This window comes from Camellia sinensis, chromosome 2 (assembly GCF_055761805.1).
Source record: "Camellia sinensis isolate YWXY chromosome 2, ASM5576180v1, whole genome shotgun sequence".
In the NCBI taxonomy this organism is placed as follows: domain Eukaryota; kingdom Viridiplantae; phylum Streptophyta; class Magnoliopsida; order Ericales; family Theaceae; genus Camellia; species Camellia sinensis.
In genome coordinates, this window is record NC_138962.1 from 95,762,397 (window position 1) to 95,834,485 (window position 72,089).

Genomic DNA, 72,089 nt, shown 5'->3' on the forward strand with positions numbered 1-72,089 from the left:
CTTCCTCTCTACGTTTAGCCATGGCTCTAGGAAGCCACAAAATGGAAAATCTTCCCCTTCCCGGACGAAGCGTCCGTTTAGGGTACCCTGAATGGGCCTATGCATCAGCTCAAAAGGCTTCCCGGCCTGCTTTGCTCTGGCTCTTCCAGCCATTTCCTTTCCTTTCCTTACCCAGTCCTCTTTGGTGGGCAGATATCCCAAGCCGAAGGTATGAGGGTTATGTGGCACTTCGGCCAATGCTGCAACGCCCTTCCGGCCACTCCTTCCTAATCCCATCCTGGGGATGTGTTGTAGCTTGGTCATGAGGTATATAGATTGAGCACTGACATATACTCCCTCATTAATGGCCATGATATTCTGCACAACCCGGGCCTCAGCCAGAGTAAACCCTGATAAGAATATATCCTCCATGCCATGCTCGATTTCCAAGACTGGTGTAGACACTTCTGGTAGTGGATGGATTGATGAATTCCCGAAAACAATGGCCACCCCCTTCCCGTGAAGGTACTTCAGCATTTGATGCAAGGTGGAAGAGACTGCCTTCACTTGATGCAACCACGGCCGCCCCAAGAGTAGATTGAATGTTGCGGGAACGTCCAAGACATGGAATTCAATGTTGTGTTGTCCTGGACCAACTTGGGTCTGAATTTTGACAGTCCCCATCACCTCTCTGCTGGTGTTATCATAGGCTCTGATCACTTGAGTAGTCAGCACGAAGTTCGTGGGCTTCAACCCGATCGCATATGCCGTCTTTGACAGGCATACATTAATGGCGGATCCCGTGTCGATAAGAACCACTGGCACCCACTTGTCTCTACATTCCACGGAGATGTAAAGGGGTTTGTTATGATTTGTGCCCTCAGGTGGCAGTTCTTTATCTGAAAAGGTTAGTGTCGGGGAACCTCCTCCCAGAAAGACCAATCCAACCAGCTGCTCTGGTGTGGTATCTATAGAGAGTTTGGCCTTGTCCATGGCTGAAAGGACAGCCTGCCTGTGCACTCGTGAAGCCATAAGCAGTCTCCAGATAGAGATGTCTGCTTGTATCTTCTTTAACTGTTTGAGTACAACCTCCTCTTCAAGCTGTTTCTCCTTCTGTTTCTTAGCTTCTTTATCCTTCCCAGATGCCTCTGGCTGGTCCAGGTGCGGGGGCTTGAAATACCGCCCACTTCTCGTCATATGGTCGACCTCTCTGACATACCAGGTGTCGTCTGGCTGATGGTTTCCCCAATCTTCATCTATGTGGGCAAGACATAAATCATCGTCCTCCCACTACATTCCATTGGCCGCCGATAGACACCTGTCTGGTTCTGGTATGATCGTACTCGCAGTACTTTCAGCCTACATGCCCGCAGCATCTTCTGTCTTTGTGCACACAGCACTTTCGGTCCCCTCATGGACTTTGGCTTTTCGGATTCTCTCAGAATCCCAAATCTTTTCTTGTTCTACCTGCGTTAGCGCAGTTTGTTGTTCAGCTTTCCCTGCATTCACAATGCTCCTGTTCTGAGCGAAATTCTTCGTACCGGTGCTCTCCGGCAATGTAATCTGACTTCCGGCCCTTCCGGCCACAGCTAATATTCCTGCCCCTGCTGGGCTCTGTTCTAGTTGGGACTCTTCCACTACATCCGGTTGATCATCCAGCCATCCAGTGGCCTCTGTCGATTCCTCATAATCAAACTAGTTGACTGCCGCGCCCCCTGATTCTTGGTCATCGAAAAACTATAGGTTGGCAAAGTCCCCCTCCACAGCCGTCAAATCATTTGCCCCTTGCTCAAATCCATCCCCCTGGATCACACACAGCTCTTCCTTCTCTGGTAATTCTATACCCAGCCCAATCTGGCCTGTTGACAAGATGTACTTACTCGGATCATAGACTTCCGCAGCAAAACTCTCAGACTATTCAATCCCAGACTCAACAATTCCATTCTTTTCTAAAGTCTGCCCTGCCCCATCTTCGATGGTCACCACCGTCGGCTCTGGTTGGGTTGTAGAGATGTCCAACATGCACAAAGAGTCGGTGCAGTCAGGAAGGAGCACCTCCGGCTTGGGTAGGTGGGATGGGGTGATATAGATACTAGGATCGTAAGATGCGAGCCCAGTTTGGATAAAATTGATTCTATTGGGAGGGGGAGCTTGGTTATGCGGTGGGAGAGGATTGGTTGTGACATTGGGTTTGTCGGGAGGCGCAATCACCTGCTTGTCAATAAGATCCTGGATCTCGTGACGCAATCTAAAACAACGGTCGGTGTCGTGACCATGTTGTTGGTGATACGCGCAGTATTTTACTGGGTCATGGGAGGGAGGGAGTGGATTTGGTAGTGGCCTCGGCTCCAGGGGCTTCAAATGCTTTTTCCTGATTAATACCCTTAGAGCTTTGGACAGGGGCATGTATAAGGGTGTGAAGGTTCTTTGGCCTCTGGGTTGGTATTTGGTGGTCTGTGTGTTGCTTCCGGATGCACCGGAGAAGGGCGTGGCTGCCATGGGTCTTGGAAGGGGAGGGGGAATGGTGGTGACCATGCTCACCTCTGAAGCTCTTGCAGTTGCAGCGCCACTCGGGCCTGCATTGTTGTTACGGTTGAAAGTCCTCCTTGGTTGCTCCCTATCTTGGTCGATCAGACCCTGTTTCATTACATCTTCAATCTGTACCCCTATCTCGTGCAGATCTGAAAAAGTGGGGAAGGGGAGTACAATCATCTTTTGCATCAATTTTGGCTGGAGATTGCGCACAATCATCCTGATCTGGTCTTTATCGGTGGGCCTTAAAGTCATCATCAAGGCCTTCGCCCTCCACCGGGTTACGAAATCCGAGAAACTCTCCTTGGGCTCCTGCCTTGTTGTTTCGAGATCACGAGTTATAATCTCAATTTGGGTGTTGTAAGAGTATTGCGCAACAAAGGCTTCAGCCATTTCATCCCAACTCCGCTTGACATCATCCTCAAACTTTGCGTACCAGATGGCGGCTACACCCGACAGGGTCTGGCCAAATAGCGAAAGCTTCTGGGGTCTGGTGAGGCCCATTGGCCGTAATATATCTGAGAATAGCCGGAGGTGGACCATGGGATCCCCAGATCTGTCAAAGCGATCAATTTGCGGCATCTTGACCCTATCTGGTAGCGTCACAGCCACATCGGTATATCCGTCTTCGATATCTGGGATAGCCTTTACCCCCTGGGATTTTTTGAATAGCTTCTCGAGCTTGCTCAATTTCAGTGCTGTATGGTCTACCTCGAACTCGAAGGGAGAGTCCGGTTGATTGACAGGCATAGGTGCCTTAGATAGCTGTGGCAGAATTAGGGGCGGAGCTGGCCCTGTTGGTATGTCCGTATCTGCCTTGACATTAGGTGCCTCCTCGGGTGCTGGGATTCCCGATGGAGGAGGGACCGGGTGTGAAGCAGATGCTCCGTTTTGTTGTTGCAGCCTGGCAATTAATTCTGCTTGCTGGGCCATGATCTCAGCCTGTTGTTTGGCAAACTCATCCCGGCGAACAGCGTCCTGCTGCATGGCTCTTATGGTCTCTTGCATCTGACGCATCATTTCCTCAACTCCTGTCGGTACCGCCATACTGCCCTGATTTGTCTGAACTATTGGCAGGTCTATTTCTATAGCAACAATTTGGATCTCAATCTGACTGTCCACTGATGTGGTAATCCACTGCTCTGGCAACCTCTGCTCGGATACACTGCGTTTTCTTGGCCTCCGTCTGATAACTGGGGGTAGAGAGTGAAACACTGGCTGTCCGTCAACCAGATCCTCGGATTGATTGAGTCGGCGACCTCTTGTCCATGGTGCTTGGGGAATATCTACTTGGTCGGAAGCAATTGTGCTAAAACTGCCCCTAGTAAAAGATAAATAAAGCAATAAGGAAATAAATAAACAGATAAACGGACAGCATAACAGCTTAAAGTAAATGCACAACACACAGCCGGGCATAACAACACATGGTCGGTAAGCTCAACACACACTGTCCTCAATCACTGATCATTATCCCTAAATTTCTGTCCCCAAAGACTGAATCTGATATCCGCAAATAACTGATTCTCAAACACTGACTGACGTCCGCAGGCCTGATGTCCCAAACTCTCAAACTGATACATGCAACCCCTGTAGAGACACACTCTGACAGCACATAACAGATAATTGAGAGCCAAAACACCCCTATGTTGGGGGAGGGTTTCCCTGTCCTATTTTGTCAGGAGCTAGGGCTTCACTACACATGCAGCGGTTTCAAACAACCTATATCGGGTAAGTAACCTGTCCTAGTTTGGAATGATCACTATGGATCCGAATATGCACTAGGTCGAATGGTCAAAAGGGTCCCCCGGTAAAATCAGGATTTGTGTTCCCATACTGGCAGAGCCTATAACCGGTCAACCTTATGGTCATGCCTTGACAAGACAAGCCTCCGGCAAACCGTTCAGGAATAGCAGATGGAAAACACGGTGTCCTAGGCGCACCAATGCAAATGCAATGCAAAGAAACACACAAGTGTAGTCAAAATAAGATATCATGAGTTCAAGTCAAGTTCTCTAAGTTCCCCAGCAGAGTCGCCAGAAACTGTAGACGTCCCCGAACGCCCCGGGAGGGTGAGTCCCCCCGTTCTATTCGTGTTGGGCTCACTACAGTTCAAGACTCTCAAATTGTCACGGTTCTAAATCTGAACCAAAAAGTCCAAATCCGGCAAATCGTTTTGAGAAAACAGATTTTGAAAGAAGTGCCAAACATGGACTGCTTTGCCAGATACAGAGTCGCCACCTAAATGTTTTATTTTGGGGAAATTTAGGAAACCCTGACTCGTTTGCCTAAGCCCATGTGTCCGTCATCACCGAAGTTGCCTTGGCTCGGGAACTTGGGTACGATTAGGGAAGGTCACTTCGTGAGCACCCCCGCTCGCCCGATCAAAGATCGGCCTCTACTAACCATGATATCTATTTTTGAAAACATTATGCATTCTTATTCCGGTTATTAGCCTAGATTTACTATGTGATGCGCACAGCATACAAGTATAGACTGGATCGCCTGAATTGGAACAAAATATTTCATGTTCGTTTATTTTGAAAATGGTTTGATGGTGCTACCCGCAAGTAGGCTAAGATGTGGATTTGCCACCCTCGGGTGGGCTTACAAAACATAATTTTGCCACTATCTAGTGGGCTTAAAACACACATTTGATGAATTGTTCCAATCCAAATAACCCAACCTTCACCTACAGGCATTCAGGCAGTTATATCACATAAGCAATTAGCCTCTTGGTAAGCATGCTATCATGGCAGTCACTCACACGCATGCAAGGATGCTAAAGCATAAAACTTATCGAGTACTCCAAGCCAAAACAGAAGCTAATTAGAAATCCATGCATGATCCTAATTATACAGAAATGCCTAATGCAACACATGCAAAAGTGCAACTATAGCAGGCTCGGCTATTCTAAACATGGCATATGAAATGCTACAGCTAACATGTATTCAACTTGAAATTGAAAATACAATGCAGTTAGTATGATGCGCCGACTCCGGTGCATGCAAAACAGAAGAATGAATACAAACATGCTATCATACTGTATGCTAATTGAAACATGCCCTAATCTAACCATCATAAGTGGGTAAATAAAAGGGAGAAAGACGTGGGGTTGGAAGACATACATCATACACACGCACACTTATTACAACATTGCCCTCGCGCAGAGGGTCCGAATAAATAATATACAGTCCCAAATGAATAATTACAGTCCAAATATGTCCAAAACCCTAATTAATTAGCAAATTAAATTAGGAAAGCAATAAATTGGCATGCAAGCCAGGGACTGCCTCAAATTTGCTCCAGATGATGAATGATGCATGCTCTAGTTACCTTTGTCGGAAAATCCCTTGTGATGCCCCGGTTTGCCTCTGTTTGCAATTGTTCTTGGAATGCGTGCCAAGCTCCGGAAGGCTGTCGATTTCTGATTTGCTGCAACAGAGAGTAACAAAGGAGCATGGTAAAGTATTTTCACATATGTATGCACGACTACTCTTCGGGGAGTGTAGTCCTCGATCCTCATGCCACCAATCACACATATCGATGCATAATGGCCGAGGAGTCGAATTGCACGACTCAATATGAAATGAATGCACATATAAACACGACAAGACCTAAACTCCATCATAGATAATCCGGAGTGTCTGTGACTGAGAATTGAGACACGTTCCGTCACTCGAAGTACGAAACGTCCCTCGTTTCCCATGCTCGGGCTAACTCCTATCCCAAACATAATGCAATATGCATGACATGCATGAATGCAATCCTAACATGCAACCTAGCATACACAATGCTATGAAATGGCATACACGATGCACGAGGTAACAAGGCATACACAATGCTCTAACATACAACCTAGCATACGCAATGCTATGAAATGAAATGGCATACACAATGCACGATGGACTTACACCAACATGAGTGGACCTCAGCCACACTCACATCAGTAGCCATGAGATGAAAATGAGACACTCGAAATGCGTGCACACATGCACGCAAATCGAGGACCAAGCCTAAGGCACGAATGCCATTCTAACAAGGCATGGCAAGGTATGAAATATGGCATACAAACATGCAAGTTCCAGCACTGAAATGTGATGCAAAATGATCCCGAAACATGGAAGCATGGCACCCGATGCATGGAATGGTCCCGAAACTCGAAACTAGGCACATGGAATGACTTACAGCTATACAAAGTATGCATTATTTGATCATGAAGCATGAAGACAGATGTAATATAGTAATAAAACATGCATATTTCCAATTTATAACAAGCCTAAAAAATGAACCCAAATAGGGCTAATCTATCATGCAAAAATGGCCTTAAAGGAGAGATTAAACACAAAGGGGCAGCAGTTGGCCCCAAATGGAAAAGAGCCCTTCAACAAAGTTGAGCAGGGGCTCTAAAAAAGGCACTTTACAGTTTACATAAAGCCATGAAAATAATCACAAATAAGGCCAAACTATCATGCAAGAAAATGCCTAAAAGAGGGGTAAAGAGACAAGTGGTAGCTTCTGTTCTCAAACAAAGGAGAGCCATTCAACAAAGTTGAAGAGGGGCTCAAAAAAATATATTTCACAATTTATGGCAAAGTCCAAAACAACTCACCAATAAGCCTAAAATACTATGCAAAAATAGGCCTGAAAAAGAGTTAAAGAGGCAAGTGATAGCTGCTGGCCTCAAACAGAGGAGAGCCCTTCAACAATGTTGAATAGGGGCTCAAAAAAAGATATTTCACAGTTTATGGAAAAGTCCAAAACAGCTCACAAATAAGCCTAAAATACTATGCAAAAATTGGCCTAAAAGAGAGATAAAGAGGCAAGTGGTAGTATGAGACCTCAAACAGTAGGAGGTCCTTGATCAAACATGAAAAGGGGCTTAAAATATGACTATTTACAGTTTGGGTCGGAGCCTAAAAAAGCTTGCAAGTATGGCTTAGATAGAAAGCAAAACAAGGCAAGAAAGAGGGAAAATGGGACTCACCCTTGTAGACCAATGAACCAGCAGCTCTTGGACCAATTTTCTGAGCCTTTAACCTCTTCAAAACAGTCCCAAAGTGCTGGAATAAGGGATGGAGGCCTTGTGCTATGAGGTGTAGGGTAAATGGTGTAGGACTTAAGGGGTTTTGGTGCTTGGAGTAGAGAGAGAGAGAGAGAGAGAGAGAGATTGAATGCAAGAGCTCAAAACCAATTTTTGTAACCCCCAAACAAGGAGCTGAGGGGTTGGTTTTATAGAGGAGAGGAGAGGAGAGGAGAAAATGGGGAAAAATGAAATTCAAATTTTCCCCCAAAAGACCCCCCCTTGGATACAGGATCTGGGGGGAAACAGAGGGGGCAGCTGTAAGGAACCAGGTGAGAGGGTCATGGCCGGCCAGGTTCAGAAGGTTCAGGGGGCCGGCCGACCACCTTCCATGGCCGGCCGACCAAGGGTCAAAAGGGTCAATGACAATTGCTGGTCGGCCACCTGAAAAAGGTGGCCTCCCATGTGTGCACAACACAACTATGTACTCAAAACCCAGAAAAAGTGAACTAGGAGAGAGAAAAGACCATTTTTTAGAGGGGCTCAAAAGGGTCAGGCACAATTACTGGTCGGCCACCAAATATTGGTGGCCTCCCAGGTGTGTACAACACAAATATGGGGTTTAGGGTTCAAAAAAGTGGCCCCGGGGTGGTCAACATTGGCTTTTAAGTGAGGAAAACGGGCGTCGGAGAGCGATGAAGAAATAAAGCTGGCTTTTCAGAACAATTGCTGGCCTCTCACCCTCCTACAAGCTTCCTAACTATGAAAATAAGGTCTCCACCAAAAATGAACCAAAACGGATACAAAACAGAGGTTGTTACGTGGTCCCGAACCGAGGCACACGGTCGTCAGCTTCGAAAAACAGGAAACCGGGCTCCAAATGGAAAAAATGGCCTACGACCACGAAACGTAGCCTACGGCCACCGAGAGATGATCTACGAGACCTCTCCCTCCCTTCGGGAAGAGAAAACAGAGCCTGGTTCGCAAACCGAGGCAAGACACGAAAGAGTCCGGAAGTCCAGAGGCAAGGTTTGCAGCCGGGACTCTAAAACTTCTGAACGAGCACAATATGCAATATCACCGAGCGCTCAACTGGTGACGTCTGAGTCTTAAGGTCGGTCAAAAATGGGGTGTCTACAGATCTCTATGAAACTGTATTTATTTTATGCTAATTTCAGTACTTTTGTTCTCATATGTAACTATTTTTCATTGGTTGCATTGAATTATATAACTTAGGTTTTGGGTGAGATCAATTCTTCATAATATATCCAAATCTACTTTTGTTGGTCTTTTTCTTACAAATAGGTTACTGATTCAACTATTAAAATTTGCTCAATTAATCTTAAGAAGGTCGCTTTATACATAATGGGCCTGTTTGATTGAGGGATTATAGCATAGGATTGAGATTATTAATCTATAGGATTCACATTCCAATGTTTGGTTATAATTTGGAATTACATATTTTTATATTTATCGTTGCAAAATAAACACATCAGAATAGCACTCACTCAGCAAATAGACCAAGACAGCACCCAGAATTGTTTCAATTCGAATTAGTTTCAGACCAGAATAGAGCTAGAACAGAGAAGATTAAACAGCAGTAGAGGTTGTTCTCTCAATCCCTAGACTGTTGTGATGATTAGAAGAAGTTGTTGCTTCATGATCACCACCACCACCACCACCACCACCATGGTGAACTTGCCCAACCATCACTTGTCGCCGCCGCTGATGGTCGCCTATCAAATGCTCTCATGCATTTTGATTTTATGTACACTCTGCACAAATTGAACTCTTGTCTTAACTGCAAACCATAAGATTGAATAAAGAAAAATTAGCATTTCCACCCATTACAAAGCATCAAGAGCTTTCCTCTTTAATTCAACTCTCCCTGAGGAGAATTGAACCCATAACCTATCTATAGGGACTAAACCCTTAGGAAAGTTGTGGTGGCTAACTACGCTAAGCCTAATTGGTTAAAGGTGTTATTATGGTTAGATCACATAAAATACATAAATTCTTGTGCTAATAATAGACAAAAAAGTAGTCTCAGTTCAGTCCCATTGGATTAGGGCTTGAGGAGGATGAATTGAATACAGACCAAATATATGGTATAATTTGCACAAAATGACTTTGCACTAGTTTGAATTCACAATTTCAAGATTAGTAGACTGAGTTTTAAAACTTCCCTTCTATGATTTTTTTTTTTTTCTGTGTCCCTCCTGATATTACTTGGGTAGAATGAGAAAAACAGAAAGGAAAACCACCTATTCCCTTCTTTGAATTTAAAACTTCACCTATTTGGTCTTAGTTATGTAGTTTTCAAAGTTATCCATTTATAAGTGTATATGTATTCATTAATATCCTAAACCAAGAACATGCTCACAGACTAAATACCAGCATAGAAGAAAACACTACAATAAGCCCTAATTTACCAGAAATAATACTACATAGTAAAAATAAAAATAAAAGTTCACAAAAAAATTGTACAAAATGCTGTGTGACAGCACTGCATTCATCTAGGTAGAGCCTGAGCCCTATCTAGAATAAATACAGTCCAACAAACACAGCATTTTGCATAAAAAATTCCAGGTTTTTATCATTTTCCTTAGAAAAAAAGCTCTTATGGTATGCAACTATGCAAGTCACACGTACCAGTGGAATTGTAGTAATTGATGATGAAGGTTCTCCTTCAATGGCCCTATACTCATTCATCTTCCATTCAGTTTTTCTTCCGGAAGGAGCTCTTCCCTTGTAGAACACCATGGTTCTCTTCATACTAATGATTCGGTTCTGAGAAGAGAAGACGTAACCAGGAGAGCCAGTAGCTTTCCAATACCCTAAAGTTGTGAGCCGGTTTGGTCTTCCTTCATGGGCTTCATTCTCTTGTCTAAGAATGAAGAAAAACCACTGTTCGGGGTCTTTGCGACATAGCTCTCCTGCAAATTCTGGTTTAAAAATGGTAACAATTTAGCCAAAAAATCATAAACTATTTAAGTTTCATAACTTTAGAAGCTAGCTCTTGTAAATTAACTTGACTGTGCTTGAATTTTGATTTAGATGTATAGAAATGGAAGAAAAGAAAATTAAAACTCATCAAGATCTTACAAGCCAATCAGATTAAATAACTGTTGTAGGTTTCAAATTTTCATTTTCTTTATAATCTTCATATCTTTATGCAATTAACACAACATAAAATATAGAAATATAATTTCAAACTCAAAAAAAAAAAGGAAAAAGAAAGAAGTTTTATGTCATGAGAATGGATAAAGAAGAAACAATCTAATATTATTTCTTAAAAGAAGACAACGAATCTAAGGGAAGGACAAGGACCCAAGTGAAAACGGTATAATTTGTTGAAATCGAAGAAGTGTGTTTGAAAATGATCTACGGAACTGCTTTGCTTATTTAGGGTTTTGAGTAAATAATCGAATTTTTTCTTTTCTGATTAATAGTAACATTTTTGCTAAAGATAGGGCAGTTTCAAAGTTTCACACTGCAATAACTGAACATCCATGACACAAGAAAAGAAAAGAAAAGAAAAAAAAAAACCTTGTATATTATAAAATTGAACCATTTTTTGAAAACTCAATTCAAAAATTAAAAATTACAGGAAAAAAGAAAAAAGAAATGAATAAGATAGAAGAGAACAGACGAGGGAGATCCCATGGATTGAAATCGTAAATGTAGAGGTGGTTCCCCGGCGGCGATGTCCCTGGATTGAATCGCGTCGCGCATGGCTAGCCTCAGGTACTGGGGAATCGTAATCTTCTGCCTCAGTTCCTCCTTCAGAATCCGAGACCCGCCCATGGGGTCTTGCCCCAGAATCGTAATCTTCTGGCCAGCTCTGCTCTGCTATCATAACAGAGCATCCTCAAGTTAAGAAGCAAACCCTAGAGGCTGAATTTAGGGGAAGAGAGACTGAAAGATAGAGAGAGTGCAAAATAGAGATAGGACATACCTGGGGCAATGCTCCAATGGCGGATTGACGGTGGTGATCGTGTGCGATGGCGGTGATGCTCCCGTACCCGACGACGATGGAGACAAAGGCGAGAGAGAGAGCTGGAGGAGGGCAAAGGCGTGAGAGACTGAGAAAGAGAGAGAGAGAGAGAGAGAGAGAGAGAGAGAGAGAGAGAGTCACAGATCTGTATGAGAGTCTGAGCGTGTGGAAGTTTTTTTTTTAAACCTTTCTTTCCTGACCAATTTTTGTAGTCGTCAATGAAATTTCCCTCCGAAATCTGAAGCCCAATTTTCAAATTTTTTAATTATAATCGCCGACTAAAGTTTTTAGTAGCCAAATCTCTACCTACGGCGACTGAAATTGTTTTTCGTCACTGAAAATAAACTATTGGCGACTAATATTTTAGTCGCCAAAGGTAAAAAATAATTTTTTATTTTCCAATCGGCGACTAAATCTTTTAGTAGCCAAATCCCTACCTACGGCGACTGAAATTGTTTTTCGTCGCTGAAAATAAACTATTGGCGACCAAAATTTTGGTCGCCAAAGATAAAAAGATAAATTTTTAAAATTCATTCGGCTACTAAACAATTTAGTAGCTAAAAGTAGCTCTATGGCTACTAAAATTTCTTTTAGTCGCCAATTGTTATATGTTTACCTACTAAAAATTTTTTTAGTCGCCAATTGTAATATTTTTAGCTACTAAATTTTTTTTTTCGCCAATAATGAACATTTCCCTACTAAAAAAAATTAGTAGCTAAAAAGTTGACTTTTTCCGACTAATGTTATTTTTGGTAGCCAATTCCGTACTTTTTGGCGACTAAATTTTTTTTGGTAGCCAAAAAATGGTTGCCAAAAATGTATTTTCTTGTAGTGATATGCTTTTGTAATTTTGTTAATCCAAAATTCATCTTGTAATTTGTGGGAGCCGAGTAATTGGATTTACTATTCAGCAAATATGGCATATCCAAGCCCATCTAAGATGGGCCAAACTAAGCAAGGTCCACTGGCCTCAAATGATTCATTGCCAGGTAAATCTAAATGGTGTCCAAAGTGCAATCCGAATACAAGATACAATGTGTTGAAGCCGAATAAGTAAAGGACCTCGGCATAATGATTCACTTGAGTAGGCCCAAGCCGTCCCTTTCCCGAAAAGGGATAAGGGGATAGGTTCTGATATGATAATGATCAAAAGTTACAAGAAGAGATATCTAGTAAAATGTCTATAAAAGGAGGTGAATGGTGAAAGGAAAATGTATGTTCTAATAACTTGCACTTTAAGAAATATAGGGACTTTTTCCTCTCTTAAAAAAATAATAACTTGCTCGTCGGAATGCTAATTTCGGCATCTCAGAACGGAGTATTTTTCCAGTTTCAGGCAATAGAACAAGGATCTTTCAAAGGTTTGTTTGAAGTGAAGAAGTAATGCAAAACTACCCCTTACATAATCTATATTCCATGTAATTTATTTTCAAGTTTTGTATCTCTTTTAAGAATTAAAAACAAGATTGTTTTGTATTCTCTATTTTATTTTAACTTATTTATTTTTCAATTATTACGAAAAATTACTAGCAATTTTTCTGTGAATTTTTTAAGTACACAAAGAGAGTTGCACCTCATGTTTTGTGTAATTAATTTTGGTCACTTGAATTGAATTGTAATTCCCCCCAAAAAAAGAGATAAAAAGGTGGAGATAGAAAAAAAGAGAAAGAAAAAATGTAAATGGGAGAGGAAAAAAAAAACAAGACGGGCGGTGGTCCATGTGTTAGTGCTCTATTACAATTGAGTAATGCTAGAGACCCCAAATATTCTACCAAAAGTTTTACCAAATGTCTCACATGGGCGTGGGACTCACACAATGTGGGTCCCATGTGGGTCCCACACCCATGTGAGACATTTGGTAAAATTTTTAGTAAAATTTTTAGGACCTCTAAGCATTTTTTATTAACATTTTATTAGTTAATGGTTCGAGGAATGCATAATGATTTTCCCTTAATATGGGATTCCATTACCACGAGCTTTATCAATTGAAATGGGTAAGTGCACAGTGTGGTGGACCAAAGTATAATGAGTAATATTAGGGATTTTAAATATTTTATTAATATTTTTATTAAATATCTTATATGGGTATGGAGTTCAGATGAGATTCATATGGTGTGGATTCTATGTTCCTATAAGACATTTGGTAGAAATACTAATAAAATATTTTGAGTCCCAAATATTTTTCAAGTATAATTCACCCTATTGAGTCACAACGGTCAGCAGCAAAACCGTGTCAAGTAGAGTATCTTCAATGGTGTATTTAAAAAGTGATAAAAATGAAATTCATTTGTATGAGTTAGTGTTTATTAATTTAGAATGTAATAGTATAATGTAATAGTATATTCCAATAGTATAATTTGATATTTGTTAACGTATTATGTAGTAAGAGGATCCACTAAAATATGTGTATATATATATATATATATATTATATTTATAAAAAAATAAAAAGTAAAAAAAGGACAATAATTGAGAGTAAGACTTACTTCTAGTCTGGTTTTGAATTGGACTGTATTGTCGGATTTATGTGAGTCCACCACGAAACTCACATTGATAATTCGAACCGTTCAATGTATATGACTTGTCGAGTGCTTCATTCCCGCAAAAAATAAGATATTAATCACTAAGTTTTTGTTATATAATAAATAAATAATTATACTTTAACTATTGTCTTCTTGCTAGTTTTTACCTATGTTTATAAATTGTATTAAAAGATATTGGTAAAACATTTGAATATTTCTTTAGAAATAAAGCTATGAGAGCTACTGCAGCTATCTCGGAAAGGTGAAGAGTTAATGAAAAGCTTTGAAGCTTAAATTTCTTTATGCCTTTTTATTTATTTATTTATTTTTATGTAAGTATCAGTTTTTTGGAAAATGAGTGAGAGCACTAATTAGTGCTATCACTAATGATGTGGCAGTGAGCCCCACCAGGAATGATTTGATGTTTTGACCTTGGTGTTGTATTTTTTTTCTTTTTTTATTGAGTGTCATGTCATTAGTGGTCTTTTTAGAGTTTCAAAATTAGTGGTCTCTATCATTGTTGCAGTTTTTTTAGCCCATCTGTCTCTCTCTGCATTCTCTGAAACCTCTCTTAATTGCTCTTTATTTCCTTCTCTTTTACACTACATTGTGTTACTGAATCTAATTACTTTGAATTCATTCTGATTCGACTTTGTACAGGTTAATGAAAAGCGGTTGTACGAGGTGGTTTTCACTGGACAAACAGCAAGATCTGGTGGATAGCAGAGGAGATCTGGGAGACCATGTCCATCTGATGTTTTTCGATGAGGGTGTTTCTGTTCACGGAGTCGGAGAGGAAGCGTTGGATGGAGTTCATCCTCGCTCTGACGGTCGAGATTTTCAGTAGACGAACAGATCTGTCCACCCACCACTTTGAACTTCTTCTCCATCTCCGCCCTTTGAATATCCTTTTTCATGGGCAAAACGTCTCTGTCCACCATTTTCATGGCGTACCCTCCCGATTTGGCGTACGAGGCCCAAGTCCCTGAAATCCAGTCCCGCCTTCTGCCGCCAATCGTATGGCCTGCCACGATGAGTCCGACGATCTGTATGGCTGCAGCGACACATTCTCCGACGAATCGGATCTTAGTACCAGATTTTCAAAGGACAGTCGGCGGAGGTAAAGGAAGCTTTAGAGAGAGAAAGTTGGGGAAGTGGAGAGAGAGAGAGAGAAACTGGTTCGGAGAATTGTGATTTTAAACAGATAGATGAGTGGTTCCGAGAGAGAAAATGGATTTGGAGACTTGTTATTTTAAACAAATAGAGGATTGGTTCCGATCAATTAAAAATGCGCGTGAACTTTTTTGAGCAAAAGAAATATGGGTGGTTTGGTGATTTTACGAAATTATGTACTTATAAATATACTATTTTTGCACATAGACTTTTGGGTATATGTTTATGTTTTTGCTTTGTTTTTTCTTTGATTTCTTTTGTGTTTTGCTCCGTTTGTTTGGTTGGTTATATGGAGTTTGTTAGTGTCACTACAACATTTTCTTAGTTTAGTGACATTTGAAAGTGCCACAAAACTATTCTTCTAATGACATTTTTTAGTCTTGTGGCATTTTGAACAAGTGCCACTTCAATCGGTGCCACGGTAGATACGAGTGCCATGGTAGAAACTTGCAAGTGTCACTGCACCATCATGACTAAAAACTTTTAATGACATTTTAAAGTCATAGTAGATATTATTTGTGGCACTATCAAGTGCCATTAAAAAAAGAGTTAGTGACACTTACAAGTGTCAGTACACCATCAAGACTAAAACCTTTCAGTGACACTTTAATGTCATGGTAGACACTATTCGTGACGCTATCAAGTGCCATTAAAGAAGACTTACAATCTAAAAAATGCCACGATATGAATTTTTAATGACGCTTATTATGCCACAATTGATATTTATAACACCTTCATAAATGCCACTAAATCCAATTCATTTGTGCCATTAAATAGATATAAGTGTCATTGGAACTTATTTTAGTGACACTTTACAAAGCTACTATCACTACTATAAAATGTCACTTATATATTTTTTTCATTGACACTTTTAAAAGCTACAATTATGCATGCGTAAATACCAATAAAAATTGAATCAATTTTATAAACAATTAAATATTAATTGCCACATCATATATTAATTTGACGTCCATTCATCCTGTAATATTTTCATAATAATAAACAAATATTACCACCATAAGATCATCACATCAAAAAAAAAAAAAAAACCACAATCAATTATTCATTAAAATCTCAATCCAAAATTATTAAATATTCCACCACACTAACAAAGTTAAAACAAAAACAATTTAAAAGAAAATTATTCCGACCATAAGTTCTGAAAAGCCATAGTGATATGCATATTCCGGAGAGAAAAATTATCAAAAATAAAATTAGTTCCCAAATTCTCAACGTCACTTGTATAAATATTCTCGGCTAGCATCCATAACTTGTGAAATCTGCATCTAAAAGATAAACATATGAAGGTAATTGAAACTATATTAAGTTAATATAAGTTTGTTAATAAAATTAGTATTTACGAAAAAAATATACCACAAATGGAGCAGGCCAAGCAACATGAGCTCCAATAGCTTGTCCAATTGTTTTGACAAGTCCATATGATCGGATCAAGCTCTCATTAAGTTTGATTGGCACTTGAACATGTACCTCCCAATAGTCAGGTCCTAGTTCTTCCCCTTCTACTTCTTTAGATGCGTCTGTGCTTTTAAGTACTCCGATTGCAACTGTTTCTGTTGGCCTAATGATACTTTTTAGAATAACTATATTTCCACCTGTAAATCAAGATTTAACTACTTAAGTAATTGTATATTTAAAATTAATAAATAATTTTTTAAAAAAACTAGTACAAAATGCTAGAGTAAAGATGATCACAACTGAAAGTGATATGGATTTCTATATTAGATAAGCAAGCCAAATGCTTTAATCACTTAATTGGTTCACTACACTACAACAAATTATATAAAAGTAACAACCGTAAAACTTTAGACCATATCAAACAATAGCTTCAAAAATCAATAACAACCAAAAGCACCAATCAACGACAATCAAAACCATGTCCATTATCAATATCAGGATCACCTAACCTCAACGATGTAAATCAAATGTAATTGTGAAAAATGACAATCAACTAATTACTTTCAAGCAATATTTTGAGAGAATCAGAAAGAGGCCATGTGGTAATAAATGATGGAGAGATGTCTTGTTAAAGCTTTAGAAGAAAATTAAATTAATTTTTTTTAAAAAAAAATAGCACAAACTTTGTCATGTCGTGATTTAGACTATGTAGCACATATTGTCTAGATTTAAATAATGAAATTTATGTCTGCAATATTCATTCCTTGGTTAATTGTAAAATAAGTGTTGCATGGTATTCTATGTGTTCACCCCTGCACTTATTGTTAGCAATCTGTCCAGTACAATCAAAGAAACCGATATAGTTTCTTTGTGAGTATATTCTCTATTTACCTTCTTCTTCTTCTTCTTCTTCTTTTTTCTTTTTTTAAATTCCTCTTTATTTTGCTATTTAATTTTTGGGTTTAATGTGTAGGTGGTTCATGCCTCTGAATATCCTCCTCAAGTTATGTTTGTTATTTTTTTATACCCTTGTGTTGAAATGAACCTGTATGAGATATAAAATGACTATACATCACATAAGGATTTAGTTATAAGTGAACATATTCTAATTATATATTAGTCTGTATCTTAGTAAAATCATAGAAATGCATATAGAGATTAGTATCCAAACTAGGAAGTGAAAGATTGCGTCTAAGATCCTAAGCTTATAGAAGGGAGATGGAAAAGTTACCTTTGGTGTAACTCCTTGGATGTTATGTAAGGAGCTCAGGAGAAAGAGAGGAATGAGTCCCAAAAATAATAACTTGAGAGAAACAATGGTAAAGACAGTTCAATATTTCATTTTCTCATTAATTAACCTATGTTCCTTTCTCAAAATTATACAAACTTGCTCAATGGAGGTCGCAAAAATTAAAAGCTTTGTAAATTGTGTCGATGGTTTACCTCATTTCCCCCTAGCAGGCACCGACACTAAATCAGAATTACATCCATGTAAAATTGTACCATGTAGAAGCAACATAAAGATTTAAATCCCCATGATTTGATTTCAATTCTCAAAAGCCACAACTCAATTCCTTTTACAACTGTGAAGTTGAATATTTCTAGGGAAAGCTTTACCTTGTTTCAACTTCTGGAGATAATATGCTAGATGTGTCTACTCTCATATGAATGAGTACAAATGGTGTTACAGACAAAAGCACTGCTACATGCTTAAGAGACTATCATTCCCACTGATAGCTTTAGCCTGGGTTGGACAATAAGACTGTAGTAACAGAAAGAGATTCTGAAAGAGAAGAAAAATGCAGTTTCCAGTGTCCTAAATTCAATTATGAGAGAGCAAAGTGCAAGTACACCAACCCCATCCTGCAGTGCCTTCGGGAGGATTTATAAATCGATACAGAAACAAGATCGTTAGCACCAGCACTTGAAATATATATATCATTTGACCTTCATTATTGCGGGATTTTAGACCAAATTCCCTTCTCAGCTGGTTATCCTCCATTTTCAATTTAGCTAAAGATTCAAATGCTTCACTTACTTCTTTGAAGTTTTTTTTTCTTCCTGCTCAACCAAACAGCACAACCACCAAAACTAAACAAAACTATAAACAATAATCCAAATGTACCACTCTTTGATCCCCATAAGTTTATTGGTAGTGCAAATGTGCCATTCAAAATAAAAGATCTTGCATTGACTATGGCTCACAACAAACTTAATACTAATGAAATGATTCAAAAAAGAAAACCAAATTGCTATTTATATCTGCAATAGTGTGTCATGTGTAAAAGGGACAAGAAGAGTAATGATCACTTATTTTTTCATTGTCCCGCGGCATCGACACTACGGTGGAGAGTGCTAGATTTTGCGAAGGTATATGGGGTGGTACCTTATTGTGTACAGTTTTGCTTTGAATTTATGGGCATTGGTTCTAATATGAAGGCACAAGTTCTTTGGAGATGTGTAATTTGTGTGGCACTTTGAATGATATTTGTTAGAGAGGAACTTAAGAATCTCTGAGGATAGCTTATGGGATAAAATTTGCTATTTGGCTTCTTTTTGGGCTTTGATGTCTCGTAGGTTCCAAGGAATTCCTTTATTTTTTATTACTAGAGATTTGATAGCCATATGTGATGTGTAATTTATTGGTTTCACTCTTGTCCTTTTGGTGGACTTCTTATCCTCCATTCACGTTTTGTAACTCTCTATTTTATTAGCTTCAGTAGTCAGTCAGGTGAGCAGACATTAGCAGATCATCAAGTAGATGAATATAAATTGTGAAGCCTACAGAGCAACTGATAAGGTTGCCAAGGAAAGTTATTATGTTTACAATCAGAGAATTTGGCAGCTTGATCTATAAAACAATTTGAAGATGATGATGATGGTGAAACTCTTCTTGATCATGGCGATAGAAGATGAAAATATAAGGACATGATTTTAGGGAATTTTCCATCAAAATGTTGTTGGTTGATCAAAATCAGCTTTCAAAGTCTTCATTTTCTATGATATTGTTCTCTCTTATCCTAAGTGTCCTAACCACCCATTAGACAGAGAATATCTTTCTTTTTATTCATTATTCCAAATCAATTCATTAGGTAAATAATTTAAGTTTAAATATCTTTTGAAACTCGTTAATTAATTTGTTGAGCTCATATTTTACTTGGCTCAATAAATTTATATACACTACATTATATATATAAAAAAATAAACTGTTCAAACTAATCTTATTTGAAACTTGTTTGAGATCTTCTCGAATGCTAAACAAACATACTCATGAATATATTTTAAAACTCATACAAAAATTTAAATTAATCTAGAATAATCAAATATTAAACTTGCCCTCAGCTCGGTTAGAGTCTCTTTCCACTAGTTTTGCAATTAAACATCAGGTATTGTTCCTAGTAGAGTGTTTTTACATGCTAATTTTAAGGTATAGTTGTATTAGCCATATTTTGCCACAAAAGCCAACATTACTAATCAGTAGATACATAAATCAATTTGGCTTTTATTGGTGATACTGATGGTACATGATCATGACCACTCTGTGGAAACAAATTTGGGCCTGCTTGACAAGAACAACACTACATGCTTGTGTGTACTAGCACAATATATATATATGTGTGTGTGTGTGTTTGCATATACGATGACATGCGATGCATGGGAAGAATGCACATTTTCAGGGGTCCCACCAACCTCCATTGCTACATATGTATTATATAATCTAAACTTGAGGACAAAAACTTTTATTAGATAATACGGGATCTTTTGATATCAAAATTCATGTTCATCTAATTGAGTAATTTGTAAAAAAACAGAGCAACCTAATGCAAAATTCCAGTGAAGCATTTAAACAAACACTTAGAAGACATTATACACAATCACAACATAAATACAATAATAATAAATTACAACTAACCTTTTATATTAAAAGATGAAAATTAATAAATTCACGAGTTACAAAATTAGATTTTCAGATTGTATCAAGTTTTATGTCTAAAACAAGAAGATTATAAATAAGTGAGCAAGATAGAGGTACTGTGTGTGTTTGATGAGTGTGAGAAAGAGAGAATGAATACCTAATGAAGTCTGATAGTAGAAGATGAAAACACAGAGAATTTGTGGTGTAGATGATAGATAAGGATGGAATGAAAGATATAGAATGATAAACCCTTGCTTCATGATTTGGCTCCCTCCTCTTTGACCCGCCAAAATCAAATTTACTTCGCCAAAATCAAATTTACTTCACCAAATTCAGAATTTCTGGACTTCCTTCTCGGTCTCTAGGTCAATCTGGTATTGCGGATTTTGCTGCATCAGATTTGGTTTGTTTCTTCAGTTGCGTTATTTCCTTTGTTGTATAACATAAAAGGAAAAAAAAAAACTAGTGGAGAATGAGTTTGTTGATACTTTAAATATAAAAGTAAATATTAATATTGGTCCTTATATTTTTTATTAAATTAATTGCAACTTTAATTTTAAATTTTGTGTCAATTTAGTATAATTAATAATACCGTTAATATTTTTGATAAAAAAATAATTACTGAATTTGTTGAGGCTAACTCAACGAACTGAGCAAATTTATTATTTTATCTCTAAAAAAATGACATATGTCACTTAGTCATTAAAAATGCTAACAATTAGGGCTAATTACACTATTAGTCCCTATATTTTGGCTATTATGTGATTTTAGTCTTCGTAATTTCAATTGAATCGATTTTAACCTTGAATTTTTTATTTTATCTCAAATTAGTCCAATTGATAGCATTTTTTTATGACACATGAAACCTGTCATCGTTTTAGGAATGAAACAAAATACTTGGTCAATTCAGTGGCTTAATCTTAACCAATCTAATGAAAATTTTCTATCAAAGACCGTAAAGATTTTACATCAATTGGACTAATTTAGGTAAAATCTAAAATTAAGTGTCAAAATTTAGTCAATTAAAACTATATAGAACAACAAAATATAAGGATTATGGATGTAATTTACCCAATAATTATAAGCAATTGAAATAAATTTTGAAAATATATTGGCATTTTTTGTTTTTTCAAAAAAATGCCATTAGATAGGTTGGAAATTTTTTAGCTTAGTGGCATTTCTCAAAATGCTATAAAATATTGTTTATGAAACATTTCACCTAATGTCATAGAAAGTAGCTTGCACCTACCTAGTTTAGTGACATTTTTTTAAAAAATGTCATTGCTACTAAAGTTTAGTGGCATCTGTTGACAAATGTCACTAAAAAAATTTCTTGTGTCATTATTTTATAAAATGCCATAAAATTGACATGACATTTCTTTATTGAAATGCCACTAGAGCCTTATATGTTTGTGGTTTTGTGGCATTCATCTAAATGTGCCACCAAATATTATTTTTGTGGCATTTTCTAAAAACATGCCACTAGTATTTTGTTACTAAAGTGTGTTTTTGTTGTAGTTTTGTGACACTTGTTCATTGAAATGTCACTAGAGCCTTTTATGTTTGTCGTTTTGTGGCATTTTCCAAAAATGTGCCACTAAATATTATTTTTGTGGCATTTTCTAAAAATATGCCACTAGTGTAGTGCCACTAAAGTATGTTTTTGTTGTAGTTTTGTGACACTTGTTCATTGAAATGTCACTAGAGCTTTTTATATTTTTCGTTTTGTGGCATTTTTCAAAAATGTGCCACTAAATATCATTTTTTGTGACATTTTCTAAAAATATGCCACTAGTGTAGTGCCACTAAAGTATGTTTTTGTTGTAGTGTGTGTGAATGTTAAGCTTACTCACTAAGTGATTGGAATCTATGATTTACTTTAGACATGCTCTATTGTTCACTCTTTGATCGATTCTACTTTAGAGCATGAGTACGAGTACGAGATGTGCGTCTAAATATTTTCTTAGTTTCTCTCCTTTATGCCTCTTGCAAAATTTTTACTTTGTTTTGGTGTAAATTCTGGTTTGGCTAGGCTCTTGTAAATGCCATTTGGCCTTCTTTAATGATACTTTCTACTGTTCAAAAACAAAAAAAAAAAAGACTTTTGGGTAAAAGAAATTTAACTTTGAATTCCTTATTTGAACACCTAAAAAATATGTATTAAAATTATAAATTTTTAATATTAATGAATTTAAGTCAATTCTCATTAAACGGTGATTAACGTCACTATATTTGTAATTTTAAGAGATTCAAATATAAAGAAAAAAGGGGGGGGAAAAATGAATGAGTTAAAAGAAATTGTAGCAAAGATCTCGCTATTTGGGTTTTTTGGTGTAGCATATATGATTTACTTATAGTTTATTTATTTATATTATTTTTTAGAGTCTATCTCGGAGTCTTTTCCTATATTAAGCCAAATTTCTATCTTAATTCTTAAACTAGGCCTAGTTTGGACAAATTTCCCAAACTAGGTTAAAGCGCTATTACAAATCGCGCTTTCACTGTTTGAAGCAGAAAATTTGATGAATAGTGAAAGCGCTATTACAAAAAGCGCTTTTAATTAAGAAAACGCTATTACAAAAAGCGTTTTCACTGTGCATATGAAAAAAACACTATTACAAAAAGCGCTTTCACTGCATATCTCTCCCCTTCAGAAAATATTTAAAATATATTAAAATGTAATCAAAATTAATATTGAGTTCTCTGCAGCTCAAATGGTAGTGTATTGATTTTGTCACACTTCTGCACAGGTTCAAACCACATGCACACCAACTCCAAACAATTGCTATCTAAAATGAAATTCAACTTTTTTTTTTCTCCTTCCACTCACTCTATATTTTATATATTTATTATGTAATTTTTTTATCAAAAAAAATGTTTGTTTGGTTAAATATTTTAAAAAATTACAAATAAAAAATTTATTTACTTAAAAAATTAAATAAATAATTTATTTATTTTTAAAGAATTATATAAAGTAGTATACTATTTATACTATCATCACATCACACGTATAAATAGTATACTCACTTAGACGTATTATACTATCATCACATCGCACGTATACTACTTTTTATATTTTTAATAAATTATTTATTTTTATTATTACCCATTACTTTTAAAATATGTTTATTTTTAAAATATTTTAAAAAATTAAAAAATGTACACTTTTAAAATATTTTAGTACATTTTAAAAGCGCACATTTTGCTGAAAAAATATTTTTTAAGTACGCTTTCACTGTGCATATTTTTTTGGATACATTTTTCTGAAAAAATTAATATTTTGCTGAAAAAATGCTAAAAATAAAAAAATATTTTTTCAGTACATTTTTTGTATTTTTAATTTTTTAAAATATTTTTTCACAAATTTTTTATTTTTTAGATACATCTAACTAAGGTGCATCTAAAAAAGAAAAAAAAACAATGTTTAAAATTTTAAAAATATTCACTAAAAATAAAAAAATACGAAAATCAAAAAACTCAGTTTTCAAATAACTAAATCCAAAAAACTCAAATCAAATACATTGAATACTTTTTAAACAATTATGTTGACATTTTGAAAAAAATTGTATTTTATAGAAAAATTGTTTAGTTATTGTATTTTATTTATTTAAATTGTTTATTTTAAATAAATTGTTTATTTAATTTTTGAAATAAATAAATTGTACATTTTTAAAAAATATGCACAGTGAAAACGTACTCAAAAAATATTTTTTCAGCAAAATGTACGCTTTTAAAATGTACTAAAATATTTTAAAAGCGTACATTTTTCAATTTTTTAAAATATTTTAAAAATAAACATATTTTAAAAGTAATGGGTAATAATAAAAAGGGTCATGATTGAGACTCTCTCCAATTACCACCCCCATCACCCCCCCTCCCCACACACATGTGACGGGTGGTGATTGGAGGAGAAGGAAAAAAAAGAAAAAGAAAAAGAAAAACTGGCCAATCATATTAAGAGAGGGTCAAAGGAGGTGGGAGGGAAAGGGGGTCCGGAACATTATTGTAATAAAAATAAACAATTTATTAAAAATATAAAAAAGTAGTGTACGTGCGATGTGATGATAGTATAATACGTCTAAGTGAGTATACTATTTATACGTGTGATGTGATGATAGTATAAACAGTATACTACTTTATAATTCTTTAAAAATAAATAAATTGTTTATTTAATTTTTTAAATAAATAAATTTTTTATTTTTAATTTTTTAAAATATTTAACCAAACAAATATTTTTTTTTGATAAAAAAATTACATAATAAATATATAAAATATAGAGTGAGTGGAAGGAAAAAAAAAAAAAAAAAAACAAGTTGAATTTCATTTTAGATAGCAATTGTTTAGAGTTGGTGTGCATGTGGTTTGAACCTGTGCAGAGGTGTGGCAAAACCAATGCACTACCATTTGAGCTACAAAGAACTCAAGATTAATTTTGATTACATTTTAATATATTTTAAACGTTTTCTGAAGGGGAGACATATGCACAGTGAAAGCGCTTTTTGTAATAGCGTTTTTTTCATATGCACAGTGAAAACGCTTTTTGTAATAGCATTTTTTTAATTAAAAATGCTTTTTGTAATAGCGCTTTCACTATTCATCAAATTTTCTGTTTCAAACAATGAAAACACATTTTGTAATAACGCTTTAGCCTAATTTGAAAAATTCGTCCAAACTAGGCCTAATTTAGGAATTAAGAAAGAAATTTGACTTAATATGGAAAAAGCCCCACTTTCTCGGATAGTTTATCGTCAGTTGAACGAAGTCTGTGTCAAAAATAATTTAAATAAATTTTTAAAAAAGGAAAAATACTTGGAAGCAGAAGAGAAAGTGCTTTTACTTTTGACATTTCAATTAGTATTGATTTTTTTTATTATTATTTATTTACAGCAAACTGTACAAAATAGATCCATTATACATGAATTTTTATGGTTGTTCATAAAATATTAAAATGAATTCAATCAAACACAAAAGTTTTTGTCCATGTACAATACATATCCGTGTTTACTATGTAAGTTGGGGCGTTTATGATATTGATATTATAAATGTTATAATTAAAACATCTTAAGTCGTAATTAAAAAAATATATAATAGATCATAATCAAGTATCGGATGAAATATATAATAGATCATAATCAAGTATCGGATGAACATAACTAAATTACATTGTTTTGACTATTTCTTTTCAATTCAAACAATATTTTCAAATAGACTTAATTAGTAAAAAATAATAATAAAGTAAAAACACTCATTGATTTCATATAATTTTATATTTTTTGAAGGTGAAAAAAATATTGTAGACACCCTATTTTTGACCGACCTTAAAACTTAGACGTCACCAGTTGAACGCTCGGTGATGTTGCATGTTGTGCTCGTTGTGAGGTTTCAGAGTCTCGGCTACGAGCCTTACCTCCAAACTTCGGGGCTCTTTTTGTGCCTTGCCTCGGTTGGCGAACCGAGTCCTGTTTTCTCCGTTTTCTCTTCCCGAAGGGAGGGAGAGGTCTCGTAGACCATCTCTCAGTGGCCGTAGGCTACGTTTCGTGGTCGTAGGCCACTTTTCCCGTTTGGAGCCTGGTTTTCGATTTTTCGGAGCCGTCGGCCGTGTACCTCGGTTCGGGACTGCTTAACTACCTCCGTTTGCTCCGGTTTTTGGCACACATCTTATTTCCTCCCTTTAGAGGAACACTGTGGCCCTGGAGACCACCTTCGTGGTCATACGCCACTTTCGGTGCCTAACAGCCTGTTTTCAAGGCCCCGAACCGCGCGTTTTGGCCCCCGAACCTTCGTTTTGCATCCGTTTTGGTCCATTTTTTGTGGGAACCCTATTTTCACTATTAGGGAAGTGGTAGGATGGTGGCCGGCCACCTATTCCCCTGAAAAGCCAGTTTTCTCATTTTCTCTCTCCAAAAGCTGGTTTTTCTGATAGAAAGCTGATTTTTTCCACTTTTGAGCCACATTTTCTAGCTTTTCATACCACCATTGTGTTGTGCTCATCTGGGAGGACACCAATATGGGTAGGCCGACCAGTAATTCATTTTGACCCTTTTGAACCTTACTTAAAAGCTTGTTTTTCTCTCTCCTAGGTCACATTTTCTGGTTTTTCTCCACAGGGCTGTGTTCTACTCATCTGGGAGGCCACCTTTCTGGGTAGACCGACCAGCATTTGTTCTTGAACCTTTTGACCCCTGGTTGGCCGACCAGGGGGAGTGGCCGGCCGGCCACTTGAACTGGCCGACCTGCTTATTGTTTTTTCTCTCTTTGAGTGTAATCCAGTTGTGCCAGTTGGAGATCATTTGGTGCATCCTCCATACACATGTATGGATGATCTTTGAAGCTTCCAAGAGAAGCTTTGGCCTCTCTTCTCTATAAGAGAGGCCCTCCTCTTCATCTCAGCTGGTTAGACACTTTTGCTTAAGGCTCATCACCTCCCTCCTCCATTGTTACTACTCAAAGCTTCAAAACCTTAACTTTCTTGGTCCATTTACACTACAACCCATAGCACCACACCACCATCATCCATTCCAGCCTCTTGGAAGTCATTTGCAGAGGTTGAAAGCTCATTTCCTTGGAACAAAGGCTGCTGGAAAGTTGGGCTACAAAGGTAAGCTCCTATTCTCCTCATTTTTGCACTATTTTGTTCTATATCTTAGCCCCTTTTGCTTACATTTTTGGGCTTCGGCCTGAACTAAAAACAGTCTTATTTTGAGCTCATCTTCATGTTTGATTAAGGACTTTTCTCTGTTTGATGTCTTCTACTCCCCCTTTGTGCTTTATCCCTCTTTTGGGGCTTATTTTGCATGATATATTAGCCCTATTTTTGAGCATTTCTGGGTTTCGAGCCAAACTGAAAAAGTCCTTATTTTGAGCCCCTATTAAATTTTTTTGAAGGGCTCTTTACTGTTTGAGGCCATCTACTACCCCTTTCCCTTTATCTCTCTTTTAGGGCTATTTTTGCATCATATTTTAGCCTTACTTGTGAGCATATTCGAGATTTGCCATAAACTGCAAAGTATCTTGTTTTCAGCCCCTATTCAACTTTGTTGAAGGGCTTTTTGCTGTTTGAGGCCTTTCTCTGCCCTGTTTGTTCAATCTCTCTTTTAGGGCTATTTTTGCATGATATATTAGCCTTATTTGTGAGCCATTTTAGACCTCGACCTAAACTAAAAAAAATCTTGTTTTGATATCATCTTTATGTTTGATTAGGTTCTATTCTCTGTTTGGGGTCATCTTCCCCTATGCATGCTTCATTCCTTCATAATTAAAGGCTATGCATTAGAGCACTTGCATTGGCCATGGTTTGGCCTCTTAGCCACTGAAATTCAGTGAATTTTCAGTGGGTTTGACGCATTTTTGAGGGACAAAATTAGAGGGGGGTGATCCCCTCTCTCCTTGTCTTATTTGGGGATCTTTTAGGCCTTCCAAAGGGACCCTATTTTGCATGCATTGAAGTCACTTTCCAGGCCTCATTCTGAGGGTTTTGAGGTCTTCCTTGGCTCTGTCCGAGGCCCATTTCGCCATATTTTAGGTCTATGTTGCATGTGTAGACCAATCCCATTCAAGGCCCTTCAAAGAGGCCTTTCTTTGCATGTTCCCTAGACCAATTTCAGGGTCAATTTGGTGAGTCTTAGGGCTGTCATATTTGATTTCCAGAGTTGGTTGTGCCATGCTAAGTGTCCTTGATGCATGTGCTTAATTACCCCTTTGTATGCCCTTCCAAAGAAGCCCCTCATTTTTGCACATGTTGGCTGCATTTCAGTGATTATTTGGACATATTTTGGAATGTTTTATTCACTGATTTTTGCTGGTTTGGTGAGATTTCATATGCTTTATACGCATGCCATGTAAACCATGTTTGCTAGTCAAAGTTGCATGCTATTTTAGTCCATCATGCTAGCATCTTTTGGTCATGCTTTGAACTAGAAATATTCATGTTTTGGGACTGTCTTGGCTCTGTCTTTGTGCTTCATGGTCAAATAATACATGCTTTGTATAGCTACAAATCAATACATGTGCCTAGTTTTGAAGTTTCGGGGTTCATCTCATGCATCGGGTGCCATATATCCATGATTTGGGATCGTTTTACATCACATTTCAGTGCTAAAATTTACATGCTTGAATGTCATGTTGCATGCCTGGCCATGCCTTGTTAGAGTAGCACGTTGTGCCTTAGGTTCGGTTATCGGTTTGCGTGCATGTGTGCACGCATTTCGGCGGTCTCATTTTTATCTTATGGCCACTGATGTGAGTGTGGCTGAGGTCCACTCATGTTGGTATAAGTCCATCATGCACTGTGTATGCCGTTTCGTTTCATAGCATTGCGTATGCTAGATTACATGTTAGAGCATTATGTATGCCATGTTACATTGAGCATTGTGTATGCCATTTCATAGAATTGTGTATGCTAGGTTGTATGTTAGTCTCATTGTATATGCCATCTCATTTGCATTGTGTTTGGGATAGGAGTTAGCCCGAGCACGGGAAACGAGGTACGTTTCGTACTCCGAGTGACGGAACGTGTCTCAATTCCCTGTCACCGACACTCCGGATTACCCATGATAGAGTTTAGGTCTTATTGTGTTTTCATGTGCATTCATTTCATATTGAGTCGTGCAATTCGACTCCTCGGCCATCATGCATCGATATGCGTGATTGGTGACACGAGGATCGAAGACTACTCCCTAAAGAGTAGTCATGCATATATGTGTGAAATACTTTGCCATGCCCCTTTGTTGCTCTCTGTTGCAGTAAATCAGAAATCAGCGGCCTTCCGGAGCATTGCGCAATCTTCCGAAAACAATTGCAAACAGAGGCAAATCGGGGCATCGCAATAGATTTCTGCGCCAGGCAATTCAAGCATGCATCATTCCATCATTCGGAACAGAGCTGAGGCAGTCCATAGGCTTGCATGCTAATTTATCGCTTTCCTAGTTAATTTGTTAATTAATTAGGGTTTTGTAATATTTAATTATTCATTCTGGATTGTAATTATTCATTCGGACTGTATTATTCTTTCGGATCCTCCGAGCGAGGGCACAATTGTAATAAGTGTGCGTGAGTATGATGTATGTCTTCCAACCTCACGTCTTTCTCCCTTTTATTTACCAGTTTATAATGGTTAGATTAGGGCATATTTCAATTAGCATACAGTATGATAACATGTTTGCATCCATTCATCTGTCTTGCATGCACCGGGCTCGGCGCATCATACTAACTGCATTTGTATTTCAATTCCAAATTGAATATGTGCTAGCTGTAGCATCATCATATTCCATCTTTAGAATAGCCGAGCCTATCTTAGTTGTATTTTGCATGTGTTGCATTAGGCATTACTATATAGTTAGGACCATGCATGGATTTTTAATTAGCTTCTGTTTTGGCTTGGGTACTCGGTAAGTGTTTTTGCTTTAGCATCCTTGCATGTGTGTGAGTGACTGCAATGATAGCATGCTTACCATGAGGTTATGTACTTATATGATATACCTGCCTGAATACCTGTGGGTGAAAGTTGGGTTATTTGGATTGGAACAATTCATCAATTGTGAGTTTTAAGCCCACTAGATAGTAACAAATCACCTTGTTTTTCTAAGCCCACCTGAGGGTGGCAAAATCTGCATTTTAAGCCTACTTGCGAGTAGCAAACCACTTTCAAAACAAACATGAGATGTGTTGTTCCAATTCGGGCGATCCGGTCTATACTTGTATGCTGTGCGCATCACAGAGTAAATCTAGGCTAATAACCGAAATAAGAACGCATAATGTTTTCAAAACTAGATATCATGGTTAGTAGAGGCCGATCTTTGATCGGGCGAGCGGGGGTGCTCACGAAGTGGCCTTCCCCAATTGTACCCGAGTTTTCGAGCCGAGGCAACTTTGGTGATGACGGACACGTGGCCTTAGGCAACGAGTCAGGGTTTTCTAAATTTTTCAAAATAAAATATTTAGGTGGCGATTCTGTATCTGGCAAAGCAGTCCATGTTTGGCACTTCTTTAAAAAAAAAAAAAAAACTGTTTTCAAAAACGATTTGCCAGATTTGGACTCTCTGATGATTTCATCGGTCTTGCATTGCACTCTGCGAGATTAGATATAGGACCGTGACATTGAGTCCTGAACTGTAGTGAGCCCAATGAACAAAACCCGGGGGGGGGGGGGGGATCTCCCTCCCGGGACGTTCGGGGACGTCTACAAATATAAAGACACAAAAACACTCATTTTATATTTTTTTTATAATGGTTCCCAAATTTGGCAGAAGGACGGTGAAGCGAAGACCAAAAACTCAGTTCAATTAGTTTGAGAAAAGACAAAAACGTATACTGTTTAACTTCTTGTTTTAATAAATAGGGATTTAATTGAAGATGCAAAATGATATAGTTTTGTTATAATAAATTAGGAATTAATGTAAACCCTAAAAGCAAAATTTATTGTATGTTAATCCATGCTTTACTATTTTCTTCTAGTAGTTTTGTTTTATTCGGAATCTATAATATGTTCTTGTAATTTTGTTAATCCGGAATTTATCTTGTAATCTGCGAGAGTCAAGCAATTGGATTTACTATTCGACAAACATGGCGTATCCAAGCCCATCTAAGATGAGCCAAACTTAGCGAGGTCCACTAGCCTCAAATGATTCATTGCCGAGTAAATCTAAATGGTGTCCGAAGTGCAATCTAAATACAAGATGCAGTGTGTTGAAGTAGAATAAGTAAGGGACCTCGGCATAATGATCCACTTGAGTTGGCCTAAGCTGTCCCTTTCCCGAAAAGGGATAGAGGGATGGGTTCTGATACGATAATGATCAAAAGTTATAGGAAGAGATATCTAGTAAAATGTCTATAGAAGGAGGTGAATGGTGAAAGGAAAATGTATGTTCTGATAACTTGTACTTTAAGAAATATAGGGACTTCTTCCTCTCTTGAAAAAAGACTAACTTAATCGTCGGAGTGTTAATTCCGACACATCAAACCAGAGTATTTTTTCTGTTTCAGGCAGTAGAACAAACATCTTTCAAAGGCTTGTTTGAAGTGAAGAAGTAACGCAAAATTGCCCCTCACGTAATCTATATTCCATGTAATTTATTTTCAAGTTTTGTATCTCTTTTAAGAATTAAAAACAAGATTGTTTTATATTTTATATTTTATTTTTTCTAATTTATTTTTCAATTATTATGTAAAATTACTAACAATTTTTTCTGTGAATGTTTTAAGCACACAAAGGGAGTTGCACCCCATGTTTTGTGTAATTAATTTTGGTCATTTGAATTGAATTGTAATTCCCTCCAAAAAAAGAGATAAAAGGGTGGAGATAGAAAGAAAGAAAAAGAAAAAATGTAATTGGGAGAGACAAAAAAGAAAAAAGAAAAAAGAAAAAAGAAGAGATGGGAGGTTGGTCCATGTGTTAGTGCTCTATTAACATTTGATTAGTTAATGGTTCGAGGAATGCATAATAATTTTCCCTTAATATGGGATTCCATTAGCACGAGCTTAATCAATTGAAATGGGTAAGTGCATAATGTGGTGGACCAAAGTATAATGAGTAATATTAGAGATTTTAGATATTTTATTAAATATCTTATATGGGTGTAGAGTTCAAATAAGACTCATATGGTGTGAATCTCATGCCTATATAGTACATTTGCTAGAAATGCTATATTTGAAATCCCTAATATTTTCCAAGTACAAGTTCCCCTGTTGAGTCACAATGGTCAGCAACAAATCTGTGCCGAGTAAAGTATCTTCAATGGTGTAGTTAAAAAGTGATAAAGATGAAATTCATTTGTACGTGTTAGTGTTTATTAATTTAGAGCGTAATAGTATATTCCAATAGTATAATTTGATATTTGTTAACGTATGTATTATGGCTTCTTTTGGGAAGAAAATAAAAAGGTAGTTTTTAACTTTTTACTCATTTTTAGTCGTATCAGCTCTTACATTTTTTACTCACAAAAAGACAAAATAGATTAAAAAATTAACTTTTTACTAACTTCTCAAAATACTCCTATGTAGTAATAGGATCCACTAAAATGTATATATATAAAATAAAAAGTAAAAAAAGGACAATAATTGAGGATAAGGCTTAATTATATCTAATAGTAGGATCCACTAAAATGTATATATATATATATATATATATAAAATAAAACGTAAAAAAGACAATAATTGAGGGTAACTGTTAATTATTTCTAGTCTGATTTTGAACTGGACCGTATTGGGAGGCCTATGTGGGTTCACCACAAAACTCATATCGATAATTCGAATCGTTTAATGTGTATAACTTGTCAAGTATTTCATTTTTGAAAAAAAATGACGTTTATCAGATATTGACTATTACTTCATCATATCACATTTTTGTTAATAATTTTTTTTTAAAAAAAAAATCATACTGAACGTTGATAGAAATATGATCTGATTAAGTAACTATCACTATCCAATCGACGTAATTTTTTGTAAAGATGAAATACTCAACGAGTTCTACACACTGAACCGTTTGGATTATCGATACGAGTTCCATTGTGAGCCCATGTGGCCCAATAGTATGATCTAGTGGACTGGACACAAGCCACACACATAATTAAAGCCTTATCTGTAATGGATATGCTTCATTATATTATCAAATGGTTAGTTTAATAATCATTTTAAATTTAAAATAATTATAAATTTACATTTTTAATTTATTTCCATTAGATATGTAATCGAAATTTTCCATTACATACACGAAATGGAGACGATCAAAATCCTCTTTTCCTCCTTCTCCGTCTCCTTCCCTCTTTAAGTGCCTCACCAACAAGAAAAATGATGTATAACTAAAGAAATGATTTTTTAAAAATGATTTTTAAGTGAAATGATGTGTTAATAACTAAAGAAAACATGAAAAAAAAAAATAAATAAATATCACATGAGAGTGATGGATTATTTAATCATTTGATTTGAAAAGTAAATCTAATTTTTGAGTCAATACAACCCTACTCATTTAAATTTGTAAGAAAAATGATATATAAGTCTATTTTTTAGATTCATTTTCTAGACTTAACGATGTATAAGTAATATAATTAGTTAATGATTAGGAAAATATGAAAGAGAGTGTTACCTTATATATCTTAATTGATTATCACATCATTAAATTTAAAAATTGAGTCTAATTTATGAACTTTTATAGTAATGCCCAATTTGTAATTGAATAGAGTCCGACTTATATAAATTGTGTTTGATAAAAAATTAGACAAAACTCTTAAAAATTTTGAAGTTTCAAATATTTAAAAACTCTAATAAAATTATCAATTTTTTTTTATTAAACACTCACATTCATACGAGACACACATGAGTGTAATGTGGACCAGACATCTTTATGAATGGGTCATGCTCCGGAACTCTAATTAGAGCTGCAAAAGGACAGCTCTAATGAGCTGTCAACCAATAAAAAAAAAAAAAAAAAAAAAAAAAAAAAAAAGTGAAGTAAAAGACAAAAAAGATGGAAGAAAAAGACAAATTAATGCTCTATTAGAGCTCTTCTTTTAAAGGTCTAAATCATTTTTTTGCTTTATGAATATTTGACAAAAAAACATTTGGTAGTTAGCATTGCTCTTTCTATAAATATAGGTATAGGTGAGCATGCATCAAAAGTAAAACAACTCACACCAGCACCATTGTTCATTGCAGAATTCTTGGTGGTGGTTCTCTTACTACTAGCAATGTCAGATTCCACAGCCAAAGTTTTCGCCTACTTCCCAATCGTCCTCAACCAGGACGGAACCACCAAGCGCCTTTTCGAATTCCCAACCCTCCCTTCTGACCCAAACCCTTCTTCTCCCTCTCCTGTCCTCTCCAAAGACCTCCCTCTCAACTCTCTCCTCAACACCTCCTTACGCATTTTCCTTCCCCGTTGCCGCCACCACCACCACGAACCACCGGTCGCCACCACTCCCAAACCAAAGCTACCTCTCATTATCTACTTCCACGGTGGTGGTTTCGTCACCTGCAGCAAAGCCACCACCGGCTTCCACACATTCTGCGTGGAAATGGCATTCCAAGTTGGAGTAATCATTCTCTCCGTCGACTACCGTCTCGCTCCCGAACACCGCCTTCCTGCGGCCTACGAAGACGCCATGGAAGCCTTGCGTTGGGTTCGGCACCGCTGCGACGATCCATGGATCGCCGACTGTGCCGATTTCTCAAACTGCTTTCTCATGGGTACGAGTGCCGGCGGCAATATTGCCTTCCATGCGGGTCTACGTGCAGCCGCGGAAGCTGATGATCTGGTGCCGTTGAAGATCAAAGGGCTGGTGCTGCATCATCCTTACTTTGGTGGGGTGAAGCGGACTGGATCGGAGCTGAGGTTGATCAACGACTCACAATTGCCCTTGTCTATCAACGATCTTCAGTGGAAACTGTCGTTACCGGTTGGAGCTGACCGTGATCACGAGTATTGTAATCCAACGGTGGCTGGTGAGTCTCCCTCATTGGAGGTGGTTAGTCTGCTGAGATGGAAAGTTATGGTGACGGGCGGTGAGGAAGACCCATTGGTTGATAGTCAGAAGGAGTTGGTGAAGGTGTTGGAGAAGAAGGGTGTGGAAGTGAGGGCTAAGTTTGGGGAGGGAGATCATCACGCAGTGGAGTTGATGGACCCCGCAAAGGCCAGTGCAATCTTTGTGATTCTAAGAGATTTCATCTTCAAAACTTGCTCTGTCTCAGTGACTGTGAGCAGATTGTGATTTCATCTTCAATAATGGAACTGCTAATGAACGTGAAAAATAGGATGATTGTGATAGTTTTTTTTGATTATTTTTTAGAACAATTAGTGGAGGTGCACGTTGCGCGTGGTAATTTTATATTTGTGATTTTTATGTTGGGTAATAGTTTTACTTTTTGAATCATTTTATTATTTACTTTGTTAATGTTTAATCAACAATGATTCATTCCTCCTTTTTCCTCCATTCCTTTTGACCCCCTCTCTTTCTCATTGGTTACATTTTTTTTTTTTTTCTTACTCCTCCAATCACCATCCGCCACGTGACAAAGGGGGTGAGGAGGTGACCCCCAAAAAGAGATCCCAAGCATTATTCATGTTTAATATTTATGTTTAGTTTAAAAGTCAAAGTATTTGATCTTTTTGAATATTTGATCGGTGGTATATCATGTTCGTCCATTACTATAATTTTTCATGTTGTTTCTGTTCTTTTTAAAATGTTATAATGTTCAATGATCTATCTTATAAGGATAATTATTTTTATTGTACAATCTCTATCAAAAGGTTGGAGTTTATTAATGAGAATAAAACCTTTTAAATTAATTTCATTTTCTTCAGTGCCGGCCCGCATTGCCCAACAAGCCTGGCCCCCTCAAAATAGACCTAAAGAAGGGACCTTTTTTATTATGATATAATGTAATATATTAGGTATGTTTTAAGTTAAAAAAAAATTAAAAAATGCTCAAATTAACTTAAAATAAATTGACCCATTAAAAAATTAAAAGGCCCATTCAAAAAAATTAACATTGTAATTCATTGAAAACAGACCCAAAAAAGGGTCCTCATATTATAGTTTATTGAAATATATTAGGTATATTTTAAATCTAAAAAAAATTAAGGAAGACCCAAACTAACTTAAAATAAATTGACCCATTAAAAAATTAAAAGGCCCATTTAAAATAATTAGCATTGTTATTCATTGAAAATGATTTTGCAAAAAAATAGATTATGTAAGTATGATTAATTTATTTGCTTCTAAAAATGCAAGAAGAGCGAGGATCAAATGACACTAATTAATTGTTGTAATGTAATACTAAGTATTTTTTGTAATTTTGACACAAATTTTGTCTTTTATCTTAATTTTTTTTTTCATTCAATGAAAAAAAAAATGTGAAGGACCCAAAAAATTTATTAGTTGATTATTGGCTTTGGACCCCAGAAATCTCAGGGTCGGGCCTGATTTTCTTGCATTACTTCTACAAAACAAATTGAGATTTGATGAATTGCTATTGATTTTGAAGTTGAAGGAATTTTCAAATACAATGATTTTTTTTTTTTTTTTTAAACCTTGCAATTGAGATGAATCCTCATTTATTGTCTCTTTCATAGTTTCAGTATTATTAGGTGGAATATCATCATCTATTTTGCTCTTTCTTCCTATATTTTACTTGAGTTATGGAATGAATGGTGTTTATGTTTTTCAATTGTGTGTTGTGTACACAAGAAATATGATTTACATAAGGACTAAGTATATTTGTATTTAGTCACATAATAATATAGAAAACAAAGGTATGAATCTCTATAAAAAATTGTGGTGACATTAACATATGAAAAAGTGGTTGATAAGCAAAATTTAGCGATACTGAAATTTTTTTTAACAATGAATTATTACAGAATTAAATGGATGAGTTAGTGGTTAAATTTTTTTTTGTATAAATTTTATATATAAATAGTTTATTTATTTATTTTTTATTGTTGACAAACATATATGAAATAGAAATTTTGAAAGAGTTGAGCCTTGTAATTGGCTCATCCTCTAATAAGTTCATAACACCTTTTTTTTGCCTCCTGTGGTCATTTTATTTTATTTTTTGAGGCAACAAATTGCGTAACCTCTTTCTCGTAAAAAAAAATGTCTACAAAATTAAATAAATGTAGAATAGGCCACAAGGATTGAGGGTTAAGTTTTCTCTACAGGACACCGTTTTAATAAAAAAAAAAATCAAATTACACAAAACCGAACAAGACAAACACATTTGAGGCAACAAAATATTCAAGAAAAATTACAAAACAACCTCAGGGCTTGATTATTGTAATAAAATTAATCTTAAATTTTTATTTTTTTTCAATTTAAATCATAAATTTTTGATATTTTTTTTCAATTTGAACCATTTATCTATTTTTATTAAGTAAAAAAATAACAAAAAATGAGTACTTTAATCATTAATTGAATTTAATGATTAGAATACTATTTTTTTCGTTGATTTTGATTAACGAAAATAGTCAAATACTTTAAATTGAAAATAAATTAAAAGATTATAATTTAAATTAACAAATTTTTTATAATTACCCCAAATATTTATATGTTTATTATACATGAATGATGAAAACTTGAAAATTTAGAGAACTTGAAATTCTTTGTTTCAGTTTTATATATATATATATATATTTAATTTAGTTGCTATAGTTTTATTTATATACATTTGATAGTCACATATTATAAATTAATTATGTAGATTAGTTGAATCAGAAATTTCATGGAAACACCATGTGAAACTTCTTGCCTTTGGGAAGGGCAATAGTTTGACCGATTATTAAAGATAAGAGACTCAACTCAAAATTGTAGCTTCATCTAATTAAATTCATTTATATATATTTGAAATAATAATTTAATATAATAAATTGCATCTTATAAATCTAATAAAAATTTAATTTAATTTTATAAATCTTACCATCGTTGTATTTTTTTATTTTTCTTTATTTATAAATTATGTTATCTCCATTAAAAAATAAAAAAATATAAATCTTTCAATTTTTTTAGATTGATTTATACGCAACTTCATTACATTATAGTGATGTGATCATTTGCTAGCCCCAAAATTTTACTTTCTTGTGGTTCAAAATTGGAATACAAAATTTCTTTTAAACCATTATTATTGTAGAAATCTCAAAATTTTATTTCACGTGGTTCCAAAATCGTAAACTTCTTTCAAACTATCACTTTATACTTTTTAATATTTGATTGAAACATTTTTATATATTTTATACATCTTAATATTTTAATTTAAAATTTATTTTTTGATTTGTACGGAATATTAATAATTAGTTTTTTTATGCAATATTAACAATTTTGTAAATAAATTATTGAGTGAATTAATGATTTTTAATGATATGAGAAATATTTTTCAATAAATAATTTTGATAATTTTATTATTGTATTGGAGAGTAGTTAGATTTTTTTTTTTTCTGTTTGTTTAGTTAAATTAAAAATTAAACAAAGAGTAGCAATGATGGGAACTTTAAGTGTTTTTAACATTAAAAGCTCACATTCTTACAGATGAGTAGATTAATTGCAAAATTATTTATTTTATTTATATATTTTCATGAAACTCCGTTGGGATTGTTAACAACTTTGCCAGTACCAAGTCCGGGTTAAAGAGGAGGGTTGTGTGTTAGGTAGTCGACTACCAACACGTAAAAAGGCCGCTTGGATCCCCTATGACAATAAATCCTACTTTGAATCGTTTAAATGCTAGGTCGTTACCCTCAAGTGACGCATTGCGCCTGCCTCTGGATGTTTTGAAAAGTGAGCAAGAGGCGCCGCATTGACGCCTAGGTGCGGTGAAAAATAGGCAAAGCTTCTCGCGTTTTTCTGGATGAGTGCGGGTTAAGAAGCTAGTCCAAGACTATAGGTTTAGGGTAGCCACGTAGAATATAGGAACCTTAACTGGTAAGACGATAGAGTTGGTAAATGTTATGATTAGGAGGAGAGTTAGTATATCATGCGTATAAGAAACTAAGTGGACGTATGAGAAAGTTAGGAAAATTGAGGATATCGATTGTAAGTTGTATTATAGTGGTAAGGATAGACGCAGGAATGTAATAGGAATCTTAATCGCCAAGGGTCTTGTGGAAAATGTAGTGGCGGTCATTAGGAAATGGAATAGGATTATGTTAGTTAAACTAAGTATTTGAGGAAATATAGTCAATGTTATTAGTGCATACGCCCTTCAAGTAAGATTAGATGATCAGACTAAGAGGAATTTTTTAGAGCAAATGGATGAGATCTTATAGGAGATGCCTATAGGAGAGAATCTGGTTATAGGTGGAGATTTTAATGCTCATGTAGGCATAGATAAACTAGGCTATGAAATGGTGCATGGTGGATACGGTTTTGGTAACATAAATGAGGCTGGAGAGAGTATCTTAGATTTTGCGCTCGCTTCTAACGTGGTGGTGGCCAATACTGTGTATAAGAAAAGGGAGAAGCATTTGATAACCTTTAAGTGTGAGTCAGTTAAGAGCCAAATAGATTACTTCTTAGTGAGAAAAGTGGACTGCCTAAAATGCAATGATTGTAAGGTGATTCCTGGAGAGAGCCTAACCTCTCAACATAGGATTTTGGTACTAGATTTATGTTTTAGAGAGCAATACCAAGCTAGGAAGGATGGTGGACGTCATAGGACGAGATGGTGGGACTTAAAATGGGATAAATTAGAAATATTTAAGAATATAATGGATAAGGAAGGTACTTGGGACTTGAAAGATGATGCTAACACTATGTGGAACTCGATAGCCAATTGTATGAGGAGAATCTCAAGGGAAGTTCTTAGAGAGTCGAAAGGAGCGGGACCCAGCTCTAAGGAAACTTGGTGGTGAAGGGAAGATGTTCAAGCGGTAGTTAAGGAAAAAAAAAAGAGTGCTTTAAAAAGTGGCAAAAGGATAGAACTGAGGAAAACCTTAAGAGCTATAGATTAGCTAATAAGAAGGTCAAGAAAGTAGTAAGAGAGGTTAAGTTGAAAGCTTATGATGACCTATACACTAAACTAGATAGTAAGGAGGGAGAGAATAGGGTATACAAACATGCTAAGATACGAGAGAGGAAAATAAGAGATTTTAATCAGGTTAAGTGCAGCAAGAGTGAAGGTTCTAAGGTATTGGTGAGGGATGAAGAGATTAAAGAAAGATGGAAGAACTATTTTGAGAAACTGTTAAATAAGGAACATGGAGGTACGACAATAGGGGAAAAAATAGCCAGCAATATGATAAACCAAGACTATAGGTTCTATCACAGGATTAGGAACTTTGAAGTGGAGATTGCACTTAAGAAGATGAAATCAAATAAGGCTTTAAGACCAGATGATATCCCTATTGAAACTTAAAAATGTTTGGATAAAAAGGGGATTGCTTGGTTGACTAGGTTGTTTAGCAAAATTTTATTGACTAGGAACATACCAGATGAGTGGAGGAAGAGTATTTTAGTGCCAATCTATAAGAATAAAAGAGATGTCCAGAATTACAACAGCTATAGAGGAATCAAGTTAAAGTGTAATATAATGAAAGTGTGGGAGAGGGTGATAGAACACCAATTGCGAGATATAATAGAGGTGTCAGAGAATCAATTTGGGTTATGCCTAGCAAGTTAACAATCAAAGCGATCTATCTTTTGAGGAGAGCAATAGAAAAGTATAAAGAAAAGAAAAGAGACATTTATATGGTGTTTATCGACTTTGAGAAAGAATATGATAGAGTGCCTCGGGATATAATATAGTGGATGTTAGCAAAGAAATGGGTGACAAAATGTTACATTGATGTGATTAGAGACATGTATGAAGGGGTGGTGACCACTATTAGATCGCCTGCTGGAGAGACAAATGAATTTCCTATCATTGTAGGGTTACACGAAGGATCTACCTTAAGCCCTTATCTTTTTGCTTTAGTTATGGATGAGTTAACGAGAAATATCCAGGATGACGTGCTATGGTGTATGCTTTTTACAGACGATATAGTGTTAGTGGATGAGACTAAAGAATGAGTTAATACAAAGTTGGAGATTTGGAGAAAAACTCTTGAATCTAAAGAATTCCAGATAAGCAGAACTAAGACAGAGTACATGGAGTGTAAATTTAGTAACAGTAACAATGAAAGTAGAGGAGAAGTGAAGATTGAGAACCAAGAACTGCCTAAGAGTGAACATTTTCGTTATTTACGATCGATTATCACAATAGTGGGGGAGATTGATGCGGATGTGGCCCATAGAATTAAGGCGGGATGGTGTAAGTGGAGAAGTGCGTCTGGGGTACTGTGTGATAAACGAATACCCACCAACCTAAAAGGTAAGTTCTATAGAACGGCTATTAGACCAGCGATGTTGTATGGGACGTAGTGTTGGGCAACCAAGAAACAACATGTAGATGAGATGAGTGTGGCTAAGATGAAGATGCTTAGGTGGATCTGTGGCAAGACTAGACAAGACAGAATTAGGAATGAGTGTATTCGGGAATGAGTAGGAGTAGTACCGATAGAAAATAAGTTGAGAGAGAATCGATTGAGATGGTTTAGTCATACTCAACGGAGACCAACAGAGGCAGTAGTGAAGAGATGCGATGCTGTAACGGTAGATGAAAGTATTAGGGGACGGGGTAGGCCTAGATTAACGTTAGTTAGCTTTGTAAATAGAGATATGAATCTACTTAATTTGACTAATAAAATGGCCTTTGATAGGGCCGCGTGGAGAAGAAAAATTCATGTAGCCGACCCCATTTGATGGGACTTAAGGCTTGGTTTGGTTTGGTTTGGTATATATTTTCATGATTTTTCTTGTTTTGAATCTAACAAAATTTCTCTCCCTCATTGTTCATGAGAAGGTAGTGGATGAGACAAATATTAAACAGGTGATGGTAGTGAAATTATTAAAAAAATAATTATATTATGATATGTGAAGGAGTTTGCACTACAAGAAAATGGGGCTTAAAAGACGGAACTATTTGCGACGGTACACTTGCCGTCGCAAAAAGTGACTTTTTGCGACGGTAAAAAATACCGTCTCAAAAAATCAGAGTATTGGCGACGGTAAAAAATACCGTCTCAAAAAATAGAGTATTTGCGACGGTAAAAAATACCGTCGCAAAAAATCAGAGTATTTGCGACGGTAAAAAAATACCGTCTCAAAAAACAGAGTATTTGCGACGGTAAAAAAATACCGTCGCAAAAAAGGAGAGTATTTGCGACGGTATTTTCTGCCGTCGCAAATGCGCTCCTTTTTTGCGACGGTATTTTTTTACCGTCGCAAATACTCTGTTTTTTGAGACGGTATTTTTTTACCGTCGCAAATACTCACTTTTGTGGTTTTTTTTTTAAGTGAATATTTTTAAATTTTTAAATATTTTTTTTAGATGCACTTTACTTAAATGTATCTAAAAAAAAATTATGAAAAAATATTTTTAAAAATTAATAAATACATACAAATATAAAAAAAAATGTATTGAATTATTGTATTTCTTTTGTATTTTTGGTATTTAGTGAATTTTTAAAAAAAAAATTTACTTTTTAGGTGTATTTATGTTAGGTGTGTCTAAAAATTAAAAAAATTAAATATTAAAAAAATTCAATAAAAATAATATAACACGGAAAACAAGAAAGTATAATTTTCTCAAAAGAGTTTTTGGAAAACTCTAACCTAACATAGTGATTGTGGTTTTGAGACAGCTTCATATATATACAGTCACAAAATAGTTTGAATAAATTCAACGGTATTTTTCTGTCACAAAAAAAATAAAAAAAACGATGTCGTCTTACTATTTTAATATAACATCTCTTTTCATTCATTTTTTCATCTTCCTGTCTCTCTGTATTTATCTCTCTCTGTTCTCTTTATCTCTTTCACTCATCACTCTTCTTTCTCTGTCTGTCTGTGTATCTCTCCCATTTTCTCTCTGTGTCTCTCGCATATCTTTCTTCTCTCTATCTCTTATGTCTTCTCTCTTTATCTCTCTCGCTCATCTTTCTTCTCTCTATCTCTCTCATTTATTTTTATTTTTTTTCTCTCTCTTATTTATATCTCTTTCTATCTCTCTCGCCCATCTATCTTTTTCTGTGTCTCTCTCTCGCTCATCTCTTTTCGCTCTATTTCTCTCTTTTTGTCTATCTTTCGCTCATCTCTTGTTTCTCTCTCTTTTTCTATCTCTCATTCTCTCTCTCTCTCTCTGTCTCTTTTTCTGTTTATCTCTCTGTCTCTGTCTCTCTCTCACTCTCACTCTCACTCTCTCTCACTCATCACTCATCTCTCTCTCTGTATGCTTGTCTATTTGTGTATTTCTCCCTCATTATATTCGTCTTGCTCACTCTCTCCCTCTCATATTCTCTATTTATCGAGCTTCTCCTCGATTTATCTATCTTTTCTCTCATCTCTTTTCTCTCTCTGTCTCTTTCGTTCATCTCTCTTCTCTCTATCTCTCTCGTTCATCTCTTTTCTCTCTCTGTCTCTTTTTCTGTCTCTCACTCTCTATCTTTTTCTCTCTTTGTCTCTCTCTCTCTCTAACTCATCACTCTTTTCTGTTTGTTTGTCTGTCTGTCTGTCTCTGTCTCTCTCTTTCTCTCTTTCTCTCGTTGTCTCTCGCTCATATCTCTTCTCTCTATCTCTCTCATCTGTCTTCTCTCTCTGCCTCTCTCACTCATCTCTCTTCTCTTTATCTCTCTCGCTCATCTCTCTCTGTCTCTTTCTCATTTATCTCTTTTCGCTCTTTCTCTCTTTGTCTATATCTTTTCATCCATTTTTTCATCTTCCTTTCTCTCTTCTCTTTCTCTTTCTCACTCATCACTCTTCTCTCTCTGTCCGTTTGTCTATCTGTCTCTCTTCTCTCTATGTCTCTCTCTTTTTCTGTGTCTCTCTCTCGCTCATCTCTTTTCGCTTTATTTCTCTCTCTTTTTGTCTATCTTTCGCTCATCTCTTGTTTCTCTCTCTTTTTCTATCTCTCCTTCTATCTCTCTCTCTCTCTTTCTCTCTCTGTCTCTTTTTCTGTCTATCTCTCTCTCTTTGTCTCTCTTTCACTCTCACTCTCTCTCTCTTTCTCTCTGTCTCTATCTCTCTTCTTTTTCTCACTCTGACTCATCACTTTTCTCTATCTGTCTGTTTATCTCTATCTTTTTCTCTATGTCTCTCGTCCATCTCTCTTTTCTCTATCTCTTTCATATATCTTCTCTCTCTGTCTCTCTTCTCTCTCGCTTATTTTTTTCTCTCTCGCTCTCTCACTCATCTCTTTCTGTTTCTCTCTCTCTTATTTATCTATTTTCGCTCTTTTTTTTCTCTGTCTCTCTCTCTCTCTCTTTGTCTAGATCTTTTCACCCATTTTTCATCTTCTTCTCTCTCTTTTCTTTCTCTCTCTTATTCATCACTCTTCTCTCTCTCTCTATCTATTTGACTCTCTCTCTCTCTCTGTGTCTCTCATTCATTTATCTCTTCTCTCATCTATCTTCTCTCATCTATCTTCTCTCTTTTTCATTGACTACAAAAAATTAACTTTATTTTAATGGAAAATATTATTCCTACTTTTACCAAATAAAAAAATAATAATAATTTTTTATTCATTAAAACAAATATAAAATAAATATAAAACAAATAAATTTTTAACTTTATCAAATGGAAAAAAAAAATTCATCAACTATAAAAATTGTTTTAATAATTTTTTATTTTAATAAAAACTTCATTAACTATAACATTTGTGGGTGTGTGGGTGTGTGTAGGGTTTTGTGAGAGAACACACACACACACAACACAAACACAACCCAAACACAACAGAGCCGTCCCTCTCCTCCTGCTCGCTCTCTCTCTCTCCATCTAGGGTTTCGCCTTCCTCTCTCTCTCTTTCACACAACGACGGCGCCGATCATCCGTCACCGCCGATCCTCCCTCACTCCCGATCCTCCCTCACCGTCGCTCGTACCTCACTGTCGATCCTCCTCCCTTACCGCCGCTGCTGCCTCCCTCTCTCTCTCTGTCACAAACGACGTTGACGGTTGCTCGCCCCTCACCGCCACTCCTCCCTCACCGGCGATCTTCCCTCACCGCCGATTTCAAAGGGTATCTCTCTCTCTCGGTGTCGGGATTTCGGATATAGGGGGTTTTCATACACACACACACATATATATATATATATATATATACATCTGTGAGTGTATATAGGGGGGTTTTTGATCTGTTACATGTATGTTATCTGAAAATCCCACAACCAAAATGGAAGAGTACAACATTGCTATGAAGAAGATGATGAGAAACCCTTATGAGTATCACCACGATCTTGGTCTGTTTCTTTCTCACCCTCTAAATCTGTTCTTTTTTATTTTTTATATCTTCAATTCTATTTATTTGTTTTTATTGCGATGGTGAATTTGATTTATCAAGTGGGTTTCACTTCTCCAGTCCAAATTGATTTTGGGTTTTTGTCATTCTTGTTATGAGGTGAATTTCTTGAATAATCTATTCAGATTCATGTTCACTTACTTTGATTTATTTGCATCTTGGCTGTGTTCATCAAACTGGAAATAGACATATTTAGGTTTGGCCATTCCTATTTTGCGGATAAATGTATCTTTAATCTCCTCAAACTGCAAAGTTTTTGAAGCTGTACTACTAGTAGCCTGCTCCCTTTCTCCCTTCTCCCTGCCTGCCCTAATCCCTACGCTTGGTTGTCCCCAGATAAATAAAATTTTAGATTCTGATCAGCAAATCAATTCAAATTCGGAAGCTCAGGCTCAGGTGAACCACGCCTATAATGAGTATGTTGTATACTGTGCTAAGGGTTACCCCATCCCACCAACAAATTGCTATGCATTAAACAAGCAAATCGTTTCCAGAATTCTTTTATTGTCATTTTGTTTTTATACCATGTTCAAGTTGCATTTCTCTGCAGTAATCTCGCTGGGTATGGCCATGTTCAATTTGCATGCTATCTTGCTGCTAGTTTCCCTTTCTCCAAGATTTTTTTTTCCTTGTGCAGATAAACACCCAAATTTCAAATGGAGACAAAACATCATTGAGGAAAACAGTTACAGAAAAAATGTACTCTGTAAGCTTCTGCTTCTTATGATTGTATCTCTATTTGCTAATTCAGTTTTGCTGCGTTCTTTCTTTAGACACCTTACCAAAAATGTAACCTATTTTTTCTCCTCTCTCTCTGCTCTCTCTGTATGTGTGTGTATGTGTTTCATTCTCTTTCTTTCTTTCTGGTTCTCTAAGACAGGGCCTCAAGAATGAAATTAAACAAAGGGAATCCATGTGGAGTGCGGTTTACTGGGAACTGGTAGAACCAGTTGTGAAAATAAGAACTCTACGAGCTCGACTGGCAAGTATTTTTTGACAAAACTCATAGAATCTGTCTTTATGTTTTGCAAGTTAATCAAAATAGAAATACTAATGTCAGGATGAAAAGATGAAAAATGAACCATTGCCCTTCCCTTGCACATGGTATATATATATGCACTTCTTTTTTCACTACAATTGGTTAGATGGTATGTGTTAACATGCCATTTGGTGAGTCACTGATATGGTCTCGTTGAAATTTTGATTCAATTTTAGAAACATTATCTGATTGTTATTTCTCTCTCTCTCTCTCTCTCTCTCTCTCTCTCACCTTTTTGTCTTTTTGTTTTCGTTTTTCTGGCAGTTTTGTGTGTTTTGGTTTTATTTTTTATTTATTATTACCTTAAAAAAGTGTCATCTGGTTTTTGTAGAAGCCCTTAAACATCAAATAAATGCAATCATTTTCTTTTGCCTTTTTTATTTTGGGGAATTCGGTCGATGCCCCCTTGTAAAAAAAACTTTTATGCATTAAGGACAAGCATATATTTTTTTTCTTGAAACGTCCAATGCACATCACTATTACCAAAATATCCTCAGTGACTAATTTAATATTTTAAACTTTAAAATAATATGACTTTTGATCTATTTGTTGGTTTTTAATGAAATTGATATTTTAAAATCCTCGCATCAATATCTATTAAACAAGATCCATGTTAGCCATGAAATTCCTTTTAAAATAATATGACTTTTGATCTCTCTTGAAACTTGATTGTTTACTCCAGAACAAATAGGGGTAAGAGTGTCAGTTTGGGACTGCCTTCTAATCTAGGAATAGTTGCAGACATTTGTGAATAGTTCGTAGGTAGCATCTGATATCAGCCCATGAGACCACAAGTATTCAGCTCTTGAATTGAAATCAGTGTTGAATTCCAGAAGTGGATTTCCTATCTGCAAGCACCACAAAATCGGATTATTTTATTTGGAGTTGAAATTAATTCAAATAGAGAGGTCAATAGTCTGCTTTTTTATAAAACTTGTCTATATATGTGGTGTGGGACTGAAAACAGCTTTGGGGGCTTTATGACTTTGAGAGAGGTTAATGGTCGGCTTTTTACACCACCTTTTGTCTAGCAGAGAGCCAACTATAGCATAGAAGGCAAAAGTAATTTTGTGTTGGTTCTAGGTAGTCTTGCAGGGATAACTGTGGTTCTATCATTTCATATATTCCCTATCAAAATTTTCTTATATAACTCATGTCTTTGCTATCAATTTTTATTAGCCACCATTTCAGTTACTCTTAGAGGTCAATTCTTTAATTAACCTTTACATAAACTAGCATCGACATTAATTACGTAACCCAGTGGAAATTTGTGAAATAAGCTGCATGACGCTTGAGTGCGTAAAACATGACTGTAGGAATGAGATATTGTTAAGTATTGGAACCCAAAGGCAACGCATACTGAGCCCTTGCCCTTTTTTCAAGTTTTATGTACCTGGTAGTTAACAGTAGAGCCATAATTGTGTCCACACTGAAACCTTTTCTATGGAACTGATTTGGTGCTTATGCATTTTTCAACAGACTTGATGTTGGTTTTTCCGGGAAAAGCACTGCTGTTGTTTCTACTGGCTGTTCATCTAAAAGGTTTTTGTCTTCCTTCTTTAGAGGATGGGTCATGGGCGTTATATCTCAGTTAGAGGATGGCCATTTCTACTTGGAAGACGTCACTGGAGCAGTTGAAATCAATTTGTCTAATGCAATATCCTCTACATGTTTATATTTTTCCCTTTCGAAAGACTTATTATTTGTTTTGAATGCTTGGATTTGGGCTGCCCTATAATCTCCAAAAGCGAAAGTTCTCATTGTAGGCTTTTTTAAATAATGGTGAATTTTAGATTTTATTTTATTATTATTATTTTTTTTTAGATTTGGGTGAATTTTATAATTTAAATATGCTTTTATGAACATGTACAGTTTAATTATTCTTTGTAAAATATTGAATTTGATGGTTTGATCAATTTTTATTTTTATTTTATGTTATGATGTTTTTGTGAATGGAATGTAAATAATTAGCTCTTAGAGAGTGAGAGACGGCACCACCGTCGGAAAAAATAGAAAATTTTAATATTTTTATTAATTTTGTTATAGGTTTTACTTTTTGCGACGACATTATACTGTCACAAAAAATAGAAATTTTATTATTTAAAATAAAAATTTTATTATTTTTTAATATTTTTTGCGACGGCATTAACGGTCGCAAAAAATAGAAAATTTCATATTTTTTATACTTTCTGCGACGGTATACACCGTCGCAAAAAATAGTGTTTTTTTTATAAAAAAAAGACTATTAGCGACGGTATTTTTTGCCGTCTCAAATAACATTTTTAGCGACGGTAAAATAGGACCGTCGCAAAAAAGTTAAGAAATTTCAAACGTTATTAGCGACTGCACGGTGCCGTCGCAAAAGGTAAAAAATGCCGTCGCAAAAAATTAGCGACGGTACTTACCGTCGCAAAAACTCTTTTGCAACCCCTGCAGTTGCGACCCCCCTCTTACCGTCGCAAAAAGTCATTTTGCCGTCGCAAAAAGTATTAGCGACGGTATTAGGAGCATTAGCGACGGTATTTTACCGTCGCAAAAAGTCAATTTTTTTGTAGTGTTGATATTTGAATACTCACTGTTTATGAAAAGATAGTAGATGAAACAAAAAATTTGTTTGCACCCACAGCTAGTAATAATGTAAAATTTACTTGCATTGTTCTAATAAATCAGATAAAATCAATTGTTTTACAAGAATATATATATATATATATATATATATATATATATATTTGTATGATCAAAACTAAATAATGTATAAATAATTTTTTTTTAAAAAAAAGAAAAGACAGAAAGAAGAGGGTTTGAGAAAGAGACGAGAAAAAACAATACAACAATACATACTTCAACCTGATGCAAATTGAAGACCAAGTCATGACAAATCAAAAATTTCTAGAAGTAAGATGCATGATCTAACTCTAGTTTCATGCTTATTGTTGTTTAACTCTTCAAGGTGTTTGATTGATAGTATGATTGATAGTAGATTGTAATGTTTTAAGGTGTTATTTTAAGGAATTTGATATTTGAAGGTATTTGAATTTCAAATGATGTCTATAATTGTCTGTGATTTTATTGATACTAGAAAACAAGTTTGGAAGAGTATTTTTGGAATACATAAAAACTAGAAAACATGATAATTTTTCAGACTTTTATGATAGTAGTAGATTTAAAAATATATATATATATATATATAATAGTATTGATTAATAATCTTTGAAAATTAGATGTCATTAATAATAAAGGTCTAGCTAGTGACATAGCTGTCAATAAGAAGAAAAAATAAATGTTGAAAAATTTAATCTGTTTGATTTAGTTTTAAAAATTATGATTTGGGTGTAGAATTGTATTTTGAATTATGAATTTTGAAAAGAGAAAATTTGTTTAGTTATGAGTTTGAAAAGAGTTTTGAATTTTGAGTTATATTTTGAGTTTTGTGTTTTTGAGTAGTAGTATGAAAAAAAATTTATTTTTTTTTTAATATTTAAAATTTTTCTTAATTTTATTTTTTTGGGATAAATATTTATTTATTTTTTAATGTGCGTTGTATTTATTACATGTGTGTGCTATATTTTTTTAAAAATATTTTAAACATTTAAAAAATTAAAATGAGTTATATTTTTTTATATTAAATATATATTTTTTATTTTAAATATTTTTTAATTTTTTAATTTTTAATTTTGAATATTTTTTTATTATTTTAATATTTTTAATTTTTTTTTAAATTTGAAATTTTTTTGGATTGCCTATATATATCTAAATCATAACAAATTATTTTGCCAATACTTAAAAAAATAACAAAATATTTTTTTTGAAAAAATAAAAAATAAATTTTAATGAACAAAATAAAAAAAAAGATTTTTTTATTTTAAAAATAGAGTTTTGAAAAGAATTTGGTTATGAGTTTTGAATTTTTTTGATTGGAATCACGATTCCAAAACTAAACCAAACACTACCTTATATTCTCAAAACACTTTTCACATGTTTTGAAAGGAGGAAGATTTTGGATTGGAGGCGCCATTTAGGTTTATGCCGCTCACCATAAGTTTCGTTTTGATGCTTCGAACCATTGGTTTTGTTAGATATTACTTGTATTTCATTCACAAAAAAATAAAATAAAATTAGGTTGATCTAATGGCCGTAACTTGTCCAATTTACCGTATTTTTCACACAAAAAAAATGAAAGATAATTGTGTTTTTAAAAAATAAATCATACATTTTTTGATGACAGAAATAATAAATTGAACAAGTTATAATTATTGGATCAATCTAATTTTTTTTTATAAATGAAATACACAAAGTGTCAGACAAATGAATAGTTCAGATTATCGAAATAAGACCCGTAATGGGTCCTACGGACTCAAAGAGTCTCCTCCAATCCAAATTTTGGATTAGGGGAAATCCTCCTCCTTTTAAAATACTTTTACATATTTCAATATATTTCTATATATTTTTTCTATACTAAACAAAAGTTGTAAGGGTTGTTTCTAACATTTTTCTAATAATAATAATATTGGCATACTTAGGTTAAAATATATTGGGTTAAAATAATTTAGACATATAAATTAAAATATTGGGACTGTAACAACCCTCATACTGATTACTGATTAATGACTGATTGATTACCGATTACTGCTAAACGGGACTGATAACTGACTGATAATTGAACTGATTAAAGTACTGAACTGACTGACCGAACTTTAAACTGAATTAAATGAATACATCTGTTTGAATTGCATTCTATCTGTTTGACTGTATGATTATCTGTTCATGCTTATATGTTTAGACTGCTAATTGAAGGCCTTGTCGGCGGCCGAATCCGGAATCGATTGATGTTTAATGATCCTTAGAATTAATGTGATTTTATAGTATAATTATCTGAAAACTGATTAGGTACGATTAAATTAGATTAAATTAAGCTAATTGAGAGTTGGACTTAATTACCGTTTTGACCTTGAGTGGGCCACTACCTCTATACCTTGAGCTCATTATACTTGAGCCAAGAACATTTCATCAGCCATTTCTCATTGTGCCTAGCCGACCTTAGAGAGAGGGAGACTTGAGGAGTTGATTTCATCTCAATTTTGCTTGTAGAATTGCTTGGTAATTGAAGGAATTGTTGAAGTGATTGCATATTGAGCTCCCTTCTTGAACTACAAGACTAAAGGTAGCTCCATTGTCTTCTTGTCCATGTTTTGAGTTGATTGTTGCATGGTCCATGTTAGATGGTAGAGCTAAGTCATGATTTGGGTCATTAATGGTGAATTGAAGCTTAAGTGTTGCATGCATGTACATATATTGAAGTTTTGAGGTTGTGGTTCATCATACCTCACATGCATGTCCGTCTTTTGGTCATACTCCATGAGTTCATCCTATCTTTGAAGGTTTGAGCTCTTTTGAAACAGCATTGAAGCTTTGAAAATGATTTAAGATCATGCGTGTCATGTTTGAAGATTGTTCTTGAAAATGATTTGAAATTGAGTTTGAATTAAACACCCTTGGGCTTTGATTTCTTAAAAATTGAGCTTTGAAACATGATATCCTATGTGTGTTTAAGTGTTTTCCAGAAAATGGGCCCAAGAGGATTGGTTTTGATGCTTTTGAGCTTGGTTTTAGACCTGGAGATCGAATCTGGGATTTCCAGATTTCAGTAGTCCGCTCGAGCGGGGGAAGTTCCGCTCGAGCGGGAAAATCGAGCTTCCAGCATCTTGCACTGTTTTACAGTCCGCTCGAGCGGAGTATTGGGCGCTCGAGCGGAGTCATGTCTCAAGCTCGAGCGGGCGTCGAGCGGGGATTTCACCCATCCAGTACTTTTACAGTACGCTCGAGCGGGAAAGTTTGCGCTCGAGCGTGTACCTTTGTTTGCCTGTGTGCTCGAGCGGGGAAACCTGAGCTCGAGCGGGACTCTGTTTCTCTGAAAATCCTGAAAATGCTTTTAAATGTGCATTTTTGCATCCTCATCCCATCCTAGGCATTCTTAGGCCTAGTTTAAGGCATTTAGATGAGGATATCGATGTAGAACACACCAAGGCAAATTAGGGATTAAGTTATGATATTGCCCAACTGTGTAGCTTAGTGTGTGTTCAACCTGTGAACTGTGTAGGGTTGGCAACTGGGGAGACACGCTCTAGCATACTGTAGCCCAGAACTCTGTGAGTAACAATTGTGTAAAGATATGTTCAACTGATTATCTTTTGAATACTGAACTGAACTGTTTACTGTTTACTGAACTGGTATTATTTACTGAATGAATGTATGTCCTTTATTTCTGAACTGTACTGTGGCATCCTTAGTACCCACTGTTTCCTGTTACTGTTACTGCGACAGAATTCTCTGTCGGTTCCCTCGTGGAACCACTACTGTTTACTGACTGATGGCCATCATTACTGTTCGGTCTTTTAAGACCTACTGTTACTGTTATGCTAAGGGATGTACCACATATGACTGTTTACTGTACTGAACAACTGAAATACTGATTGAATTGAACTGTTTTCATTACTGTAAGGACATTCATTCTAAACCCCTTTACGCTTTATGTTATTCACTGGGCTTTAGCTCACTGCTCATATATATATGTAGGTGTACAGGCACCAGAACGGAGCTAGGAGCGTCAGGGTAACTCCAGTTTTGTCAAGCCAGCCTTTGCGCCTCACTGCGAGGTTCCGAGCCTACTGTTAAGGCTTAGGGGTGTTTTAGAATTTCCCCCTTTTTGTACTGTTTCACTGTTTTGTATAGACTGACTGTTTACTGTACTGTTATACAGGGATTAGGTCCCTGTACTGTGTGACTGTTAATTTTGTATACTGTGTTGTACAGACGGAATGTTTTCTGTACTGTTGTGTGGGGTTGAGTCCCTAGTTAAATGGATGTGAATATTGTGTATACTGTTCCGTGCTGTTTTTGTATAATGTATGAAAAGCCTTTTTGCATACAGACTGTCACAGCTCAATGGACACTATTTATTTACTGTATTGGCTTCCGCCAGGCCCTGTACTCTGTTTTACTGTATTTCTGTTAAGCAGGCCCTCGGTAATCTCGGATTACTGGCCGGTTACGGTGCTAAACCCATAGGGCCGGGTTTGGGTCGTGACAGAGTGGTATCAGAGCGATACTTAACCACGAGTTATACCGCACACACGTGTCCAAATGAGCTATAGGGTGTCCTAGAAAAGTGATTAGGGCATTTCATGAACTTGAAAAGTGTGTGGTTATGTTATGACTGAATATCTGCTAATGTGTTAAACTGGTAAACAAATGACCGCTTATGTTTAAAACTGTTATAACTGCTTATAGTGAAATGGATAATGCAAATGAACCTGAGTCCTCATCTACTGAGGCAAGAATGGAAAGAATGGAAAGAATGATAGAACTGATAACTGCTAGACTTGAACAACAGAACCAACAGCCTCCTCCTCCTCCTCCGGTACAGCCGGAACTTAATGCGAATGTGAATGATGGGGACATAATTGCTTTGACCCAGAAGTTCAGCAAAATGAAACCGCCATCCTTTCAGGGAGGCCTTGAACCGTTAAAAGCTGAAGCTTGGGTTCTGGAAACAGAGAAATTATTTGAAGTGTTTCCGTGCTCGGAAGCGAACAAGGTATTGTTAGCTACCTTCACCCTTCAAGAAGAAACTAGAAGGTGGTGGATGTTGATTCGCGATACAAATGCTGTTATGACTTGGGCTCAGTTCAAGGAGTCCTTCTTTGAAAAGTACTTCCCACAATGTGTCAGGGATAGGAAAGTAACTGAGTTTGAACAACTGAAACAGGGCACCATGTCGGTTGCCGAATATGAAACGAAATTTACTGAACTTGCCCGTTATGCACCGCATATGGTGGATACTGAGTATAAGAAGGCCAGGAAATTTGAAGGTGGCCTTAATGTTGCAATTCTTGACCGAATAAATGTGTTGAAACTACCGACTTTTGTGGGTGTTCTCGACCGGGCATTGATGGCCGAGTCGAACATTGCAGCAGTAAAACAATCTGAAACACCAACAACCGAATGGCATGGTAAAAGGCAGGGTTTCAAATTTAAGAAAGGCAAACACAACCCGTTGAACAAAAAGCAAAACACAGGGTCAATGACTACTTCTAGTCAAGGAAACCGTACAATACCGCCCTGTTCTGAATGTGGGAAAAATCATAAGGGAGTTTGTTACAAACTATCTGGAGCTTGTTATAGGTGTGGCAAGGTGGGCCACATGGTTAAAGATTGTCCTTCTGCTCCTCAGGGCAACAGCAAAGCTGCAGCCAGCGGCGCAGCATCAAACGCTCCACCAAAACCGAACCCTAAAGCTACCGGGAAAGAGCCTATGAGGCAGGGCCGAGTGTTCGCCCTAGTACCAGGAGATGTGCAGAATACCGAGACCGTTGTGTCAGGTATTCTCTCTATTTGTACACAAAATGCATATGTATTGATTGATTCGGGGTCTACACATTCTTATGTATCGCATGCTTTTTCGCGTAAATTGAATAGACCCTTGGAACCCATGAACTATCTGTTAGCAGTGTCATCACCCGTAGGAGGATCTATGACCTGTGCATATATGTATCCTGCTTGTGAAATTATTGTTGAAGATGCACATCTGTTTATTGATTTACTGCCACTGAACATAGACCATTTTGATGTTATATTGGGGATGGACTGGTTAACGAAATATCATGCCACCATAGACTGTGTAACGAAACAAGTAGTTTTCCGTCCACCTGGTCTACCTGAATTTTTGTTTAATGGGGTTGGAGTAGTACCTCCCCCGTATCTGATTTCATCTGTAAAAGCTGTTAAACTGATTAGAAAGGGATGTAAAGGGTATCTGTGTTCTGTTTTGACCGTGTCTACTGATGATAATGCTAATATGAACTGTATTCCTATAGTCAGAGAATTCCCAGATGTATTTCCAGATAATCTTCCAGGGGATTTGACTGATAGAGAGATTGAATTTACCATTGAGGTAATTCCGGGCACACAGCCGATATCTAAAGCTCCTTACAGAATGGCTCCAACTGAGCTGAAGGAGTTGAAAGTGCAACTACAGGAACTACTGGATAAGAAGTTTATCAGGCCTAGCACTTCGCCATGGGGTGCACCGGTTTTGTTTGTAAAGAAGAAAGATGGCTCACTGAGACTGTGCATTGACTACCGTGAACTGAATAAGGTGACTATAAAGAATAAATACCCGTTACCGCGTATTGATGACCTGTTTGATCAGTTACAGGGTGCTAAAGTATTTTCCAAGATTGATCTTAGATCCGGATATCATCAACTGAAGGTTAAACCGGAAGACATTGATAAAACTGCTTTTAGAACGAGGTATGGACATTACGAATTTTTAGTTATGCCTTTTGGAGTCACGAATGCACCAGCTGCTTTTATGGACCTCATGAACAGAATTTTTAAACCATACCTTGATGACTTTATTGTTGTATTTATCGATGACATATTGATTTACTCCAAAAGTATAGAAGAACATGAACATCATCTGAGACTTGCCCTACAAACCTTAAGAGAACAGAAACTGTATGCTAAACTGTCTAAATGTGAATTTTGGCTTGACCATGTTATGTTTTTGGGGCATGTTGTTAGCAAAGATGGAATTTCTGTTGATCCGCAGAAAATTGAAGCTGTAGTGAACTGGCCTAGACCAACAAATGTGACTGAAGTCCGAAGCTTTTTGGGATTGGCTGGATATTACAGAAGATTTGTCAAAGATTTCTCCAAAATTGCCCTACCATTGACTCAGTTAACTCAGAAGGGGACATCATTTGACTGGACTGACCAAAGAGAATCTGCCTTCCAGGAGTTGAAAACTCGATTAGTGACTGCACCAGTTCTTACCTTACCTTCAGGTACGGATGGTTATACTGTATTTAGTGATGCTTCTCATAAGGGTTTGGGATGTGTTTTAATGCAGAATGGGAGAGTAATTGCCTATGCTTCCCGTCAACTGAGACCGCATGAAAAGAACTACCCGACCCATGATCTGGAACTTGCTGCAGTAGTATTTGCACTGAAAATCTGGCGTCACTATCTGTACGGGGTGACATGTGAAGTATACACCGACCATAAGAGTTTGAAATATTTCTTCACACAGAAAGAACTGAACATGAGACAGCGGAGATGGCTAGAACTGATTAAAGACTATGACCTACAGATATTGTACCATCCGGGAAAAGCCAATACCGTTGCCGATGCATTGAGCCGGAAATCGATTGGAAACTTAGCCTGTTTGCTTACAGGACAGAAAGAGTTGCTTTGTGACCTTGAAAAATCTGAAATAGAAATTGTTTTGAGAGAACAAGGTGGAACCTTAGCTGCTATTTCTGCTCAACCGGCGCTGATTGAAGAGATTAAAGAGAAACAGCAACTGGATGACTTCTTGAAGAAGATCATCGAAGAAAGAGAATCTAAACCGAGACTGGGATTCAAATTTGAGAATAATGTACTGAAATTTCAAGAAAGATTGTGTGTACCAAATGATACTGAACTGAAAAGAAGAGTTCTGCAAGAGGGCCACAACTCAAGATTGTCTATCCATCCGGGGAACACGAAAATGTACCAAGATCTGAAACAGAATTTCTGGTGGCCGGGAATGAAGAAAGAAATTGCTGATTTTGTATCCAAATGTCTTCATTGCCAACAGGTCAAAGCTGAACATCAGCGACCTGCCGGATTATTGCAACCCCTACCCATACCAGAGTGGAAATGGGAGCATATCACGATGGATTTTATCGTCGGATTACCTCGCTCCAGAAAAGGTATGGATTCCATTTGGGTTATTGTTGATAGACTAACCAAATCTGCTCACTTCTTACCTGTCAAGACGATTTATAATGCGGACAAATTGGCTGTTGTCTATATTGATGAAATTGTAAGACTGCATGGAGTGCCTGTGTCTATTGTTTCTGACAGGGATTCGAAGTTTACATCGAGGTTTTGGCAAAGCCTACAAACTGCACTGGGTACTGAACTGAGACTGAGTAGTGCCTATCATCCTCAGACAGATGGCCAATCAGAAAGGACCATCCAAACTCTGGAGGATTTATTGAGAATGTGTGTCCTTGATTTTCAGGGAGACTGGGAAAGTCATCTGCCACTAGCTGAATTCGCCTACAACAACAGCTACCATTCGAGTATTGGTATGGCGCCTTTTGAGGCATTGTATGGCAGAAAATGTAGATCTCCAATTTGCTGGGCAGAAGTTGGAGATGGGCCTTTGCTTGGGCCCGAGATTGTGTATGAAACAACTGAAAAAGTGAAACTGATACAGCAAAGACTGAAAACTGCACAGAGTAGACAGAAAAGTTATGCAGATATCAGAAGACGGGACAGAGAGTATGAAGTGGGTGATCACGTTTTTGTGAAAGTGACACCAATGAAAGGCCAGACTCGTTTTGGAGTCAAAGGCAAGTTAGCACCGAGATACGTCGGACCATATGAGATCATTGAGAAAATCAATCCGGTGGCGTATCAAGTTGCGCTTCCTCCTGAAATGGAGCATATGCATAACGTCTTCCACATTTCTATGTTAAGAGATTATCTCCGGGATCCCTTCCATGTAATAGAGCCTACCCACGTGGTGTTGAGTGATGACTACACTTACGAGGAACGGCCTATACAGATTGTAAACAGACGAATCAAGAAACTGAGGAACAAAGAGATCCCGTTAGTGAAAGTTGACTGGCAAAACCACGGTGGCGTGTATGCCACTTGGGAAAGGGAAGATGACATGGCCAAACGATATCCTGAACTGTTTCCACTGAATCCTGTTTTCTTCCAGAATGAAGGTAACTCGAGTTTAGAGGACTAAACTCTTTATAAGGAGGGGAGACTGTAACAACCCTCATACTGATTACTGATTAATGACTGATTGATTACCGATTACTGCTAAACGGGACTGATAACTGACTGATAATTGAACTGATTAAAGTACTGAACTGACTGACCGAACTTTAAACTGAATTAAATGAATACATCTGTTTGAATTGCATTCTATCTGTTTGACTGTATGATTATCTGTTCATGCTTATATGTTTAGACTGCTAATTGAAGGCCTTGTCGGCGGCCGAATCCGGAATCGATTGATGTTTAATGATCCTTAGAATTAATGTGATTTTATAGTATAATTATCTGAAAACTGATTAGGTACGATTAAATTAGATTAAATTAAGCTAATTGAGAGTTGGACTTAATTACCGTTTTGACCTTGAGTGGGCCACTACCTCTATACCTTGAGCTCATTATACTTGAGCCAAGAACATTTCATCAGCCATTTCTCATTGTGCCTAGCCGACCTTAGAGAGAGGGAGACTTGAGGAGTTGATTTCATCTCAATTTTGCTTGTAGAATTGCTTGGTAATTGAAGGAATTGTTGAAGTGATTGCATATTGAGCTCCCTTCTTGAACTACAAGACTAAAGGTAGCTCCATTGTCTTCTTGTCCATGTTTTGAGTTGATTGTTGCATGGTCCATGTTAGATGGTAGAGCTAAGTCATGATTTGGGTCATTAATGGTGAATTGAAGCTTAAGTGTTGCATGCATGTACATATATTGAAGTTTTGAGGTTGTGGTTCATCATACCTCACATGCATGTCCGTCTTTTGGTCATACTCCATGAGTTCATCCTATCTTTGAAGGTTTGAGCTCTTTTGAAACAGCATTGAAGCTTTGAAAATGATTTAAGATCATGCGTGTCATGTTTGAAGATTGTTCTTGAAAATGATTTGAAATTGAGTTTGAATTAAACACCCTTGGGCTTTGATTTCTTAAAAATTGAGCTTTGAAACATGATATCCTATGTGTGTTTAAGTGTTTTCCAGAAAATGGGCCCAAGAGGATTGGTTTTGATGCTTTTGAGCTTGGTTTTAGACCTGGAGATCGAATCTGGGATTTCCAGATTTCAGTAGTCCGCTCGAGCGGGGGAAGTTCCGCTCGAGCGGGAAAATCGAGCTTCCAGCATCTTGCACTGTTTTACAGTCCGCTCGAGCGGAGTATTGGGCGCTCGAGCGGAGTCATGTCTCAAGCTCGAGCGGGCGTCGAGCGGGGATTTCACCCATCCAGTACTTTTACAGTACGCTCGAGCGGGAAAGTTTGCGCTCGAGCGTGTACCTTTGTTTGCCTGTGCGCTCGAGCGGGGAAACCTGAGCTCGAGCGGGACTCTGTTTCTCTGAAAATCCTGAAAATGCTTTTAAATGTGCATTTTTGCATCCTCATCCCATCCTAGGCATTCTTAGGCCTAGTTTAAGGCATTTAGATGAGGATATCGATGTAGAACACACCAAGGCAAATTAGGGATTAAGTTATGATATTGCCCAACTGTGTAGCTTAGTGTGTGTTCAACCTGTGAACTGTGTAGGGTTGGCAACTGGGGAGACACGCTCTAGCATACTGTAGCCCAGAACTCTGTGAGTAACAATTGTGTAAAGATATGTTCAACTGATTATCTTTTGAATACTGAACTGAACTGTTTACTGTTTACTGAACTGGTATTATTTACTGAATGAATGTATGTCCTTTATTTCTGAACTGTACTGTGGCATCCTTAGTACCCACTGTTTCCTGTTACTGTTACTGCGACAGAATTCTCTGTCGGTTCCCTCGTGGAACCACTACTGTTTACTGACTGATGGCCATCATTACTGTTCGGTCTTTTAAGACCTACTGTTACTGTTATGCTAAGGGATGTACCACATATGACTGTTTACTGTACTGAACAACTGAAATACTGATTGAATTGAACTGTTTTCATTACTGTAAGGACATTCATTCTAAACCCCTTTACGCTTTATGTTATTCACTGGGCTTTAGCTCACTGCTCATATATATATGTAGGTGTACAGGCACCAGAACGGAGCTAGGAGCGTCAGGGTAACTCCAGTTTTGTCAAGCCAGCCTTTGCGCCTCACTGCGAGGTTCCGAGCCTACTGTTAAGGCTTAGGGGTGTTTTAGAATTTCCCCCTTTTTGTACTGTTTCACTGTTTTGTATAGACTGACTGTTTACTGTACTGTTATACAGGGATTAGGTCCCTGTACTGTGTGACTGTTAATTTTGTATACTGTGTTGTACAGACGGAATGTTTTCTGTACTGTTGTGTGGGGTTGAGTCCCTAGTTAAATGGATGTGAATATTGTGTATACTGTTCCGTGCTGTTTTTGTATAATGTATGAAAAGCCTTTTTGCATACAGACTGTCACAGCTCAATGGACACTATTTATTTACTGTATTGGCTTCCGCCAGGCCCTGTACTCTGTTTTACTGTATTTCTGTTAAGCAGGCCTTCGGTACTCTCGGATTACTGGCCGGTTACGGTGCTAAACCCATAGGGCCGGGTTTGGGTCGTGACAGAGTGGTATCAGAGCGATACTTAACCACGAGTTATACCGCACACACGTGTCCAAATGAGCTATAGGGTGTCCTAGAAAAGTGATTAGGGCATTTCATGAACTTGAAAAGTGTGTGGTTATGTTATGACTGAATATCTGCTAATGTGTTAAACTGGTAAACAAATGACCGCTTATGTTTAAAACTGTTATAACTGCTTATAGTGAAATGGATAATGCAAATGAACCTGAGTCCTCATCTACTGAGGCAAGAATGGAAAGAATGGAAAGAATGATAGAACTGATAACTGCTAGACTTGAACAACAGAACCAACAGCCTCCTCCTCCTCCTCCGGTACAGCCGGAACTTAATGCGAATGTGAATGATGGGGACATAATTGCTTTGACCCAGAAGTTCAGCAAAATGAAACCGCCATCCTTTCAGGGAGGCCTTGAACCGTTAAAAGCTGAAGCTTGGGTTCTGGAAACAGAGAAATTATTTGAAGTGTTTCCGTGCTCGGAAGCGAACAAGGTATTGTTAGCTACCTTCACCCTTCAAGAAGAAGCTAGAAGGTGGTGGATGTTGATTCGCGATACAAATGCTGTTATGACTTGGGCTCAGTTCAAGGAGTCCTTCTTTGAAAAGTACTTCCCACAATGTGTCAGGGATAGGAAAGTAACTGAGTTTGAACAACTGAAACAGGGCACCATGTCGGTTGCCGAATATGAAACGAAATTTACTGAACTTGCCCGTTATGCACCGCATATGGTGGATACTGAGTATAAGAAGGCCAGGAAATTTGAAGGTGGCCTTAATGTTGCAATTCTTGACCGAATAAATGTGTTGAAACTACCGACTTTTGTGGGTGTTCTCGACCGGGCATTGATGGCCGAGTCGAACATTGCAGCAGTAAAACAATCTGAAACACCAACAACCGAATGGCATGGTAAAAGGCAGGGTTTCAAATTTAAGAAAGGCAAACACAACCCGTTGAACAAAAAGCAAAACACAGGGTCAATGACTACTTCTAGTCAAGGAAACCGTACAATACCGCCCTGTTCTGAATGTGGGAAAAATCATAAGGGAGTTTGTTACAAACTATCTGGAGCTTGTTATAGGTGTGGCAAGGTGGGCCACATGGTTAAAGATTGTCCTTCTGCTCCTCAGGGCAACAGCAAAGCTGCAGCCAGCGGCGCAGCATCAAACGCTCCACCAAAACCGAACCCTAAAGCTACCGGGAAAGAGCCTATGAGGCAGGGCCGAGTGTTCGCCCTAGTACCAGGAGATGTGCAGAATACCGAGACCGTTGTGTCAGGTATTCTCTCTATTTGTACACAAAATGCATATGTATTGATTGATTCGGGGTCTACACATTCTTATGTATCGCATGCTTTTTCGCGTAAATTGAATAGACCCTTGGAACCCATGAACTATCTGTTAGCAGTGTCATCACCCGTAGGAGGATCTATGACCTGTGCATATATGTATCCTGCTTGTGAAATTATTGTTGAAGATGCACATCTGTTTATTGATTTACTGCCACTGAACATAGACCATTTTGATGTTATATTGGGGATGGACTGGTTAACGAAATATCATGCCACCATAGACTGTGTAACGAAACAAGTAGTTTTCCGTCCACCTGGTCTACCTGAATTTTTGTTTAATGGGGTTGGAGTAGTACCTCCCCCGTATCTGATTTCATCTGTAAAAGCTGTTAAACTGATTAGAAAGGGATGTAAAGGGTATCTGTGTTCTGTTTTGACCGTGTCTACTGATGATAATGCTAATATGAACTGTATTCCTATAGTCAGAGAATTCCCAGATGTATTTCCAGATAATCTTCCAGGGGATTTGACTGATAGAGAGATTGAATTTACCATTGAGGTAATTCCGGGCACACAGCCGATATCTAAAGCTCCTTACAGAATGGCTCCAACTGAGCTGAAGGAGTTGAAAGTGCAACTACAGGAACTACTGGATAAGAAGTTTATCAGGCCTAGCACTTCGCCATGGGGTGCACCGGTTTTGTTTGTAAAGAAGAAAGATGGCTCACTGAGACTGTGCATTGACTACCGTGAACTGAATAAGGTGACTGTAAAGAATAAATACCCGTTACCGCGTATTGATGACCTGTTTGATCAGTTACAGGGTGCTAAAGTATTTTCCAAGATTGATCTTAGATCCGGATATCATCAACTGAAGGTTAAACCGGAAGACATTGATAAAACTGCTTTTAGAACGAGGTATGGACATTACGAATTTTTAGTTATGCCTTTTGGAGTCACGAATGCACCAGCTGCTTTTATGGACCTCATGAACAGAATTTTTAAACCATACCTTGATGACTTTATTGTTGTATTTATCGATGACATATTGATTTACTCCAAAAGTATAGAAGAACATGAACATCATCTGAGACTTGCCCTACAAACCTTAAGAGAACAGAAACTGTATGCTAAACTGTCTAAATGTGAATTTTGGCTTGACCATGTTATGTTTTTGGGGCATGTTGTTAGCAAAGATGGAATTTCTGTTGATCCGCAGAAAATTGAAGCTGTAGTGAACTGGCCTAGACCAACAAATGTGACTGAAGTCCGAAGCTTTTTGGGATTGGCTGGATATTACAGAAGATTTGTCAAAGATTTCTCCAAAATTGCCCTACCATTGACTCAGTTAACTCAGAAGGGGACATCATTTGACTGGACTAACCAAAGAGAATCTGCCTTCCAGGAGTTGAAAACTCGATTAGTGACTGCACCAGTTCTTACCTTACCTTCAGGTACGGATGGTTATACTGTATTTAGTGATGCTTCTCATAAGGGTTTGGGATGTGTTTTAATGCAGAATGGGAGAGTAATTGCCTATGCTTCCCGTCAACTGAGACCGCATGAAAAGAACTACCCGACCCATGATCTGGAACTTGCTGCAGTAGTATTTGCACTGAAAATCTGGCGTCACTATCTGTACGGGGTGACATGTGAAGTATACACCGACCATAAGAGTTTGAAATATTTCTTCACACAGAAAGAACTGAACATGAGACAGCGGAGATGGCTAGAACTGATTAAAGACTATGACCTACAGATATTGTACCATCCGGGAAAAGCCAATACCGTTGCCGATGCATTGAGCCGGAAATCGATTGGAAACTTAGCCTGTTTGCTTACAGGACAGAAAGAGTTGCTTTGTGACCTTGAAAAATCTGAAATAGAAATTGTTTTGAGAGAACAAGGTGGAACCTTAGCTGCTATTTCTGCTCAACCGGCGCTGATTGAAGAGATTAAAGAGAAACAGCAACTGGATGACTTCTTGAAGAAGATCATCGAAGAAAGAGAATCTAAACCGAGACTGGGATTCAAATTTGAGAATAATGTACTGAAATTTCAAGAAAGATTGTGTGTACCAAATGATACTGAACTGAAAAGAAGAGTTCTGCAAGAGGGCCACAACTCAAGATTGTCTATCCATCCGGGGAACACGAAAATGTACCAAGATCTGAAACAGAATTTCTGGTGGCCGGGAATGAAGAAAGAAATTGCTGATTTTGTATCCAAATGTCTTCATTGCCAACAGGTCAAAGCTGAACATCAGCGACCTGCCGGATTATTGCAACCCCTACCCATACCAGAGTGGAAATGGGAGCATATCACGATGGATTTTATCGTCGGATTACCTCGCTCCAGAAAAGGTATGGATTCCATTTGGGTTATTGTTGATAGACTAACCAAATCTGCTCACTTCTTACCTGTCAAGACGATTTATAATGCGGACAAATTGGCTGTTGTCTATATTGATGAAATTGTAAGACTGCATGGAGTGCCTGTGTCTATTGTTTCTGACAGGGATTCGAAGTTTACATCGAGGTTTTGGCAAAGCCTACAAACTGCACTGGGTACTGAACTGAGACTGAGTAGTGCCTATCATCCTCAGACAGATGGCCAATCAGAAAGGACCATCCAAACTCTGGAGGATTTATTGAGAATGTGTGTCCTTGATTTTCAGGGAGACTGGGAAAGTCATCTGCCACTAGCTGAATTCGCCTACAACAACAGCTACCATTCGAGTATTGGTATGGCGCCTTTTGAGGCATTGTATGGCAGAAAATGTAGATCTCCAATTTGCTGGGCAGAAGTTGGAGATGGGCCTTTGCTTGGGCCCGAGATTGTGTATGAAACAACTGAAAAAGTGAAACTGATACAGCAAAGACTGAAAACTGCACAGAGTAGACAGAAAAGTTATGCAGATATCAGAAGACGGGACAGAGAGTATGAAGTGGGTGATCACGTTTTTGTGAAAGTGACACCAATGAAAGGCCAGACTCGTTTTGGAGTCAAAGGCAAGTTAGCACCGAGATACGTCGGACCATATGAGATCATTGAGAAAATCAATCCGGTGGCGTATCAAGTTGCGCTTCCTCCTGAAATGGAGCATATGCATAACGTCTTCCACATTTCTATGTTAAGAGATTATCTCCGGGATCCCTTCCATGTAATAGAGCCTACCCACGTGGTGTTGAGTGATGACTACACTTACGAGGAACGGCCTATACAGATTGTAAACAGACGAATCAAGAAACTGAGGAACAAAGAGATCCCGTTAGTGAAAGTTGACTGGCAAAACCACGGTGGCGTGTATGCCACTTGGGAAAGGGAAGATGACATGGCCAAACGATATCCTGAACTGTTTCCACTGAATCCTGTTTTCTTCCAGAATGAAGGTAACTCGAGTTTAGAGGACTAAACTCTTTATAAGGAGGGGAGACTGTAACAACCCTCATACTGATTACTGATTAATGACTGATTGATTACCGATTACTGCTAAACGGGACTGATAACTGACTGATAATTGAACTGATTAAAGTACTGAACTGACTGACCGAACTTTAAACTGAATTAAATGAATACATCTGTTTGAATTGCATTCTATCTGTTTGACTGTATGATTATCTGTTCATGCTTATATGTTTAGACTGCTAATTGAAGGCCTTGTCGGCGGCCGAATCCGGAATCGATTGATGTTTAATGATCCTTAGAATTAATGTGATTTTATAGTATAATTATCTGAAAACTGATTAGGTACGATTAAATTAGATTAAATTAAGCTAATTGAGAGTTGGACTTAATTACCGTTTTGACCTTGAGTGGGCCACTACCTCTATACCTTGAGCTCATTATACTTGAGCCAAGAACATTTCATCAGCCATTTCTCATTGTGCCTAGCCGACCTTAGAGAGAGGGAGACTTGAGGAGTTGATTTCATCTCAATTTTGCTTGTAGAATTGCTTGGTAATTGAAGGAATTGTTGAAGTGATTGCATATTGAGCTCCCTTCTTGAACTACAAGACTAAAGGTAGCTCCATTGTCTTCTTGTCCATGTTTTGAGTTGATTGTTGCATGGTCCATGTTAGATGGTAGAGCTAAGTCATGATTTGGGTCATTAATGGTGAATTGAAGCTTAAGTGTTGCATGCATGTACATATATTGAAGTTTTGAGGTTGTGGTTCATCATACCTCACATGCATGTCCGTCTTTTGGTCATACTCCATGAGTTCATCCTATCTTTGAAGGTTTGAGCTCTTTTGAAACAGCATTGAAGCTTTGAAAATGATTTAAGATCATGCGTGTCATGTTTGAAGATTGTTCTTGAAAATGATTTGAAATTGAGTTTGAATTAAACACCCTTGGGCTTTGATTTCTTAAAAATTGAGCTTTGAAACATGATATCCTATGTGTGTTTAAGTGTTTTCCAGAAAATGGGCCCAAGAGGATTGGTTTTGATGCTTTTGAGCTTGGTTTTAGACCTGGAGATCGAATCTGGGATTTCCAGATTTCAGTAGTCCGCTCGAGCGGGGGAAGTTCCGCTCGAGCGGGAAAATCGAGCTTCCAGCATCTTGCACTGTTTTACAGTCCGCTCGAGCGGAGTATTGGGCGCTCGAGCGGAGTCATGTCTCAAGCTCGAGCGGGCGTCGAGCGGGGATTTCACCCATCCAGTACTTTTACAGTACGCTCGAGCGGGAAAGTTTGCGCTCGAGCGTGTACCTTTGTTTGCCTGTGCGCTCGAGCGGGGAAACCTGAGCTCGAGCGGGACTCTGTTTCTCTGAAAATCCTGAAAATGCTTTTAAATGTGCATTTTTGCATCCTCATCCCATCCTAGGCATTCTTAGGCCTAGTTTAAGGCATTTAGATGAGGATATCGATGTAGAACACACCAAGGCAAATTAGGGATTAAGTTATGATATTGCCCAACTGTGTAGCTTAGTGTGTGTTCAACCTGTGAACTGTGTAGGGTTGGCAACTGGGGAGACACGCTCTAGCATACTGTAGCCCAGAACTCTGTGAGTAACAATTGTGTAAAGATATGTTCAACTGATTATCTTTTGAATACTGAACTGAACTGTTTACTGTTTACTGAACTGGTATTATTTACTGAATGAATGTATGTCCTTTATTTCTGAACTGTACTGTGGCATCCTTAGTACCCACTGTTTCCTGTTACTGTTACTGCGACAGAATTCTCTGTCGGTTCCCTCGTGGAACCACTACTGTTTACTGACTGATGGCCATCATTACTGTTCGGTCTTTTAAGACCTACTGTTACTGTTATGCTAAGGGATGTACCACATATGACTGTTTACTGTACTGAACAACTGAAATACTGATTGAATTGAACTGTTTTCATTACTGTAAGGACATTCATTCTAAACCCCTTTACGCTTTATGTTATTCACTGGGCTTTAGCTCACTGCTCATATATATATGTAGGTGTACAGGCACCAGAACGGAGCTAGGAGCGTCAGGGTAACTCCAGTTTTGTCAAGCCAGCCTTTGCGCCTCACTGCGAGGTTCCGAGCCTACTGTTAAGGCTTAGGGGTGTTTTAGAATTTCCCCCTTTTTGTACTGTTTCACTGTTTTGTATAGACTGACTGTTTACTGTACTGTTATACAGGGATTAGGTCCCTGTACTGTGTGACTGTTAATTTTGTATACTGTGTTGTACAGACGGAATGTTTTCTGTACTGTTGTGTGGGGTTGAGTCCCTAGTTAAATGGATGTGAATATTGTGTATACTGTTCCGTGCTGTTTTTGTATAATGTATGAAAAGCCTTTTTGCATACAGACTGTCACAGCTCAATGGACACTATTTATTTACTGTATTGGCTTCCGCCAGGCCCTGTACTCTGTTTTACTGTATTTCTGTTAAGCAGGCCTTCGGTACTCTCGGATTACTGGCCGGTTACGGTGCTAAACCCATAGGGCCGGGTTTGGGTCGTGACAGGGACAAACATGTTAAAATAATTTGGAAAGATAGGTTCAAATATGGGAATAGATACATTGAAAAAATTTGCATAGATAGCAAAAATATTGACATGGTTAAAATAATTTAAACATATAAGTTAAAATAATTTGGACATATAGTATAAAAATAAAGAAACATATAGGTTCAAAAAAATTTCATAGATAGGTAAAAATATTATACATGGATTAAAATAATTTGTATAGATAAGTTAAATAATTTGGACAAATAGATTAAAATTATTGGGACAAATATATTTAAATTATTTGCACAGATTAAAAATAGGGACAAATAAGTTCAAAAAATTTGCACACATAGGTAAAAATATTGACATATATAGGTTAAAATAATTTAGATAGATAGGTAAAATAATTTAAAATAATTTAGAATGGATAAAATTGATAGTGAGAGAATTAATAATGAAGGAATTGTTACTGAGGGGGATTGATAGTGAGAGCATTACATAAAATTGTGTTTGTTTTGATGATAATTGTTAGTATATGGATTGTTAAATTATTTTTATATAAAAGAAATATAAAATAATAAAACAAATGAAACTATAATTTTTACTTAACAAAAAATATAAAAACATTAAGCATTAATGTTTAAAAAAAATACCCAACATGTAAAAAAAAAAAAAAAAAAAAAAAAAAAAAAAAGAAGAAGAAGAAGATTAGCCAGAAGACTAACCAAGTCATTGGCCTCTATCTCAATCCCCACATCCAAGACCCATCTTAATCTGCAGGGTTTCTGAATCCCTTCTCCATATCTCAAAATAAACATAATGGACTTATTTGGTTTGTATTTGAGAAACATGTTTTGAGATAAAAAGTACTTCAATTTGTTTGGTTTGGTTTTTTTTCAAAAGATGTTTTGAAAAATTATTTTGAGAGAGAGTTTTGAAAAAGTGATTGATTTGATGTATGTGAGAGAGAGATTTGCTTGAAAAACTTGTAAACCAAACAAGTTTTGGAAAAAAAAATTTGGAAAAATTTGTTTGGTTTGATTACTTTTGAAAACTTATTTGTAGAGAATTTTTTTCAAAATTTTTTAAGAAACACAAACCAAACAAGGCCAATATTAGTGGGCCTCACCCCATCTCAATCCCATTCCTCCCTTCATCTCCCAAAACAAACGGACCCTTGTAGTGTTACAACTTTAACGAGTCATAACTTTACACTTGGTTGTTTGTTTTGGATGAACTTTTTTCGTATTCATGTATTTTTTTGAGATTTATCCATTTAAAATTGCTATAAGGTGTTTTGATAGGTTACTTTCACACAAAAAAAAAAAAATAAAAAAAAGAAAAAAAAACTATTTTTCTATTTTGATTAACAAAAAAAAATTTATATTCAATATTAATTTTATTTGAAAGAACTCGCAAAACATAAATCTACCAATTTCGATTTTGTTAAAAATAAAAGTGTAGAATTCAAGTCAGAAGATTTTAAATTTTTTTATACAAAATGCACGTATAGGGCGAGCAAGGATCCTCTAGAGTGATTTTTTCTTAAAGTTTCTTAGAGTGCTACATTGTGTGGTTGAAATTTACTGGCAAGTCACATCAATTTTTCTGATGTGACTTGCCAGTAAATCTCAACCACACAATGCAATACTCTAGGAAACTTTAGGAAAATTTCACTCTAAAAGATCCTTGGTGATATAGGGCAAGGATATCAAGAATTATCCTTGTCACAACATGTTTGGATTTGACATTTAGGAAGTGACGTGCTTGTGCTTTTATGACCAATAAAGATCAAAACCTGGAGCTCCTTTCTTACGCCTCGAATTTTACAAGATTTGACCCACATGAGAATGGTTCGGTGAATAATAAAAGAAGAGTGAACAATAATAAAAGAAAAGCACGATATTAACATAATTAATGAAACCCTTTCATGTTTGTATATATGCTAAGTGTATTTCTAACGCTTAACTTTTTTTTTCATTAAATTTGATAAAAAAAATGACGATTTTTTTAATTTGATGCGAGGCGCTCCAACGGTGAGCATCAAAGTAGAATTGGGGAAGTGATCGACCGGTTGGTCGACCGGTTTGGGCAATTTTTTTTTTTTTTTTACCTGTTTGAACCTTTTTTGACCGGTTTGAACCTAGTTATTTCAAAGGGAACCGGTTGACCGGTTGGTCAACCGGTCGGGCAACCAGTTGGTTGACCGGTGTACCACTTTCAACGGTCAGTAACAGTGATTTGGTAAAATCTGTGTCTTGGTCTCAGTTTGATGTTTTGTTTGCTGAATGCTCATTTTGATATGACTTTGGTGCAAGGGTTGGAGCTTGAAAAAGTAGATTTTTCATCAAAATTTGAATTTGATGCTGGGTTTGGTTTACCGTTGGAGACGGTCTAATGTCATTCATTACATGAAATGATTCAATTACATATATTCTATATTCAGGTCTTATTTGGCAAAAGGTGATTTTAGTTAAAAAGTCAAAAAAATTATTAAAAAAATTAACAATAATTTATGTTAAAAAGGTAAAGATTTTATTTTCTATCTATTTTTTACAAATCTTTTGGTAAAAAATCAAAAAGTCATCCCAAACATATTAGTTTTGTTTACATCATATTTTAGCAAAAAAATTAAAAAGTTACTAAAAAAATTCATTCCCAAACGAGGCCTCAACATCTACATGGAATGAATATACAGTATATAAAGCAAAAATAATGACAATGGATTCGTTTGGGATGTGGATTGGTTTTTTGGCTATTTTAGCTTGGGGTTAAAAAGTCTCGTTTGTGATGAACTTTTTGACTTTTGTAAGAGAAAAAATAAAATAATTCTGATTTGGATATGACATTTTGTTATATTGACTTTTTAATTTATTTTGTCTTTTATGACTAAAATAGCCCTAAACCATTATGCCAAACGAGTGCAATAGATATATGTAAATAAAAGGCCCTTAGGCTTACTGTTAGTAAAAATTATGCTTATTTCCAATTGATATGAATTAAACAACAATTCAAACCAAACTATCAAACAAGTAAAACCAGGCAACTCTATAATTGATTTAAATACCTCAAAGGAACGAGGACTTCTCTGAAACAACTAACAGTGACAAAGTAAACAAAGTAAGCAAAAAGTAATTTCAAAAGTGAAGCTACTGAAGTTCACAAAAGTTTACAAATTACAGTGATGAACTACTCCTATTTCGAAAAGGAAACAACTCCTAAGATAAAAACTAAATCTAAAGCTAAGTGTTTTTGAGTTGTTAATGTCTTTTCTTCTTGTAAATTTTTTGCTTTTATACTTTCTTCCTTCTTTCCTAGCCCATGATCGCACGATTTCCCTAAGTTTTGCAATTGCCACTGCTTAACTGTTGCAACTGCTCTCTCACTTCCAAACCTTCAAACTTTATTAAACCTTCACTTTCACTTATCAAACTGCCTTTCCTTCATGTTGCCACATGTCCCACAACCCTTTTAGCCTCTCATCAACAGAGCCAAGTCTTCATCTCACATTTGGTCCTTTCTGCAAGTGTGCCACTGAGTCCATGACTTAGCCTTACAACTGCTTCACCATCGGGGTCATTCCATGCACATATCTAACTCCTCCAATGCCCCTTGTCCCTTTGACTGATGGAAGACTTCTATTTTGACCTTGCCAAATGTCACCATCTAACTGATCCACTTGTCAATAGAAGTTTGACAAAAATAGGTGTAAATAATACCTCCTTTGTTTAAGTTAAATTAATACAATGATTTTAACTTAAACAAATCCCTTTCTAGGGCTCGAGTGAATATTTATTTAACTCATATAAACCAAGTAATGGACCCAACATAAACTACAAAAGCTTCAACACTTCAATTTCAACTTAGTTCAATTCAATCCTCTCTTCTTTACAATTTTCGTATCAGAACTTACACACCTTAGAACCCTAACCAATGGCCTCCAAGAAATCAAAGGCTTCTAAGGAAGGTGAACCAAATAAAGAACTTCTTTGATTTCCAAATTCCATTAGGGAATTTATCACCCCTCTGAAATTAGACATAACTCTACTGCCAAGCATCACAATTGTCGCCAAAGCCACTCTAGGTCCTACATTTTTTACTTACTT

At 36.6% G+C, this 72,089-nt stretch overlaps 4 protein-coding genes across 8 annotated transcripts; 2 read left to right on the forward strand and 2 right to left on the reverse strand.

Moving 5' to 3' along the window:
* Nucleotides 1–8,681: 8,681 nt before the first annotated feature.
* LOC114282785 (NAC domain-containing protein 90-like) lies at nucleotides 8,682–14,990 on the reverse strand. Its single transcript, XM_082912250.1, has 4 exons — nucleotides 14,708–14,990; nucleotides 11,184–11,243; nucleotides 10,184–10,476; nucleotides 8,682–9,332 (listed from the first exon to the last, which is right to left on the reverse strand). Exons 1-4 carry the CDS (start codon nucleotides 14,988–14,990, stop codon nucleotides 9,195–9,197), a joined length of 774 nt encoding a protein of 257 aa, XP_082768376.1. The 3' UTR covers nucleotides 8,682–9,194.
* Nucleotides 14,991–16,281: 1,291 nt separating this feature from the next.
* LOC145820201 (uncharacterized) lies at nucleotides 16,282–21,015 on the reverse strand. Of its 2 annotated transcripts, none has more exons than XM_082915200.1 (3): nucleotides 20,712–21,015; nucleotides 16,597–16,835; nucleotides 16,282–16,502 (listed from the first exon to the last, which is right to left on the reverse strand). In XM_082915200.1, the coding sequence occupies exons 1-3, from the start codon at nucleotides 20,812–20,814 to the stop codon at nucleotides 16,458–16,460; spliced, it is 387 nt and encodes a 128-aa protein (XP_082771326.1). In that variant the 5' UTR covers nucleotides 20,815–21,015; the 3' UTR covers nucleotides 16,282–16,457. The 2 variants fall into 2 exon arrangements, with proteins under 2 accessions (XP_082771326.1, XP_082771325.1); XM_082915199.1 differs by having other exon boundaries at nucleotides 16,282–16,508.
* Nucleotides 21,016–33,829: 12,814 nt separating this feature from the next.
* Nucleotides 33,830–35,475, forward strand: LOC114282784 (carboxylesterase 1). Its single transcript, XM_082915201.1, has one exon. It carries the CDS (start codon nucleotides 34,234–34,236, stop codon nucleotides 35,251–35,253), a length of 1,020 nt encoding a protein of 339 aa, XP_082771327.1. The 5' UTR covers nucleotides 33,830–34,233; the 3' UTR covers nucleotides 35,254–35,475.
* Nucleotides 35,476–42,698: 7,223 nt separating this feature from the next.
* Nucleotides 42,699–48,331, forward strand: LOC145820202 (uncharacterized). Of its 4 annotated transcripts, none has more exons than XR_014361367.1 (4): nucleotides 42,699–45,087; nucleotides 46,004–46,072; nucleotides 46,247–46,348; nucleotides 47,885–48,331. XR_014361367.1 is itself a non-coding variant. In XM_082915203.1 (4 exons), the coding sequence occupies exons 1-4, from the start codon at nucleotides 45,287–45,289 to the stop codon at nucleotides 48,041–48,043; spliced, it is 267 nt and encodes an 88-aa protein (XP_082771329.1). In that variant the 5' UTR covers nucleotides 45,097–45,286; the 3' UTR covers nucleotides 48,044–48,331. The 4 variants fall into 4 exon arrangements, 1 of the variants encoding a protein (XP_082771329.1); XR_014361368.1 differs by having other exon boundaries at nucleotides 42,817–45,087; nucleotides 46,243–46,348; XR_014361369.1 differs by lacking the exon at nucleotides 42,699–45,087 and adding an exon at nucleotides 45,097–45,307 and having other exon boundaries at nucleotides 46,243–46,348.
* The last annotated feature ends 23,758 nt before the right edge of the window (nucleotides 48,332–72,089 follow it).

Coding starts and splice junctions, on each gene's coding strand:
- LOC114282785 (XM_082912250.1), bottom strand. CDS start 14,990: ATGGTGGACAGAGACGTTTTGCCCATGAAAAAGGATATTCAAAGGGCG. Junction 10,477..11,183: donor CAATCCATGGGATCTCCCTC/GTCTGTTCTCTT, acceptor TTTTTAAACCAG/AATTTGCAGGAGAGCTATGT. Junction 9,333..10,183: donor CAATTACTACAATTCCACTG/GTACGTGTGACT, acceptor TATGGTTTGCAG/TTAAGACAAGAGTTCAATTT.
- LOC145820201 (XM_082915199.1), bottom strand. CDS start 20,814: ATGAAGCAAGGGTTTATCATTCTATATCTTTCATTCCATCCTTATCTA. Junction 16,836..20,711: donor CTACTATCAGACTTCATTAG/GTATTCATTCTC, acceptor CTTGATTTACAG/GTGGAAATATAGTTATTCTA. Junction 16,509..16,596: donor CTTGGCCTGCTCCATTTGTG/GTATATTTTTTT, acceptor TTTATCTTTTAG/ATGCAGATTTCACAAGTTAT.
- LOC114282784 (XM_082915201.1), top strand. CDS start 34,234: ATGTCAGATTCCACAGCCAAAGTTTTCGCCTACTTCCCAATCGTCCTC.
- LOC145820202 (XM_082915203.1), top strand. CDS start 45,287: ATGAGTATCACCACGATCTTG. Junction 45,308..46,003: donor TGAGTATCACCACGATCTTG/GTCTGTTTCTTT, acceptor TTCCTTGTGCAG/ATAAACACCCAAATTTCAAA. Junction 46,073..46,246: donor TTACAGAAAAAATGTACTCT/GTAAGCTTCTGC, acceptor TCTCTAAGACAG/GGCCTCAAGAATGAAATTAA.